This window comes from Gossypium hirsutum, chromosome A04 (genome assembly GCF_007990345.1).
Source record: "Gossypium hirsutum isolate 1008001.06 chromosome A04, Gossypium_hirsutum_v2.1, whole genome shotgun sequence".
Lineage (NCBI taxonomy): Eukaryota > Viridiplantae > Streptophyta > Magnoliopsida > Malvales > Malvaceae > Gossypium > Gossypium hirsutum.
Genome location: NC_053427.1, coordinates 84,025,030 through 84,086,240, shown reverse-complemented (window position 1 = coordinate 84,086,240; position 61,211 = coordinate 84,025,030). Strand labels below are relative to the sequence as shown.

The 61,211-nt window shown below is 32.6% G+C and overlaps 1 protein-coding gene and 1 long non-coding RNA gene across 3 annotated transcripts; both read left to right on the top strand.

Moving 5' to 3' along the window:
- Window positions 1-2,901: 2,901 nt before the first annotated feature.
- On the top strand, window positions 2,902-11,287 carry LOC107898897 (brefeldin A-inhibited guanine nucleotide-exchange protein 1). 2 transcript variants are annotated; one of them, XM_016824467.2, is made up of 11 exons: window positions 2,902-4,095; window positions 4,818-5,135; window positions 5,680-6,013; window positions 6,237-6,662; window positions 6,934-7,226; window positions 7,663-7,936; window positions 8,211-8,680; window positions 8,857-9,178; window positions 9,263-9,623; window positions 9,714-10,396; window positions 10,493-11,287. In XM_016824467.2, the coding sequence occupies exons 1-11, from the start codon at window positions 3,059-3,061 to the stop codon at window positions 11,099-11,101; spliced, it is 5,127 nt and encodes a 1,708-aa protein (XP_016679956.2). In that variant the 5' UTR covers window positions 2,902-3,058; the 3' UTR covers window positions 11,102-11,287. The 2 variants fall into 2 exon arrangements, with proteins under 2 accessions (XP_016679956.2, XP_040967519.1); XM_041111585.1 differs by lacking the exon at window positions 2,902-4,095 and having other exon boundaries at window positions 5,670-6,013.
- Window positions 11,288-32,168: 20,881 nt separating this feature from the next.
- On the top strand, window positions 32,169-33,371 carry LOC121228236 (uncharacterized). Its single transcript, XR_005925783.1, has 2 exons — window positions 32,169-32,655; window positions 33,065-33,371. It is a non-coding gene; the product is annotated as an uncharacterized lncRNA (long non-coding RNA).
- Window positions 33,372-61,211: the final 27,840 nt, after the last annotated feature.

The following is a 61,211-nucleotide window of genomic DNA, read 5'->3' as shown; positions in this document are numbered from 1 at the left end:
ATTAATAAATAAATTATTATGGTCCAAATTTTAAGGTGAACTGTAATGAGATTGTACTATATATTATGACATTTTGATACAAATCCGAAAAATGAAATTACAAAATAACTAAAATATTAACAATCAAAATATCGTAATCTTATTCCACAATATATCATCATGGGTAGACCTGATGAGTTTGACCCAATGTAAAATTTTAGGCTCATTTTCTAGGCTCGAGCCTGGTTTGAAAAATGGTTCTAAAATTCTGTTTAAGTCCATCCTAGATAAAAATACTAAACCGAGCTTAGCTTGATCCGCTCGTATTAAAATTTTTATAAAAAACAAAATTAAAAAAATATAATACATTAAATATACTTAAAAACATCAAAATAAATATTTCCCAACAAATTGAAAATACATTAAAAAAAGTTTTTATATATACTTAAATAACACTAAAATAGTTATAACTTAGCAAATAAATACCTCTAAAATAGTAGCAAAATTAACAATAAAACATGAGTTATACAATATCAAAATAATAATGATAAAATAGTAGTAATATAATTGCAAATGGCAGCAAAACAGCAACAAAAAAGAAAGTTTAGGCTGATTCGGGCATAACTAGGTTTGAACTAAAAAATCCTATCCGAGGCTCAATCCATTTATAAAACGAGTCTTATTTTTTATCTAAGTCCCTTTTTATACTTGACTATGATTAGGTCTACTCGTGAGCTATATCAAACCTTGTTTAGTATTGCTTAAAAAAGACACTTTTGGCTAAAAAAGCATTTTTGGAAAAAAAAAAGTGCTAAACGAGTTGCTTTTGGCTGAAATTTTTGACTTTTTAAAAGCACTTTTGGTGCTTAATTACTTTTTTACCCCTCCAACATGGTACTTTTCATTTTTTATTGGTGCTTAATTATAAATATGTTAAAATCATTAATTAAAAATAAAAAAATATTTTTTAAAATAATACAAACGTGTTAATATCCAATTACAAATATTTAATTATTTAAAATATAATTTATATATTCTAATAAATTATTATAAATATTTAATATTTATTGCTTAAAAATTTTTAAAATTTATATTTAATATAGTAAAATATTAACAACTTATAATAAATTATTTTTTATATTCTTACTAAAATATAATAACATTAATTAATTTGAACATTGTTTAAATACATTATACAATAAATAGACATTTTATTTATGAAAAATATTTTTTAACAGTAATAATGAACTCTTAAATCTTAAATTAAAATTAAACAAAACTTTTAAAAATATTTTTTCTCTGTATTTTTTAAAAACACTTCTCAAAATTAATATTAAATAAATTAAAAAGCTAGGGACATATAATAGTTGAAGTTAAGTAACCGTTGAGTAGAAGTACAACAATGGCAATGGACCCTCAGTTGAGCTAATCTCGCCAACATCACCTGCGTTGACCTCCACCTTTCTACTTTTCTTCGCTGCCATCCTTCCAAAACCTTTTCCACACCTCCTTTTTAATAAAACCGAATTTAATTTCTATTTTTTGTTTGTAAATATTTTTATGGCTTTATAAAACATTAATTTAATTTAGGGTAAATTTTAAAAATGTCAATTTTGTTTGCTTCAGATTACATTTTAGTCATTTACGTTATCGTTTTATCACGAAGTGGTCATTCCACAGTTAAACTTCGTTACCTGCTTAGCTGCAGTCCTACGTGGCAGTCTTACGTGACAGTCCAAATGGGTTTTAAATACCAACTTAGATGTCCAAATGCTAGGATGAAAATAGGTTTTTAATTAAATAAAATTAATTTAGACTGTCACGTAGAATATCAAAGTTGGCATTTAAAACCCATTTGAACTTTTACGTAGAATTGCATTTAGAAAGTTAACGGTAAAGTGACCACTATATAACAAAATGATAAAGTAAGTAACTAAAACATAATATTTTAAACATAAGTGACTAAAATGTAATCTAAAGTAAAGAAAAGTGACTATTTTTATAATTTATCCTTGAGAAAAAAGAAAAATTATATAAATCAAACATATGTTATGAAATATTTATAATGTTTATTATTAAATTAATATTTAATTCAATTTCACAGTTTCAATCAATTGAATGAAAAATAGAAGTCACGTGTGACAATTAAAAGGGACTAAAAACAACAAAAAAAAATATTAAAATAGATTTATCTCATTCTTAATGTTCACGTGACACTAAGACAGTAAAATTAATTAACGCAAATTAAGAAAAAGGGCTAATATATTATTTAGTATCTGTTTTTGGTTTTAATGTTTAATTTGGTACTTGAGTTTGATTTTAGTGTTCACTTTAATTTTTGGCTTTTCTCAATTTGATACTGAATCAATTTGGTATCTGAGTTTTTTCTTTGATTCAATTAAAACATTGATAAGTGTTTTTGTTATGTGTCCCCTAGGAGAGGGGAATCGAGTATTTATAAGATACAATTACTGTTTATTGAAATGATGTCTTAAGTAGGCTTCGTGTATGCCAACATGTATACCGCTCTAGACTTAACAAGTGTTTATTGTATTACGCATTTGACTTCACATCTTTTGCCTTGCAAACACCCAATAACATGTATGCGAACTTGGCTTGCAAGCTTTCCCCACTAGCCCTTAATATCTCTACCTTCCTCTGCATCTACTCGGGTTGTGGGTCAATAGTTTGGGGTTATGTTTGGGTTTCGAGTCGATAATGAAAAATACCATAACAGTGGTGCTTTTTAGAATTGATTATTTTTACTAGAAAACACATGTCAAATAATTATTGGACTACATGATGCTTTTATTTTAGGTATCAATTTGAATATTAAAATCAAACTCAGGTACCAATTTGAAGTAAAAAATTTAAGTACTAAATTGAATATTAAAGCTAAACTCAGGTATGGAATGACAAATTAAGTCGAAAATTAAGCTTTTAGGAAGAACACAAGCATAAGCAGATCTCGATTGATACTAATTTCCAAAGTATTTCAAATTCTCATGACTTCGCATTGATTTCAACCAAACACAGACATCGCATTTCACGGATCTGAAAAACCCTAAGAAGGACTTTGATGTCAGCTTCCCAAACACTCGGCGGCCCGTCGCGGTGCGGCCGCGTGCTTGGCCCATCTCTCGACAAGATCATCAAAAATGCCGCCTGGCGGAAACACTTTCACCTTGTTTCCTCATGCAAATCCGTTCTAGACAAGCTTGAGACTCTCCCCGACACCGCCTTACCTGATCCGTCTTCTCCTTTGCTCGGCCTTTCCTCTTCCGACGCCGACTTCGTTCTCAATCCTATCCTACTCGCTCTCGACTCCAATTATGCCAAAGTCGCCGATCCCGCCCTCGAATGTGTCTTCAAATTGTTCTCTGCCGGCGTTGTTCGCGGCGAGATCGACGGAAAAAACTCCGATTCGATCATGTACAAGATTGTCGATAGTGTATGCAAAGTCGGCGGCATTGGCGAGGAATCAGTCGAGCTCGCTGTGCTTCGAGCTTTACTTTCCGCCGTTCGATGTCCCTGTGTTTTGATCCGTGGGGATTGCTTGCTTCAGGTAGTTAGAACTTTGTACAACATATATTTAGGTGGATTAAATGGAACCAATCAGATCTGTGCTAAGTCCGTTTTAGCTCAAATTATGCTCATCATATTCGCCCGTGCTGACGAAGACTCCATGGATGTTTCTATTACAACAGTGTCAGTTAGTGAGCTTTTAGAGTTTACTGATAAGAACTTAAATGAAGGGAATTCAATCTATTTTTGTCAGAATTTCGTTAGTGAGGTTATGAGTGCTAGTGAAGGGGTACCAGATTTGAAGCTTTCGCAGCCTGTTCCAGTGTCGCAAAATGGTGAGTCTAAGGACGAGGGGGAGGAAATTGGGTCGGAAAAGATGAAGGACGAGGTGGAATTGTGTCCTGGTGGGATTAGTAGTAAAATTAGGGAGGATGGGTTTATTGTTTTTAAGAATTTGTGCAAGTTATCAATGAAATTTTCATCCCAGGAGAATCCTGATGATCAGGTTCTTTTGAGAGGGAAGACATTATCTTTGGAACTTCTCAAGGTTATTATGGATAATGGGGGTTCAATTTGGTGCTCAAATGAGAGGCAAGTTGTTCTATGTTATTCCTTGATATATGCATTTATTGTTAATATAATTAGTTAACAAGGTTGCTTGCATGTTGTTATATTACTTTAGGCACTATCTTCGATAGTTATTAGATTTTTCATTAGTAGTTGGTCTACTAGTAATATTTTTGTTGTTTTAAGAACTTTAAAGTGGTAATGAGTCTTTAGATTTTGGGTGTTTGCTAACCTAATCCTGATGTCAGTGTTATATGATTCAGTAAATTATAAGTTTTGTTTGGGGCGGAGGTTGGGAGGGTAGGTAATTGAAGTTTAATTTCTACAGCCAGATAAAGCATAAAAAGGCATTTAGGTTCATATTCTGAAAATGGACGGTCTTGAGCCTCCAAATATGAGGGAAAATTTAGAAAACACTGAACAAACCTGTTAGACATGTAGCTGGTTCAAATAGTCATCCCCAGTTCTTGGCATGGTGACTCCCAAAATAACCATTTGCTTTCAAATTCTGTCATACTTGATGGATTTTACATGAATTATCTGAAGAATCATTTTTTAGCTAGTATTTATTTGAAACAAAATGAAAATGCTCCAAAAACATTATTAGTGTTTTTTATATGATTTATTTTTTTTTCTTGCAAGTTTTGAATGTCATGTAGCATATACAATAAATAGCTCGCTTGTTTTCTTGTGATCTTCTGTTAAGTTTGTTCTAATCTTCTTATATCATGTGGTACATCATGCAGGTTTCTTAATGCAATTAAGCAATTTCTCTGCTTATCATTGTTAAAAAACAGTGCATTGTCAGTGATGTCCATTTTCCAGCTCCAGTGTTCTATTTTTATGAGCTTGTTGACAAAATATAGATCAGGGCTGAAAGCTGAAATTGGAATATTCTTTCCCATGCTAATCCTACGAGTTCTAGAGAATGTTCTCCAGCCAAGTTTTGTACAGAAAATGACCGTCCTTAATATGTTGGAAAAGATTGCTGGAGATTCACAGATTATCATTGATATATTTGTGAACTACGACTGTGATGTGGATTCACCTAATATATTTGAAAGGTATCTCTTTTCCTAATAATTGTTCTTGCAAATGTTTAACATGAGTGCTGGTCTCTTGTCATCTTGTGTGTTTGTCATGCCAAATTTTCAATTGAACTATCCAGCAAATCATATGTGAAATCCTATATGAAACTGAAACATGTTCTCAAATTTTTGCTTAGGAAGGTAGTTCAATATAGGAATTCACTTGAACACCAGTTTTTGGCTAATGTTCTCAGAGCATGCTTTTTGCTTCCTTTCTAATGTAGTTCTTTTAAGTTCTCATTCTTTGTTATTTCTTAATATTGTACTTCAATAAAATGGCTCTTTTTATCAAATCATATGGTGAAATCATTTATGAATTTGATACCTTTTCTCAAATTTTACAAAAGGATTGTTCGTCAACTTAGGAATTAACTGAAACACCAGTCATCTCATGATGTTCTCAGAGCTGGCTTTATCTCATTTTCTAATGTATTTTTTTAATTTCTCGTTCTTTTATTTCTTAGATGCACACTTTAGTAAAATGTATTAAAGCTCTTATAATCCCATCAGATATTTGCAGGATTGTCAATGGCCTTCTGAAAACTGCTCTAGGGCCACCACCGGGTTCAACCACAACTTTGTCTGCAGTCCAGGATATTACTTTCCGGCATGAATCAGTGAAGTGCTTAGTTGGCATCATCAAGTCAATGGGATCTTGGATGGACCAACAGCTGAAGATAGGTGATTCTGATTTGCCTAGTGGCTCTGAGAGTGAAACTTCAGCTGAGAGCCATTTAACCCCAAGTGCAGAAGATGGAGTTGTCCTTGATTATGAATTAAATCTGGAATTAAATTCCGAATTGTCAGATTCTGCTACTCTTGAGCAACGCCGGGCTTACAAGATTGAACTCCAGGTTAGTTATTGAAGTGGGGATAGAGCATGAATGTATCTTCATGTCGTAGTTATTTAGTTAATAATTTTTAAGAGAGGGTTGCCTTGATATATCATGATAATTTTCCATATTTCTACTGGCTTTTGTTCTTTCATGTGTTTTTATGTAGCTTCATTATATATTTAGTTCTCTCCTTTCCTTCACAAGCTTGGTTTTAGTGACAGCTTTACTGGGTTACATGCAGAAAGGAGTCCAATTGTTTAACAAGAAGCCATCCAAAGGCATCGAGTTTCTTATAAAAACCAAAAAAGTTGGCAAGTCTCCTGAGGAAGTGGCTTCTTTTCTTAAGAAAAACACTGCTGGGCTGAATGAAACCATGATTGGTGATTATTTGGGTGAGAGGGAGGAATTTGCTTTGAGAGTCATGCATGCCTACGTAGATTCCTTTAATTTCAAATCTATAGATTTTGGTGAAGCAATAAGGTTCTTCCTAAGTGGCTTCAGGTTGCCAGGAGAGGCACAGAAAATTGACCGCATCATGGAAAAGTTTGCTGAGCGCTATTGTAAATGCAATCCAAACTCATTTACTAGTGCAGATACTGCCTATGTACTGGCATACTCTGTCATAATGCTCAACACTGATGCCCATAATAGCATGGTCAAAGATAAGGTTTGTTTATGAAATATGTTGTTTCTTTAGCATGCCACTTAATTGTGGCCTTTTGCTTCACTTGCTTGCTTATGTATGTACTTGTTTTTTAGAGAACCTTAATGATCTATTGTGGGGCTCGTAAGCCACTCTGATGCTTTAAATTCTACCGACAAAAATATGGAATTTTGCTTGTACTCTCGCGAATTATGTTTTTAGTTTTACATAAGATAAGTTTACAGTAGATTTGATTCTGTTGTTATTTCTATTATATATTTGCTTCTGTATTCAGATGACTAAGTCTGATTTCATCCGAAACAACCGAGGAATAGATGATGGCAAGGATTTACCTGAGGAGTATCTTGGTGCTCTTTATGATCAGATTGTGAAAAATGAAATTAAGATAAATGCTGATTCTTCTGTTCCTCAAAGCAAGCAGGCGAACGGCTTAAATAAGTTATTGGGTTTAGATGGAATACTCAATCTCGTCAGTTGGAAGCAAACTGAAGAAAAGCCATTGGGTGCGAATGGGCTTCTTATTAGACATATCCAAGAGCAGTTTAAGGCAAAGTTGGGAAAATCAGAGTAAGTTCTAGTCTAATGCATTTACAAGGTTTTCTATTTCCGAAATGAGTGGTGGGGAAGGAATAGTATAAGTTTGGCATCTCTATGGGTCAGATATCAGTTACGTCTTGAATCTTAGTCACAGTTTGATAGTTTTAACCATGTATGCTTCCTTCATGCCATTTATCTGTGAGCTTAAGATGAATTTTTCACATGTTCTTCCATATGGTTGCCATGGCTTGTGATATGTTGGTTGGAAAATGAAGTCATTTGATATTTAATTGATAACAACACATTATTAAACAAAGAGGATTCTTTTCTTCTACCTTCCTCTATTCTCTCCATCCTGCTTTTGTATTAAATTGATCTTTATTCTTTTATCATCCCAAAGTTTCCCCAAAGACCAACTGCGTAATGTTTGTTAATGATAGTCTTTTTCCCTCATTTGCTGTTGCAGGTCTGTTTATCATGCTGTTTCAGATATAGCAATCTTGAGGTTTATGGTGGAGGTCTGCTGGGGACCCATGCTGGCTGCATTTAGTGTCTCACTTGACCAGAGTGATGATAGACTCACTACCACTCAGTGCATACTGGGCTTTCGATATGCTGTGCATGTAACTGCAGTAATGGGTTTGCAGACGCAGAGAGATGCTTTTGTCACATCTGTGGCGAAATTCACTTTTCTCCATTGTGCTGCAGATATGAAACAAAAGAATGTTGATGCTGTAAAGGTAAGTAATGGTTTTGCACATAACAACAAAGAGCGGAATCTTCCCCCTGGATTTCTTATATGCTATATCGTGGGAAGAATTAGAATTGCTGCAGCTGAATGCTTGCACATGCATCCTCCCACCACAAATGCCAGAAAATCTGTTTGTTCTGCATTATACTTTTTGATGCTTTTTGCTTCCTTTTTCTTGGGATTTGCTTCGATATGGTACAAGTTTCTTTCTGTTATGTGTTCTTCTTTATATCTCACTTGTTGAAACATTTACCTTTTTACAGGCAATAATATCTATAGCCATTGAAGATGGTAACCATCTTCAGGAAGCCTGGGAGCATATATTGACATGCCTGTCCAGAATTGAGCATTTGCAACTGTTGGGAGAAGGTGCAACGACTGATGCATCCTTTTTATCTGTGTCTAACACTGAACAATCTCTGATGAAAAAAGGAACTCTCCAGAATCCAGCTGTGATGGCAGTTGTCCTAGGGGGTTCATATGATAGCACCACTGTTGGAGTTAATAGTTCAAGACTTGTAACTCCGGAGCAGATCAACCACTTCATTGCAAACTTGAATTTATTGGACCAGATAGGAAATTTCGAGTTGAACCATGTTTTTGCACATAGCCAAAGGTTAAACAGTGAAGCAATAGTGGCATTTGTGAAAGCCCTCTGCAAAGTTTCTATGTCAGAATTGCAGTCTCCAACAGACCCTCGTGTTTTTAGCCTCATAAAACTAGTTGAAATTGCGTAAGATTCTGATCTTTTTCTTTTAGAAAATTTCCTGTACTTCCATCTCCAACAGATCCTCAAGTTTTTAGCCTCATCGATCAATTTGTCATTGCTATCTCCAGCAGCTCTCTATCTCTCTCCCTCCTCCTTTATGCGCCTATGGAAAGTACTTATTCTGGAATGTTATATTGCAGGCATTACAATATGAACCGTATCAGATTAGTTTGGTCTCGAATGTGGAATGTTCTTTCCGATTTCTTTGTTTCAGTTGGATTGTCTGAGAATTTATCTGTAGCAATTTTTGTGATGGATTCATTGCGGCAGCTTGCTATGAAGTTCTTAGAACGTGAGGAATTGGCAAACTATAATTTTCAGAATCGATTTTTGAGGCCATTTGTGATTATCATGCAGAAAAGCAACTCTGCAGAAATAAGGGAATTAATAGTTCGATGCATTTCCCAGATGGTCCTTAGCCGTGTCACTAATGTGAAATCTGGATGGAAAAGCGTTTTTATGGTATGATAAGTCTCATGTGAGTTTTAAGTTGTCATGCAAACTTTGATAACCTTTCATTTCACAAAACTCTTTTCTTTCTCTCAGGTGTTCACAGCTGCTGCTGCTGATGAGCGGAAGAATATTGTCTTATTGGCTTTTGAGACAATGGAAAAAATAGTGCGAGAATACTTTCCTCATATAACTGAGACGGATGCGACCGTTTTTACTGATTGCGTAAGATGCCTCATCAAGTTCACAAATAGCAGGTTTAACAATGATGCTAGCCTCAATGCTATTGCATTTCTCCGGTTTTGTGCCGTCAAACTTGCTGAGGGTGGATTTGTTTGCACTAATAAGAGCTCAGATGATGGTTCATCTGTTTCAAGTATAAATAAGGATGATTCAGATGTAAAAGGTTTCGCTTATATAGACGATCATGGATCATATTGGCTTCCTTTGCTAACAGGTAACCTGCTAGTTTAGTTTCTTGAGAATCCTATAGCCTCATTGACACTGTTATGCAATACAGATGAATGATTGTCTCTTGTTGGTACAGGTTTATCAAAACTAACATCTGACTCAAGATTAGATATCCGAAAGAGTTCAGTGGAAGTGCTTTTCAACATCCTGAAGGATCACGGTCATCTTTTCTCACGAGTATTCTGGGTTGGCATTTTTAATTCTGTTGTTCTCCCCATATTTAATGGTGTATGTGGAAGGAGAGATATGCCTGTAAAAGATGAGCAAAATTCACAGACTTTAAGATGTTCTCATCATGATGGAAGTACATGGGACACTGAAACTTCCACGGTGGCAGCACAGTGTCTAGTGGATCTATATATTGGTTTTTACAGTGTATTGAGGCCCCAGCTATCAAATGTGTTATCAGTACTGACAGGATACTTGAGAAGCTCAATACAGGGTCCGGCAAGCACTGGGGTTGTGGCAATGTTCCGTTTGATAGGAGAATTAGGAAGCAGACTCTCAGAAGACGAATGGCGAGAAATCTGTCTGGCTATAAAAGAAGCAGCCATATCAATGTTCCCAGGGTTTATGAAGCTTTTGAGAACCATGGATGACATCGAGGTGCCTGAAAATTCTCCATCCCGTTCTAGTACTGAAGCAAGTACTGATCATGGATTTACCGATCATGAGCTTGAGGACGTTAATCTGCAAACTGCGGGTTACGTGGTTTCAAAAATGAAGAGTCATATTGCCATACAGCTGCTCATTATGCAGGTCCTTCCATTATATTCTCGTACTCAAATAATGCTTCGATATGATGCCATTGGAACATACAAAACAATCATAATTGTTGTCTTTTCATTATTTCAGGTTATAATTGACATGTACAAAACAAATCTACAATTCTTGTCAGCTGCCAACATCAACATCATTGTCGACATAGTGTCTTCCGTTGCATCCCATGCTCAGGAACTGAACTCTGAGACTACCCTGCGGAAGAAAATACAGAAAGCGTGTTCAATCTTAGAGCTCTCGGATCCTCCTTTGGTTCACTTCGAAAATGAGGCTTATCAAAATTACCTCAATTTCCTCCAAGATTTAATCAAAAACAATCCATCTGATGTCGAGAAGATGAACCTAGAATCACAACTCGTGGCAGTGTGTGAAAAAATATTGCAGATATACCTCAACTGTACCATCAACCAGAATACGGTACAGATATCAGTTAACGAGCCAACGTCCCGTTGGGTACTGCCGTTGGGTTCAGCCAAAAGGGAAGAATTGGCAGCAAGAACATTTTTACTTGTGTCAGCATTGAAGACATTGAGTGGTTTGGAGAAGGATCGCTTTAGAAAATACATTGCAAGTTTCTTTCATCTGTTAGTCGCTCTGATACGGTGCGAGCATAGCTCCAGCGAAGTTCAACGTGTTCTAAGCGACTTATTCCAGTCATCTATAGGTCCAATAATAAAGCAATAACACCTGCAAATACATATATATGTATATGTATACATATATGTCATCATTATATAACAGTTTTTGTACCATATTCTGAATTTTGCCTTCTCTTTTTGAATTTTTTTTTTCAAAAGAAGATGAGTGTATAATGTTAAATTTACATCCTGGTTATATGTATTGTTCAAATTGGAAGTTTCCCTTATGGTATCTATTTTTGTAGCATATTATTAGTTCCTTCATGAATTTAATTGTCATTTTTAAAATGGCTGGCTTAGCAGTGGCAGTAGCCGCGGAGCTAGTGAAAGACGTTGACTTTTGAAGGTCTGTCTCATTCGATTTAAAATTGGACCTGCAATCTTTTGTAGTGTTTTCTCTCAACCGTTTTCATTAATTTTTTTTGTTTGGTTGAAATCAAGCTATCCATCACCTATAGCAATGACTAATTCTCTAGTTACGAGTGTTTTTTGAAGAGATAAATGATTGGTTATGAATTGTGTTTTATTTTCATGAATAAAGATCAAACTTTCGACCACATAATTAAAAGCTAAAATGAGTAACCACCTCGTCACACTATTAATCATACATATATATATTTTTAATTTAAACTAATATTTGTATAAATAATTTATTAATACACTATTGTTTATCTATACTGTGAGTAGCATTATATATAAGCGATTTATTTAAAAACAAACTTATCCACTAAAATATTTTCTTCTTCTTCTTTTTTTATCTATAATAGTAAAGGTAAACTATTAAAATAGTTTCTTTTGTTTCTTTCTGGTTACATTTTAGTCATTTATATTTAAAATGTTACATTTTCGTCACTTACGTTATCATGTTGTAACATTTTAGTCACTGAGTGTTAATTGCGATTAACGGTGTAACGGTAAGCTGATGTAGCACATTAAATCATCATTTTAAATGAAAATTTGAAGTTAAATTATACAATTGGCCCTATATTTTTTTGTTTTGAGCAATTTTTTTCTTTTACATTAAAAGAGATGGATAAGAGAGAAAAATAGAGAGAAAAGCAGAAGAGAATAGAAAAGAAAAAAAGAAAAAGTTAAATGAACATAAAAGAAAAAAATTACTCAAAATAAAAAAATATGGTGACTAATTGTACAATTTAATCAAAATTTTTTGATTAAAATGATGATTTAACGTGCCATGTCAGCTTACTGTTACACCATTAACAACAATTATTGGCTCAATGACTAAAATGTTACACCACATTAACGTAAGTGACTAAAATATAACATTTCAAATATAAATGACTAAAATGTAACTTGAGGGAAATAAAATTGACTATTTTAATAGTTTACCCTAATAATAAATATCTGAACAGAAAATCATTACTTATTTTATGTTTAATTTGTTAATATATAATTATTAAAATTTACACAAAAATAATTTTAAATAACTATTGCTAATTAAAAATTCTAATTTTCATGGGTGGTATGAATTCTAGTGTTGGTAATAAATTCCCATAGCATCATACTTTTAACCTCTCCAAAGTGTCGGTGCACTGAAGAGCACTGTACTCGCAAACTTTCATCCCCCAATTCTGAAAAGAGCCTAAGTTCGCTTCTTAGGTCATTGAAGAGCATTGAAGAATGGAAGTTCGGTAGAAATCAATGACACCGAAAAGCCTAAGCCATAAATTAATTTAGGGTTATAAAATTCGAACTATCCGATAAATTTTGTACTGATTTACTTCAAATGAAGTGATTTTTTTTATTTAAAAAGTGAATGTAAAGTTAGCTAGAGTGAATTTTTTCTTTTAGATAATGGATATGGATCAGTTACGATAATTGCTTATTTTGTCCCGACCCATTTCATTATATAAAATTATTATTTTATCCTTATATGTATAAATTATTAAAAGGATAAAAAATTTAATAACCTAATATAGAAAGAAATTGTATGTTTTATGTTTACATATTTATTAAAGATTTATTTTTAAATATTTACTTGACTTTTAAAAGATTAAAAAAATAAGTAGTAAAAATTAAATTGAAGCAGAGCAGAATGAGGTAAGATGGAGATGAATACATCTAATACCCATAGAATTGATAGTGATATTTAATCTTATACATTCGTAAAGAAGTGAAACTGATGATAAAATAGAGTGTGCCAATTATGAAATGATAATGGATTTAACAATATCCGTTACCATCCTTAAATCAAACATGATAGAGCTAATGTGAATAACAATGGTACTTGGACTAATTGCCTAAAAAGAACCTCTATATGCTGGAGTATTTTACTACCATGCACTTGTTTTTCAAAGCTAAAGCTAATGGATTTCACTTTTTAGAGATTTCAATATTAATGATATATCAAACTCTTCAATAAAAAAAATTTTAATTCGATTTAAAAAAAAATTATTTTGGTATCTAATTTTTTTATTCTAATTAAGTATTTGAAAAATTAAAATATTATAGATTTTAGTCTAAAATATAACCGTGCATGAGAGCCTAGGTTTGATCCCAAATAACTCTATTCCCCTCTCTCGATTATAAAAAAATGATTTTACCCGACATTTGTTTTTATTATATTATTTCATAAAACATTTTTGTTAAAATTGTTTTGTAAAAACATATTATTTTTTGGAAAATTCTTATTCTATTCTCCTCTCTCAACTCACTCATGAGAAACCAACTTCATCTTTCTCCCAAATGTTTATGGTTTTCAAACCCATTTGAACAACAAATGGTATGCTTTTTACATGGCTGGGTGACACCGATGGCATGAGGCCGTCGTAGATGACAGCATTGACAAGAATACCAAAACCATTGAATTCTTTTATTAACTTGGTCAAGCTCTGCAAACCGACAGACTTCATTAGGGGACTTCTTTAGATATTTTCCGAAGAGTTTTTGGTTGTTAGAATTATACTTAGTTGACTCGGCCCAAAAGTTCGTCTGAAAAGTGAGAGGATTTGGATAAAAAGATAGATCCAAAAAATGAGTTTGAAAAAAAAGGCCCTTTTATAAAATAGGTTAGGCCTTGTGTAAGATTTTTTTTTGCCTGAGTCTGACCCAACTCAAATATGCAAAAAAAAAGTTTTTTTTACTGTTTTGTTGCTATTTTCTTTTATTTTTTTACTATTTTGTTACAATTTCACTATTGTGTTGCTACTATTTTGTTGTTCTTATATAACTCTTGCTTTATTATTAATTCTGTTACATTTTATATACATTTTCTTTTTAAGTTGCACTTATCTTAGTGTTATTTAAGTATACATATTTTAAATTTTTTTTAAAAATTTTTAGTATTTTTAATGTATTATGTTTTTTAAAAAAATTTATATAAAAATAATAAAAGAAATTTAATACGGCCTGAGTCCAAATTTTAACATTTTTATTTAGGTTAGATTTTGACAAAATTTTAAGCTAAAATTTTGAACCAAACCCAAACCTAACAAACGAGCCTAAAATTTTAATTAACCCGATCTGACCCATAAACACCTCTAAAGGGATTTGGAAATGAAAAGAGTTATTATCTATATGTATTTTTTTATGATAAGAATTTAAAAACTAAAATTTCGAAACCCTTTTTTTTATAGTAACAATCTTGAAATCTAATATTTTTTTATCATGAGAATCTTCAAATCCACAAATTATCCAGATTTTATTATTATTATTGGAGATAAAATATTTAATTATTATATTAGATGGAGATGAACTATCCAAAATTTAATGAAGATCAGTAATTTGATTTTTCATTAAAATATTTAATTATTTCATATATATATATAAAGTTTTATATATAATTTTTTATAAAAGAAAATTCATTGAGAGGGGCTCTTGTATCTTTATATTCTTTCATGGGTTCTGTAAAAAATATTTTTGAATTTTTTTATGTTGGATAAATGTAGTCTTGTTTTTGGTGTTGGGCAGATGGAGGTGAAGTGCGAGAAGGAGAGGAAAAAAATAAAGGTGAGTAAAATTTAATTTAATTTGGAAAATTTAATAAAAATTTTAAATTTTGAATTAAATAGTTCGAGTTATTCGGATCAACTCAAATAAAAAATTAAAATTTTCGATTTAACTCGAATATGAATTACACAATTAGAGTTATCCAAAAATCCGAATAAAAAACAATAAAACTACGTCATTTTAATAAATGTTTATCTTTACTAAAGTTAAAAGTTAAAACTATTAAGGTAAAAGACAAAACTACTTTGTTTTGATAAATGTTTACCCATCAAATTAAAAGATAAAACCATTATATTATTTATGCAGTTAAACAATTTGTACTTCGTCTATTAGTTAAATAATTAGTCTATGTAAACGCAACATTGAGTACTCGACTCAACTCAAAATTTTTTGACTTAATTCGATTCAAAAAAATTTCAAATTGAGTTCAGTTGCTAAAATAGGATTCGTCAACTCGACTAACTCGATTCGACTTGACTCAATTAAGTACTCATCCCTAGGAGAGAACACGGGTACGTTATTAATTTAATTTAATAAATTTATTTTTTAAAAGTTAAAATGGGCTTAAGCAAAATTGTTTAGGCTTAATACATAATTTGGTATTTGAGTATGACATAATTTTCTAACATGGTACCTGTGTTATTTTTTTGTCCAATCTAATACCTGTTGTAGAACCCATATTTTGCCCGGGCCTTAAAATAAATAAACCAAATTTTGAAGAAAAAAAAATCAAAATGCCCATTAAAAGTCCATTTACAAACAAAGCTACCAACCCAATTACAACCCAAAAATTAAAACCTAAAAGAAGCCCAAAAGCTTAGAAACCCTAGCCCACAACCTATTTTCGAAAATTAGAAACCTTAGCCGCAAGCCTCAACCACCCACTTCCAACCACTACCAAGTGGCACATGCCTCCACCACCGTTTGCCTGCCATACAAGAAGAAGAAAAGATAACAAATATATATAATAAAGTTTGTAAATGGCTATAAAGGCCATACTAGAACCGATTGTAAGTATGGGGGGATCGATGGTATTTTGAGGAAGAATCGATTGTATTTTGGGAGAGAAGAAATTGTATTAGAGGGGGTTGTAGACAGAGACTTTTGGGAGAAATCAAAAGGAGAAAACAAGTTCAAAAGGTGTTTGTCCTTATTTTTATTTTTTTGATCTTCTTTCTGTTCGTTCGTTTTATCTATTTTACAAATATTTTTAACAAAGAAAAAAACTTGTAAAAAATATAAAAAAAGGGAAAGAGGGAAGGATCTTACCGATGTTCAGTTTTCCAACATCGTGGACGACCGAGGAAGCCACCGCCGAGGATCGGTGGCTGGAAACCGAATGAATTCTTGAGTTCTAGAGTGCTTCTCATTAATTTTTGAAGGTTTTTGGGTCATTTTAACCCCAAATCCGGGCTCTACTCGAGAAAAGAAGCGAAAAAGGGCCTCGGAAGATTTTTCGGTCACCGTGGACTGCGGCGCCACCGTCGGTGGTCGATGAGCGGCGTGACGGTTGATGGCCGGTCCAATGACCGGAGGAGGGGAAGGGTTGAGAGAGTTGAGAGCCTTCTCTCTATTTTGAAAAATGAATGTAGGGTGGTAAGGTGGTGTTTTAACTTTTTTTTTGTTGTTTTTTTTTTCTTAAAAAAAGTTTTTTTTTATGATAAAAAAAGAGAAAATAAAGTATGGTTTTAATTAATAATAAAAATAAAATAGTATGGGGAATGGTTTTAATTAATAATAAAAACAAAATAGTATGGAGGAATAGTTTTAATTAATAATAAAACAAAATAGTATAGGGGAGTAGTTTTAATTAATAATAAAACAAAGTAGCATGGGGGGAGTGGAATCAACTTTTTTGCTTGGGACCATGCATGTTACCTTTAATTGAGTAATTTGCGCAATTGGTCCCCTCCTTTGTGCTAGCCTTCAATCGGGCCATATTTAAGTTTTATATTATTTTAAATTGGCCCTGCAGTCTGTGTGCTATTTCAATTTGCCCCATTTGCGCGGTATTTTAAGATTTGGGGCATTTTTAATTTTAGATCTCGGACATTTAGACGCAATTAATTTTAGCCCAAAATTCTGTTTCAATAATTTGTTTTACTTGTAAGTTATCTCTTGGATTTTGTTTCTTCTCTCAATTAAGTTTCAGTTATTCTTTTTAGAATAAACATGTTTCTACATATTATTTTGATTTCATACTTTTGTAATTATTATTTTTCTCTTTTCTTTTTTTTCACGTGCATACATGTTTATATGAAATATCTTTATATTATTATTACTACTATATGTATATATTTATAATATTACTAATAGTTTATTTTTTACATTATTATGTATATACCATGTAAATATTTTAATATTATATTATGTATACATTATATATATTTTTTAATATTGTATTTTTATTGTTTTGCATATGCCCTAATATTATATCGTTTATATATATTTTTCCCATATTATCTTACTTTATATATTTTTTAACTATATCATGTATATGCTACTACTATATATCTATTTATGTAGTATTATTAATAGTTGTTTCTAATAGTATGATTATTTTTAATATGTATATATTATGTATTTACCTTCAATATTATATATCGTATATTTCTAATACTATTACGTTATTACTACTATTACACTATTATTATATTTTTACCCATTACTCTTTAAATACACTTGTTTTACCTTTTACTCTTCACTCACTATATATATTGTTTACTTATCTATATATTCACATACATATATATAATTTCACACATCATTCCAAAATTTTTATTTGTATTATTACTATTAATATTATTATTATCTTCACTATACTATCATTCTTTAGTCTTACATAATGATTGTTTATTTATTACTAGTTTTTTTTAATCTCGAATATTTCCTAGCTTATTTGTTATTATCTTTTTATTCGTTTTATTCATTTATTTGTTACCTCGAAATAAGATTTTTTGCAAATAAGGCAATGCTTGGTGTTTGGAAATTTCGAGAAAGCAGTGCCCTAACTTATTGGGTTGCCACTTTTCTCGTTGAATTCGAATAATTAAGTACCCTTTTAAGTTTTTAGAGGTTTTCTAAATGCAAGCCACTATCTTGGAATTTCAAAGCAATATGTCCTAACTTATTGGATATAGCGTTTTGCTGTTTGAGATAGGAATTTCAAAAAAGGGATAACTTAATTGTAACGCCCCAATTTTCGGGAATCCTGTGAATGTTGGCAAAATTTCATGCTTTAATTTTGTCATTTGTGAGTGAAATTATGAAATAGGACCTATGTGAAAATGTTTGAAAATGCTATAGGCTAAATTGAAGTGACCAAATAAATAGGAGTGCAAAATAGGAGGATTTGCATGACAAACCTCCCATTTTACATGAAGTGGCCAGCCATCATGTTGTTGTAGACAAAATGTACACTTGATATCCATAATTTATGGTACAAATTGATACAAATTGATAATAGGTTAGGTAAATGTTCCATGATAATGGGTTAGGTAAATGTTTCATGATAAGAATTTCATGTCTTTTGTATTAAAGAATTAAATGGATGAAATATGAAGTTTTATTAAAAGAAAAAGGGGTAAAAAGAACAAAGTTTTGTCCATCTTTGTTAATCATAGCTGAAAGTTAGAGAAGAGAAAGGAGAGGAGAAAGCTCTTGAGTGTTCGGTCACTTGGGGAAGAAAATTGAAGGTAAGTTCATGGTAGTTGGCTTCTCTCTTGGTGTTCATGAGTTCTTCTTGATTCTACCTTAACTCTTGAAGCATATTTTGGTTTTTAGTTGTGTTGTGAGCATTTAGTCATGAATTAAAATGAAGGAAATGGTTGTTGTTTCATGTTCTTTTGATGAAAAAATGGAAGATAGGTGAAGTTGAGCCAAACAAATGAGCATGCATGTGCCTTAGATGCTAAAGGGAAAAATCGGCTAACATGTTGTGCTTTAAAATGATGAAATGGAGATTATACTTAAGTAAAATCATAGATATGTGATGATTGATTGGTGATATATATGTTTAAAAAAAAACATGCATGCAAGTTATGTGTGAAAGAGTAATTTGGTAATAAATCTGCTTGGGACAGCAGCAGTAATGTGACTTTGTAAAATCACCATAAATTGTGGGAGATGAATTAGAAGCTGAATAAATAATGTAATTAAAGCTTATTGAGTCTAGTTTCTAATGAAATAAACAAGAACATATTTTGAATTCTGTACAATGAGAAATTTGATTCGTAATGAAGAGTGGTCAGATTAGTCAAACAGTAAAACATGGGAAAATTTGAGAAAAATCTGGTATTGATTGGCTAAACCAAAAATTCTGAAAATTTTATGGATAGAAGATATATGAGTCTATTTTCAAGGAAAATTAACGGAACTTGATTTGGAGTTTCGTAGCGCCAGTTATAAATGATTTAGTGACTGTTGCTCAGGAAGACAGCTTGCAGTGAAATTATGATTATGTGGTAAACATTGACAAAAATTTGTTAATGAGTTACTTATTGTTTTCTTATAAGCTTACTATGATCTGCAGGTGTGGTTGGCCGAATATTGTAAGGGGTTAATACGTAGTTTGTATTTGAATAGTTAGATTAACGTGTTAGTAATCCAATTGTAGGCGGTTCGTGTGTGGATCTCGTTAGCATATCGTCGCAAATAGGTGTGTAACTAACACCCTCTTTCTTAGTCTAGATCGGCAAAAGTCGAAAAGCCGAAATGCCGAAAATCGGTATTTTGTAGATTTGCGAGTGTGCGAATGCTCGTGAGGTAAATCGATTAATGTTTTTGGTAAGCTGCAATGTTTGGACTGCAAAGTGCATGATTTCTGTGCCCTCGATATTTTTGGGCTTAATGGGCCAAAATTGGAATGATGGGCCAATGGGCCCAATTCGGTAAGAACCCTCGATACGTGATTCTGTAGTACGTGAAAGGTAGGAATATGCATGAAAAACCCTAAAATAGATAAATTACTGAAATACCTTTAAAAATGGAAAATTTACAGTTTTACCCTTAGGAGATAAATTACCGAAATACCCCTAGGGTTAAATTGACTTAAATGCATGTTTGACTGTTGTTATTTACTGCATGCCATGTTGTTATTATTTGATGCATGGGATTGGGATATTGACGGAGGAAGTACTGAAAGTGGCTTGTCCACGTACTGGAGGCTTTGCCTCAATTTACTGTTAACTGAGCAGCAATGCTGCAACTGTGGAGTGTTGGGCTGGGTGGGTTGAGCTATCCTCACATGGAGTGTATGGCTGGTACGGGTGGAGTGTAGTGGTTGGTGGGTTGAGTAGTCTCCCCAAATGGGCTTGCATATGTTATTGATGTTGCATGTATTTTGAAATTGGCCTATGGGCCATACTGTTATCTGAATAAAGGGCTAAGGCCCAGTTTATTGTAATTTGAAAAGGGCTCTGGCCCAGTACCACTGTTACCTGAATGGGCTTAGGCCCAATAGGCTTGAGCTAACTTGGGCTTTGAATGGGTTTTCCTTACACACTGAGTTTCCCCAAACTCACCCCTTTTATTTTCATCCACGCAGGAAATCCCCAACCATAGTGGGCTTGGAGCTGTGAGGGAATTCGGAGTGGCCACCCGTTCTGAAAGTTTGATTTTCTTCTGGTGAACTGGACATCCTTTTATTTACGTTTGAAGTTTTTGGGCTTTTAAATGTAATAAGGCCGCTTAATTATTTTTTTATGGTTTTAATATGTATTACTAAGATAGGTAATACTTATTTTAACTGTTGAAATTGGATAGCTTTAGGGCGCGTTTTCAAAAACAACAGTTGATTTCAAAATAACACGACAACAAGCAAAGCTTCCGCAATGAAAGTATTTTCCAAAATTAATCACTTTTCCTAAAAATGACTTAATCAAATCGGTTTCCTAGAAATATCAATGACGTTAAGGTGTGGCAATGGCGGTATGCATGTCTAGGATTGGATCCGAAGAGAGCTTGGTACTTAAGCAGTCCGATGGACTCACCACCTCTTTTTCGATTTCCTACCTGGTGCACAGCTTCCATTCACTTTAACCTATAATGAAATTAATCTTTTGAACATCAAGTACGATTTTCTGGACTTAGAATGGAAAATTTTTTATAACATTTTTGATGTGGCATGTCAGATCCGGCCATAACTTCTGAGCCGGGTTTGGGGTGCTACATTAATGTCAATACTTTGACGCTAGTGAATCCCAATTTTCAAAGTTAAAATATTTTAAAGAGGACTACATCTTAAAATTTTTTTCTTTCGACATTAAAGACATTTGATAATCAATTAGGTACCAATTTTTGGGCGTTACGAGGGTGCTAATCCTTCCTCGTACGTAACCGACTCCCAAACCCGTTCTTTTATTTCGTGGACCAAAACTAATGATTTTAAAACAAAATGTTTTAAAGGTGATCCAATCACACCTAAAAAGATTGGTGGCGACTCCCGTTTTCATTTTTTAAAATCGATTCCCATTTTCTAAAACTCGATCTGATAATGGTTTCGACACCTGTATTTGACAAAAGTTATATATTTTGGTACTTGAAAGTAATGGTGTTAACTTTTGAATGTTTAATTTGGGTTTTACAATTGATTTGGTGAAATTATATAATTAGCTGATAATATTAACAATCAACTTTCACTAAATCAACCCTAAAACCCGAATTAAATAATATTCATCTAATTGCATTTGACAAATTGAACGCAAAATTAAATAAATTCATGATTAACACTAAATTTATTCTATTAAAAAATCATGAAAAATTCTAATACAATAATATTAACTATTAACTTTCAATTAAATCTACCCTAAAACTTGAATTAAACACTAAAAAGTTAACACCATTACCTTATCAGATTGGACAAAAAAAAACATAAGTACGACATTAGAAAAAAGTGTTAAACTCGGATACAAAATAATATACTAAGTCAATTATTTAAGGAAAAATATAAAAGTCTTGACGTGATATGGTGTGATTTTTTCTTTAACGTCTACTTAAATTTGAACTAAACTTTAACGTTTGGATACTTTAAGTAACTAAAAAAGAAAAAATTAAGTACCAAAGTGAAAGGAAATAATATTAAGCTTAAAAAAGTAAATAGTACCTCCACAATATGAGCACAATATACTATAACAATTCCATATTAAACCCAGACTTAATCCCATTTTCAGTGTAACAACTCGTTTTTTAGTGGTACTGGAAACGATAGTTTTGGAATCCCATTTTTGATGATTGGGTTAGTAAATATTATTATTTAATATTTATGAGTAAATTATAGTGTTATATTGAATCTTGATATGATGAATTTGTTAACTGGAAAGTTAGTTAAAGTACAAATGGTTTGACCCTAAAGTAAATGGTTTTGGAAAATAAGGTATCGAGACCTTATTTTCATAAACTGAGCCCATAAATATTTTTAGTAAACATTTACAGAGTTATTATATAGGTAATTTTCGTAAACTAAATTTTGGATTAGGTAATTTTGCCGAATTAGTGACTAATTAAGGTGCAAGGACTAAATCGTAAAAATTATAAAAGTTAATCGCTATTGATTTTTATTAGATAATATCCGTATTTAATAATTGTTCAAGGGTCTATGTGATAATTAGACAATAATGAATTGGCTTGGATGGTTAATGCTTAGTTTCAATTGTTTATATGTTAAAATCTTAGTTAAAAATTATGTTAAATAAAAATATGTATATTAAAACATAAAAGAATATTAAAACACCAAAGTCATCTTCATCTTTTATTCTCTCCATTATCGAAACAATCATTTTTTAAACTTAAGAAATTTGGCCAAGATTTAATTCTTGCATATAATGTAACATTCCTAACCCTGAACCGTCGTCGAAACATAGTTATGAGGTATTATCAGATATATCAGACAACTTACGAATAATTCACAAATACAATAACATTCATTGTATAATTTAATAACTAAGTCATTATAATAAACTCTCGAAGTCTAAAACATGTATGAAAAGTGAAACGGGACTCATTCAAATACTCCGGAAAATAATTTTTTATTATTATAAATTTCAACAGTATTTCTCTTTATTTTTACATAAAACCCCTTGCAATTAAAACCGTATACATTTCAAACATAACCAATTCAACCAACTCACCAGTATGACACATTGTGCCTTAATGGTACACAGTAGCTAAACAGTAATCAGTAACAATAGCAGTAACAGAACAATAACAGTATTCAACACACAAAGTGCTGAATCGGCAATGGTAACAGTAATAATATTCGACACACAAAGTGTCGAATCGGTAACAGTAACGGTAAGAGTAACAGTAGTTGGCACATAAGTGCCTGATTAGTAAGCCGACAAAAACTCGTACTCTTCCATATCCTATGGCATGCCAACTATATCCGACAAGTCCGATTAGTTAATAGGGTATTCAAATAATTTTTTAGTACAATTTCCATTTCGATTCAATATTAATTATAATTTATTATTTCGATCAATTTTTCACAGTAATACAGTAATTCGTTTCATCAGAAATTTTACAGTTCAATGCAGTATACGTAACAATATTCAGGAATTTCACAGTTCAATTCAGTATTCAAAACAATATTCAATATCCCATAATTCAGTTCAGTATCAATCTCAATTTTAATACCCAATCACAAATTTTATCAATTCATTAAATACTTACCTTAAAATACTTACCACACATACATATTAAATTAAACACATATTAATTATAAAGCTTGAGTTATAGTGATACAAACCAGAATTTTCTTCGAATTTAATCCTTGATAATCTTTTCTTTTCCTTTTTGGGCTGATGCTTCAGGCTCGATATTAGCTACAAACAATTAAAATAGTTCCACAATTATTAGCATAACACAATTTAAATACTGAAATTTTTATTTAACTTTTACTTTAATTCTAATTTAGTCCTAACTAAACTCATATATTTTTCTTCTTCAGTTCATATTTTTTATTACTCAATTCCCTACCAAACTTACATTTAACTATCAAGTTTTCATCATATTTTCATAATTTTGAATTTCTATCAATTTAGTCCCTATAACATAAAACTTATGGCATAGTTTACAATTTAATCCTTTAATTAGTTCCAATTAAAATTTCTATCAAATAAACCCCCAATTCCATCATTTGTTCAACATAAACCCTACTAAATAAAAATCATTAACTTTCAAAATTTTAACTCAAATCCAAGAGTATTTCACTCTAGGATTCCAAAAATATTAAAATTAAAAGAAAAGGACTAAAATTAACTTAACAATTAACATGGAATCCCAAAATCCCTATTTTTCCTTTCTTCTTTTCTTTCCCCGATTTCTTCTTTCTATTTCGTGAGCTCTCTGTAACTTTTTCTTCTTTCCTTTTTCAATTTGTTTTGTACCAGGCCAAAATTGCCCGGCCCAAGCCCAAAGTAGACAACCCAAAATGCTTAAAATGAATAACAGTCTAAAGTTATTACAGTCCAAATCCGGGCCCTAAACAACCTAAACAAATGACCTACTACCCAACTACAACCTAGCAGGCCCTATTTGCAAATGGCCCAAACACAACCCAAAATCCCTAACCCAATTTCTATCAGCCCAATTGGCCTAAAACATTAAACCAACTCAGAAATCCTAGGGTTTCTGAGCCTCCCTCGCGCCGCAGCCACCACCCATATGCCTCAGCGCGCACTCTGCCCAAAGGTCCACTCTCCTTCCACGGAAGTGGAAACTTCCTCGTCCGTTGACCCTCCATGGACCTGCAAACATGCAAAAAAGGAGCAAAAACAAAATAACACGCAAAGGCAATAGAGAAATGGATATGTATTCGACTATATAGCCAGAGACAAAATGTAAATTTTGAACACATGAATATTGAACAACCAAAAAGCGAAAAGACAAGAAAAAAGGTTGACTGTTTATTTATATTTCTTGTTTTCATTTCATTTCATTTCATTTCATTTCGTTTTTTATTTTTATTTTTTATCTTTTCTATTTTATTACGAATCTATTTTAAACAAAAAAATATAAGAGAAGAAACCTCACTGGATAATCCTGAATCACGTCGTCGGACATGTTCTTCGTCGTCAAAATTGGACTTAAAAGGAAGGGGGAGGGACCTTTTCTTTCGCATTTTCTGAGTTTGGAGGGCTTTGCTTTCGGACCCTCTTAAAAAGGGCCAAAAATCTGGTCTTTGCGTGGCTCCGACCACCGACCACCGTCCACGGTGGAACCACGACGATCAAGGCGACGACGATGATGGGTTAAGAAACCCTGGCACAGAAAAATTATAAAAGGAGGGGCTGCTCTCTGTTTTTTGTAGAAGAAAAGGGAAGAAATGAAAAAAAAAGTAAAAAAAATTAGTTTAAATAGCAGTGCAAAACGGTGCCGTTTTGCACCAAAGGACCAGCACTGAAACAGCATCGTATGAGCAAACCCATGCTCGACCGGACCCGATGCAAAGGGGATCCGCGTGTTTCTGAAGTTTAAATGGTATATTTTTTTTATTTTAATCCTTCCTTCTTCTTGAACTTTTCAATCAAACCCTCAAATGTTCTTGTATATTTTAAATTGACCCCTATAATTTTATTCGCGTGTCATTTAGGCCATCGGCTAAAACGCTGCGCATTGCGACCTGGGATATTCTCCCATCTAGCCCTCGCGAGTTTACGCGTTTGTTGCTTTAGCCCATGGTAGCTTTTGGTATTTATGGTTATGCCCCATTATCTTTGTACTGATTTGCAATGCATTCTCTAACCTTTTAACTTCATTTTTATTTTTAAATTACTTCTATTTATTATTATTAATTTTTTGTTTGTTTTTTTTTATTTGCTCTTTAAACCGTTTAGATTTTTTCTTTTTTACATATTATTTCACTTAAACTGTTCTATGTTTATCCATTTTAAGTTTTTATATAGTAGTTATATTAAAACTGTTTTGCCTTTTATTATTCATTTTAAAATTCTTTTTACACATCATATATCTAAAGCTTTCGTATGTTATTTTAAAAGGTGTATAAGTTATTTATTTTTAATTACTTTATATATTATTTTATTGTATTGTATTTTATTTTATTTTTTTTAAATGAATTATATGTGTTAACTCTTTTAAATCATTTTATACTATTTAGTTCAAATTGCCGTTCATGGTATTTATTTAAAAAAAGAAAAAGAAAAAATGTTATTATATATTATTTATTTAAAATTGTTTTGATTACTTATTTTAAATTGTTTTATATACCTTATTTTGAACTCTATTTATTTATTTTAAAATGTTTTATTATTATTTACTTTAATTTTTTACATTATTTATTTCATACTTCTGTGTATATATATATTATCTATTTTAAAGTTTTTCATATATATATATCATTCCTTTTTAAAAAAAAAAAAACCGTTTGGTATATTGTTGATTTTAACTTTCTTTTTTTCACATTATTTATTATAAATTCATTCATTGTCCTCTTAAAATTTATTTTGCAATTATTTGATTTTAGTTTGCTTTCAACTATTTATTTATTTACTTTTTTTAAAAAAAAATTTTGTGTCGCTTAGTTCACTTGTCTTTAATTATTAATACTAGTGTTTAAATAATATATGTTGTGTGATTATTGCCATTGCGTGTACTTTAATTCACTTACACGTGTTCATATTATTATCATTCGTTTGTGTAATGTTTCATTCATGTATCATCGTTCTATGTCGCACTATATTTTTATTTCATATCATCACCTCATGAATCAAGCCTTGTTACATTTTTCAAATAAATCGTTTTATTTTAATCCAAACAAATAACGCACGTCGTTTAAATATTGTACTCGTTATCATTCAAAAACAAAAATATTCAAAGCAAGGCAATATTTCGCGTTTCGGAAATTCAAGAAAACATGCCCTAACTTACTGGGTTTCGATTTTCTTGTTAAGCCTAAAAAGCTAAATATCCTTTTAGATTTCAAAATACACAAAGTTTCGATAAAGATTAAAGGCAAACTTGCTCCCGAAGATTTAAACGTCGCGTCCTAACTTATTGGATGTGACACCTTACTATCTCGGGACGAGTAAGCCTGTGATGCTCGTTTCAACGTAATTCAGGCGTTTTAAAATTAGCATCCATGAGAAAGGATCGTATTTTAAAATTTATTTTAGAATCTTTTCAACTTTCTACATTAAGACGTTAATTAATTGATTATGTACCAATTTTGGGCGTGACGAGGGTGCTAATCCTTCCTCTCACGTAACCGACTCCCGGGTCCGTTTTCTCAATTTTTTGTAGACCAAAATCATTTATTTTAATAAATCGAAATATTTTATTGAAACGACTAAATTTCTAAGTGAACCGATCACACCTAAATAAAAAGGATTGGTGGCGACTCCATTTTTGTTTTTAAATAAGTCGACGCCCGTTTTCAAAAAAATAGTTTCGACGTGTTTATTTTATGTTTTATTAACCTTTATTAATTATTATTTTAATTAATATCTTTTAAATATCAACTTATATTTTACATTTGTTTCCATATTTTTGTTGCACATGTTTATAACCATCACCATACATGTGTTTTATTCTAATTTATTTAACATTAATAATAATAATAATATATTTTACTTATAATTTAAGTAAATTATTTATTAATTTACATTTGTATTCATTTTCATTATTACACTTGTATTTAATTATTTCCTTACACTTGTCACTCCTATGATTTATTTACTAATTTAGTCTCTTGTCTTTTCTCTACTTTATAATTAAACTTTTATACTCTATTTAATTTAATCCTTTTTACTAATTACTCTAAATTAAACTAAATTCACTTAATCAAATTTTAATTACACATACCACTAAACTCATTATTACTCCTAATAATTATTTTTAAACCTGGTTCACTATGTCAAAGGCCCGATAATAAACTTTCCGGTGCCCACGGATTTTGGGTCGCTACATATAAGTACTCTTAAGGCATTTTTTTTGTAAAATTTATATTTCTGATATTGTTGTAGCTTAATTTAGCTAATCTGGGTACTAAATCTTAAAACTTTTAAAGTTTTGAAATGTTTCCACTGATGGTTTTTTATGTCAAATAACTTGATTGTAAGCTTAGATTTGATTAAAGACTAATTTGTAAAAAAAAATTGTTAATTTTGAGTTTAGGGACTAAAATGAAAATATTTTGAATTTGACATGAAATTTCTGTAATTACTGAAATCAAAGGGCTTTAGAAGAGTGTATTTGAAATTGGATTGTTAAAACAAGGTAGAAATGTGAAAGATATGATAGTTTTGGTTTTAGGGACGGAATTGAATAAAATTCAAAACTTTATAGAAATTGTGTAAAATGAAATTAAGTTTTCATATGCCTTAAATAAGATGTTATAAGGTAATTGGCATTGACATTTTGAAATGAATTACCGTATAGATTAAGAATTGAATCAACAGTAGATAATCGAAGAAAAAGAGAAATTGCAAATTAGTCCCTGACCCTTTTAACTTTGTTGTTTCTGGTAAGTTCATATGGTGTAATTGTGTTTATAAATGTATTGACTATGCTTAAATCATGAGTTTTTATTTATAAATTGTATTTTGAAATGTATTCAAAATGGTACAAAAAGGATGAAAATTACTGAATTGTAAATAGTTGTTCTGATATGAGTATTAAGTCTGAATGAACATAGGATAGGATACAATTGGCATGTCAATAGGTTTAGTCGCGCGCTTGTACAGGATTGCACTTCGGTGCCACTGTTTGCACTTCGGTGGCTACTGATTTGCACTATGGTGCCTATTGTTCAACACTCCGGTGCTTACTGCTCAGCACTTTGGTGCCTAGTGATGTGGTGTAGTTACCTACATATCCGTATTTATTTATTTGGTTCATTGGGCTAATTTTTTAAAAGAGAATATATTGACTGATTTTATGAGATGAATGGAAATTGATGTGTTTATATGAATGATGTACATGTTTAACAGTTCTGATGAAATGATACTAAATTGAATTGTACTGAATGAATTGATAGCTATATAGTTGTATAAGAAATACACACCTTGTGAATGTGAATTATTGTGATAAGAACTCAGTTAAACTAGTTGTTTTGGTTTGTCTAATTATAAAATGAGGTGAGTTTACCGTTTAAATACCTATGAACTTACTAAGCGTGTAAATGCTTACTCTGTTTCATTTTTTGTTTCTGTAGTTGACGTTTTGTAGAACTCGACAATCGAATCACCCTTTAGCTCACACTATCCAGCTTCAATTTCGGCAGACTTTTAATTGTTTGAAACTTGATTTTTTGGCATGTATATAGGCTTGATATGTATAAGTGTCATCTTGGATGTTAATGGTTATGATATACATGTAATACTTGTTCTTGATGGTTACATGATATGTATATATGTCTTTTTAAGTGTTTGAAGCTGTTGAATGGTCAATTTTGAATGTGAAAAAGGTTGAGTATTGTGATGTGAATGGTAGGAATGATTGGTATGAACATGTGAGGGTAACATATGTTAAATTGCATATTTGATTTGGATGAATGGTATGAATAGTACCAATTGAGTTGAATGACTTGTAATGTTATTATATTCTTATTGTTGTAATAGTGCCATTGTGGCATATTGGTTAGTTACTTAGTAGGTTGATATATGTATGTTTTGGATTGAAATTGTTATGTTTTTATCAGGTTTACAAGTTGTGAAGATTACTTAGGTTGTTATGTTTAATAAAGTGTCCATTTCCAGTAGAATTACTTGAATGGTCTTATGGTTGGTTAAAAGGATGTGTTGGTATATGTTTAAGTTGGCTTTTTGAAGGTTTGAATGGCAAAATATGCACCATTTGAGAAAATGGTTTGGCTTGGCATGAAATAGTTACAAAATGGTCATATTTTACCAAAAATAGAGTCCTTGTCACAATGTAGAATTCTTCTTGTCGCAACGTCAACCAACAGCCTATGACGTCCCAACGTCAAGTAGTCCGACGTCATGATGTAACTCACTGCCTAACAATGTCATAACGTGGGAATGACTCGTCACAGCGTGGAGTTCAAATTTTCCAAACTTTACAATTTGGTCCTAATTCATGCCCGGGTCATCAATAGAGCTTCCGTAAGCTTGATTTAGTCTCGATTTATATTTGAATGACATCATAAGATCACGATTGAGATACAAATTATTATTTCATGATTTATTTTAATGTTTTCAATTTCGATTACAGTAGTAATATTTTGTAGCTCGGGTTTGGCGACCAGACCGAGTAAGGGGTGTTACACGAAGGCCCATCCTAAAAGTGAGAGGGTTTGGGAAAAATATATATGTCTGATGTCGAAACCATTTTTTTATCTTAGGAAAAAATGGGGATAGACTTTAAAATAAAGTATGGAGTCGCCACCAATCTTTTTGTTTAGGTGTGATTGGATCACCTAATAAAACATTTTATTCCATTTAAATCAATTTTGGTCTACGTAAATTTAAAAATGAGTTCGGGAGCCGATTACATATGAGGAAGGGTTATCACCCTCACTACGCCCAAAAAATGGTATCAGATTGATTAAGTGCTGTCCTCATGTCTAAGATTTTAGAAAGAATTTTTGAAATATGGTTCTTTTTAAAACATTTGAGTGGTTCAAGTTGGTCATCAAAATTCTTTCGTTTCAAAGGCATACAACATCACATCTAGCACGATAGGACACGATTCTTTATACCTTTGAAAACACGATTGATTTTTGACTTCCAAAAGCTTATACGTTAAAAATTACAAAAGGATGTCTAATGATTTAGTCCAGCGAAGAATCGAAACCCAACACAGTAGGGCATGATTCTTCGAATTTTCAAATATTGAACATTGCCTTATTTGAAAATTTTTAAATAAACCATTGTAAACTAGCTCAAAATGCTTTAATTCTACTTGAAATAAAATGGAACAATTGATTTTAAAAAAAAATTGAAAATTACAAAGCAACATTTGTAAACCAAAAGGAAAAGAAGTAATAAATATGGGATAATATGCATGAATAACGTACAATACTTGATGCATGAAGATAATATAACCTTATTTAGCCAACTTAACAAAAACAAACAATTACATATCATTAATCCAAGAAACATAGAACCACACTTTCAAACATGAACCAAGAACAGTTGATATAACAATGCAAAAACGAAAAAATAATGTGCAACAATAATCCATAACTTAATATAACACAATCAAGACAAAATGTACAAAACAAAATGGAGATTAGAAACCAATGTGGTATAAGACAATTTTAAAATAGTGATGAATTAATGAACACATAATATATATAATAGATGAATTGATGAATTGATGAATTTTAAATAATTTGTATAAAAAAACTAGGGATATATACAATCATTAAAATGAATATTGTAGAATGAAGACATCTAAATAACATGCAAAGTGTAAAAACATTCGTTTAAAACTAACAATACCCACAACAAAAGAGAATTTAAATAATATATAAAATATGAATGGATAGTAAAATACATAATAAGATATATCTTAGGAAATGAATTATATACATAGTAGATTTACAAAACGTATATGTATATAAATAGATTTGGAAGCAATTGTTTGTGAAAATAGCATGGAATTAATAATGCATATAAGATTAAATTAATTTTATCATAAATTGTATATATAATAGATTTAAAAAAAACATAATTATGTACACAAATAGATTCAAAAGAAATTATACATATAAAATAATACGGGTTTAATGATGAATATAGATCAAACGTACGTACCAATATATATCTATACGTAATAATAATTTAAATAATACATTAGATATGTAGGATTTTCCTTTAAATAACAAAGATATATATAAAATATGTGAATAGATTTAAAAGAAATTATATGTATAAAATAACATAAGATTAATAATATACATAAAATTAAATTTATTATAAATTATATGTATGTAATAATGTTTAAGAACATTTATATAAAATATTATACAAAATGTTGAAATGATATGATATAAAAATTTTGCACTAATAAATTTAAAAAACAAAATACAATTATCAAGGTAATTCAAAATATACAAATAAGTAAACAAGAATTAAAAAATGACTGTGAAATGAATCTAAAAAAAACAAAAAAAAACTTAATTAAAATTAAATTAAAACAAAAGGGTTAATTTATAAATAAAATAATCGAAAAGAGGACCAACGTGCCATATGCGCAAATGTACGGGGACCAAAGCTGGAAATATTCCAGACCCCAAAACGCAGCACTTAGACGCAGACTAAAATGAAATAGCACACAGACTTTTGGGGAAAATTTAAAAAAATAGATAAGATGCCAATAAGAGTCAATTGAAATGCGATGCAAAGGGGAGGAATTAAACGCGCAAATTACCCATCTGAAACAAAAGGGCGCGGATCCGCTTTCGGATCGGGTCAACGCGCGGATCTTTCCCTTCTTTAAACGGCGTCGTTTTTTAATGGGTTATTAAAACCTCTTTTTCTCCTATTTTCTTCTCTAAACACAGCCAAACTTTTAATTAAAATAACTACAGCCTGGAAATCATTCTGCTAGGGTTTCCTTCTAGCAGCCGCCGAACCCACTATTCAGTTTGATGGTCGACGGTGCGCAAGCAGCGACCCGGTCTTGCCAACGAAGGTCACCCATGGAGATCTGGTAAGCTACTCTTTCTCCTTTTCTTTGTTTTTTTTAAAAAAAAACCCCAAATCGTATATTATTCTCCCGAAAAACAAAGAAAAAATTAGACAGAAAAAAAACATTCGACCCTCGCCCCAAATCTCCATACTTCCTAGATACTTGGGCATTCATCAGCATCAATTCAAGTATCTTTTTCATTTTTTTATGCTAATGTTGCAAGCAAATTGAAAGAAACAAAAAAGAAATAAACAGATTTTTGGATCACCTTTGTATAACTTTATGTTTGCTCCTTTCTGATATTTTGTATGCGTATTTCAGTGTGCACATGGCTTTTTATTGCCGAATTTACAGAATGAATAAAAAATGAAAAATTCTATTTTCCTACTTTCATTTGCTGTATATTCTGTTAGCATTTCTGTTCTCGCAGGTTCTATGTTGACATGAAGACGTACAGAGAAGCAAGCTACTTGTGGGGAGGCCGTTCGTGAGAGGCTCGATTTCATGGCTAGCTATTGGACTGCGTATTCCAGAAACCTCTAGGGTTTCTAGTGTTTTCTCATTTTGAGCTCATTTGGGCCGTATGTAAATTGGGTTAGGATTTTAGGTTTTGAACTAGTGTTTTATTTCTATTTCGGGTTATGTTTTGTTATTGCATTTGGGTTAGTGTTTTGGGCCTTTATTTTTTTAAAAGGACTTGGACTTTTAATTTATTCGGCTCATGGCTTTATTTTTTATTATTATTATTTTTCTATTTTTGGTTCTGGTATAGTTTTTTTACGGGCTCGGATAAAATGGGCCTATTACATCTGAAAAATGGGCTTGGACAAAAAATAAGATCTATTTTCTAAATGGGTTGGGCCTCAGATAAGTTTTTTTTGCTCGAGCCCAACCTGAATTTGTCTAAATTTTTTTCACTGCTGTTTTGTTGTTATTTTTTGCCATTTTGATGTTGTTTTGCTACCATTTTGCTATTATATTGTTACTATTTTGTTGTTGTTGTTTGGATATTATATAACTCTTATTTTATTATTAATTTTGCTACTATTTTACAGGCATTTGCTTACTAAGTTGCAATTATCTTTGTGTTATTTAAGTATAAAAATTTTTTTAATGTATTTTCAATTTGTTGGGAAACATTTATTTTAATGTTTTTAGTGCAATTAATGTATTATATTTTTTACTTTATTTTTATATAAAAATATTAATATAGGCGGATTGTACTAGGCTCGGGTTTAGTATTTTTTATCATGGCTGGTCTTGGACAAAATTTTAGACTTATATTTCGGGTTAAACTTGGACCTAGAAAATGAACTTAAAATTTTTGTATTAACCTAACCCGAACTCGACCCAATCTATGATTAGATCTAATTAATACCCAATGACAATTTCTTTACCAACAATTCAACTACTTTTTATCTTTAAAGAATGGCTTTATTTTGTTGTTGAACTTGCAAGGTTTGCATCCACTACCAACAATATTTTAGGTTTTAACCATTATAACATAGATCTTATTTTTGGGGGGGGGGGGAGGGGGGATTCATATAGTAGGTGGGGAGGATTTTAGGGTTTAACAAGTTTCCTGTTTTTCATTTGAATACCAATACATTAAATAATGTGGCCATCGGAAGAAATTTAGAAGTTAACAGTCAAAAAATTAATTTATTAATTCAAAGTTGAGTAGTTCATCATGAAGGTGTGCTTTAGGGTCTTTCACTCCACAACTTTTCTTAAATGTTCAATATTTGATGGTGATACTCATCCACTTTTGATTAACTTTAATTTGCAACTTTTAATTCACATTAAATAATACTAATGCAAAGTAAACATATAATTATGTCTCCTTCTACCATATATGGTTAATATGGTTAAAATATGTTATAGATTCATGTATTCTTCAAGAATTTAGGGTGAGTTTGGTTGGGCGGATGGGGTGTGGTACAGTATAGTTATAGTACGTTTAGCTTACCCTAACCGTAAGTAAACGCATCGCCCATCCAAACCCACGCTTAGAATTTAGTCTTTTTATTTTTTAAATTTTAAAATTTAAGTTTGATTCTTAACATTAATAAAATTATTTTGCTAAATTTGTTGGTTTGACATTTTGAAACATATAAAACAAATACTCACTTAGTAGTAATGCAGCTAAAAATGACATTGTAATTAACCTAAATTTAACAATATAATTTTAACAGTATTAATAGTTATACTTAAATTTTGAAATCTAAAAAAAAAAAACACTAAATTTAAAAAAATAAAATAAAAAGACTAAATTTCAAATTTATAAAAAGTACATGAATTTATTACATATTTTAACCTATTAATATATATAAAAGTAAAGAAGTCAACTATCATTTAACAAAGAATGTCATTTGTTATATTTTATTTCTTTAGAGTTGATCAATTCAAAGTGCTAGCTATGGTAACAGTTTTGTTTGCATAAATAGTTGTTTTTTTGCAAAAAACTAGGTTTTTGGAATTTTAAAAATTAAAAATAATTATAAAAATAATGGTATTAAAAAATAAATGATATAAAAATATCCAATAGGGATATAATTAGATTTATAAAAAAAATAAATATTTTTATTTTATAGTGAGTCCAACCATGTGTATTAAATAAAATAAAATTACAATTTTTTTTTTAAAAAAACCATCTTTTTTAGATGAAATTGTTTGAGGCATAAATACCATTAATTTTAAGGATATTTCATGGGTATGTGTATCTCCCAGGATTCAATAAGTACTTCTATTGAATGGTAGGAAAATAGAGAATAAAGAAGAGCGAACCAGCTAAACACTCAACTGAGATTGTAAGACGAAGGCTTTTTTAAAGAGAATATAGAGAAAATTTAGAAGGGAACGTGAAAACTAGTAAGTAAATTTGAAGGCGGTCATGGATGGCATTTATGGGTACCATACATACCAAAAATAGAAAATATAACGGTTAAGAAAATATATGATATGTTTAAAACGATTTGATTCTGTTAACAAAATTTTGACCTACGACGTGTTTGATAAATCATTGAAAATTTTCATCATTTTAATTTTTTATTTAATTTAAAATTTTCAACAAAAGAAAGTATTAAATAAGATTAGTAGGTAGGTAGCTACTTACCACTTAATGTAGAGAACATTAAATTGATTTTTATTTATTAAAAACTTGAAATAAATTATTTACGAAATGAAATATTCAAATTAATATATTTATCTTTCATCCAAAACCATTTAAAATAATATTTAAAAATAAATAATATTTTAAAAATTAATATTTATTTTTATCAAACAATATTAAGCATTTATAAAATTTAACAATAAAAATTCAGTACTTAATTTTCCAGTTTATCAAGCATATCTTTAATTACGAAACCAAGTGATTTTTTTTAACTAAAACAGTAAAATTAAAAAGTGTTGGGCCTTTTATCATGCACACATGCCCATCTTTTTATTTGGACTCTTCTAAGCTCATAGTAAACAAAAATTATATAAAAATTATTTAATATGTGTATCTAAAGAATGTGGGATATGTGTAATTTTTTGAAATAATAAAAGAACCCAACAATTTAAAAAAATATGAAATTGAGTTACTTAAATCTGTTCTTAAAATTTCTCGAAAAATTTGAAATTCTTATTTTTACCTCAAATAAGTAAATTTATTTTGGAAAATTTGAAAACCTTATACAAATGAAATTCTTTCCCAAATCTATCATATTCAAACACACAATTCTCTTCTTTTATTCAATAATTATTTTTATATTTTTATTTGGTCTTCTTAGATTTTATAATTATTATATAAGTTTTAAATTTTATAATATTTTATGTTTAATAATATAATTTATTCCAAAGTTTTGTATTTATATTCAAAGCCATTTGAAACTTTATTTTTTATCTTATATTTAGTAAATAGTATACCAAATGGATTAGAATTTAAGTTTAACACTTAAATTTTTTTTATCAAAATTATATACAATTTTCATCAGGTAAAGTCCTAACAATAACGTAACTAGTGCGACTCGAATCTAAACCATACTTGAGTCAATAAACATCTTAATCATAATGCCAACTGTATAATTATTTTGAATTATACAACCAATGATGTGGCAAGAAACTATTAAACACATTTATTATGCATTTAATACAAAGAAGATAAAAATTAGAATTTGATTATCTTTTTCCATCCTAAAAGACTATTGAGGATAAGTTGAGTAATTGATGCAACAACATCTTTCACACTAACCTAACATTTTTCAACTTTGATATTTTTGGATTTTTTTTTCAATAGTGATGCCTTTAGCTTTCATCATTGTATGATTTAAAAAAAATCTTTTTAATAAAAATAATATAATATTTTACAAATTAATTTGCTTTTTAGAAATATTAGAAAGTTTAGGAACTTAATTTTATTCATTTTCAATTTTCAAACCAATGAAGTATGAACATATGCACATTATGTTAATTCTGAAGAATCATTCAAACATCTTTATCGGATGTATAGAAATTACTTTAAATTGTTGTTCATCTAACTAATTAAAGATTGCATTTAGTGCCTTTGAATTATAGTTGAATGTTGTTTATTCTTTAGGAGTTATGTCAACTTCATTGGTTGTGTCTAGCCATTAACATTTCTATCTCCATGCTTTTCCATTAAGAGATTTCTATTACCATAATTTGCTTCCCAAATCAAGAATGGTATTTATGTATGTAAAGTCTTACTCAGTCAATGAATTGACAATACAAACTCTAAGACACAACACTTGATAATAACTAGAGGTTTTTATAGGTTGAATTGGGTCTAAGCATTATATTAACGTATTTTATCTTTGCCGAAGCTTAGTCCAGTAAAAAATATGGGCCTAAAATTTTACCCAAACCTATTTATATTTGTAATAAATTAACCCAAACCCATTTTATACCCGCCCATATTATTTTTTTACAATATTTTAATTTAATATTTTTTTTATTTATTAAAAATTTTTATATAGTCATCTTAACATTATTTTAATGTTTACATTAGAGTAGTATTATATAATTAACATAGATTTAATTTTTTATGTGTTATAAATTACATAATATAAAATATTATAAACTTAAAAATGGGCCGGCCGAGCTCGGGTTTGGCCTTGAATGTTTAAACTTAAGCCCGAATCATATTTTAAACGAGCTTAATTTTTTTACCTAAATCTTCTCAAATTTCAGACATTTCTTCATGCAAAAGGCAAATAGTACTCTTAGACTGTGAAAGTTAAAATTAAATAAATAAAGGAAGTAAAAATGTTCCTTATTTCGAACTGATAGTACTTCACTCACTGTATCACTGTAAAGAATATAAAATGCGTGTCCAACCAGTTGCCATATCAAATGAAGGATTTGATGAATATTAGATTTTTTTTTCTCATCTTCGTTTAAAGAAAATGATTAACTTTCATCCTAGGGAGTAGGTAAGATGGTAAAGGTTTTTTCTATTTTAATCAATAATCGAGGGTTCGATCTTCATATTAGGTATGAAATAGTTTTAAATTTCGTAGTCAGCGTCTATCCCTTAATAGGCTTAGAGAATGCAAAGAACTGATCACTAGACTTATTTTGGTGGAAACTTTAAGAAATCGAAAAAAAAATAATTATCTCCAATCAATTGGTATTGTTGTTAATGTAGGAGGACGTGAGTTTGGGTGTGTTGAAACGTATTATCCTCTTATTTGTGGGTTGGGAAGGGGTTATAGGCAATTCTATACGTTGTGTTAAAAAAAGGAGATATGATCAGAATTTATAATGAGATTGTTTCAAATATATATGTTGATATTCGAATACGAATTAATTAATTAAAAGAAATTGTTAATACAATTGTAATACAAAGAAGATAAGTTTATATATTTATGAATTTTGTTTACAGTTAATAAATTTCCTTCAACATCCAACATTACACAAACTTTTTTTTCAAAAAAATTTCAAATGGATTTAATTGATTGATTGGATAATATTTTAACAAATTTCAAACTTGGGTTTAAATAAGATTTACAATTAAAATCGAAAAGCAATAATCTAAACATGAAATATTTGTATTATACTAAGTATTTGATTGAGCTGATGTAATGAGTTAACAAGACATCAATCCAATTAGATAATAACAAAAATAGATCAAAGACAAGATATTGTTGCGAAAATGAGTAAATAAAATTTAAATAACAGTAACCTAGAAAGCAAAATACTAATTCGAAATAAATTAAAGTAAACCAACATCAACTTCAATTTCAAAATTGATTATGGACTTCAAATACTTTCTCACTAGATAATAAGTCGATTAAAGTGATTAAGAAATAGTTCCAGACTGTCAATCATTCCTTAGTTGTAAATTAATTGTGGGAACAATTAGGTAATTAATTATTGTCAATCGAATAATCTTAAGAGTAAATCCTATGATTTATTGCTTGATAGTCTTGTGAATAAGAAAGGACCCAACTCTAATCAATGAACTCATTTGTGCAACTCATTTAAATTAAATAACTTAATTTCATAGCATAACTTGATTGCATAACCAATCGAACCATGCTAATTTATTCTTTGATTAAAATAAGATGACAATTACCGGTCAAATTATTTTGATGAACTATATATTATTCCAAGCATCAAATAACGACCCATCTTAGAATGACACCAACAACAATATTAAAAGACGATCTTATCTATCTCAAAATCAGAGAAGTGAATACCAAGGTAAATTGTATTATTTTGAGGATATTTTTACCATTTTATAACTTTTATATGGAAAAACATATACACATAAGAAGATTTGAACACAAGCCTCTATGATTTTTAACATTCACATTTTAACATTCCACCAAAGCTTCATTTGTTAATCATGTCAAATTTTTATAACTATATTTATTACATAATTTTGTTTTTTTACTTAAGAGTGAACGTTCGATTGAATCGAGTCAAATCAAGTGAAGAATTTCGAGTTATTCGAGTTAACGAGTCCTATTTTATCATCTTAACTCGAGTTGAATTTTTTTCGAATCAAGTCGAGTTGTAACAACTCGTTTTTCAGTGGTGTTGGAAACTGTGGTTTCAGGGCCACCAAATTCAACGAGTAAGTTCGTAAATATAATTATTTAATATTTACGAGTCAAATATGGTTTTAAAAAGATTTTTGATATGGTAATTTATGCTATTTGAATGATTAATTAAGTTCAAGTGGTAAGACCCTAAGGTCAAGTGGTTCTAGAAAATGAGGTATCGGGATCTCGTTTCTATAAACTGAGCCGTCTAAATATTTACGGAGTGTCATTAAGGTAGTATTAAAGTTTCATTGAAAAATTTTAAAGTTTCTATAGTTAATTAATTAAAAAAAGAACTAAATTGTAAAAAACGTAAATTTTAATCACTGTTGACACCATTTTTTTGATGAAAAACGGGTCGACTTGGGTTTTGGAAAATGAAAACAAAAATGGGAGTCGCCACCAATCCTTTTTTATGAGGTGTGATTGGATTACCTCGAAAAATGGTTGTTTTTAATAAACGGTTTGATTTTATTAAAACAACGGTTTTGGTCCACGAAATTTAGAAAACGGGTTCGGGAGTCGGTTACGCACGAGGAAGGATTAGCACCCTCGATACGCCCAAAATTGGTACCTAGTTGATTACTTAATGTCTTAATGTCGAAAATTGAGAATTTAAAAGAATTTTAAAAATACGATCCTTTTATTAAAATGTTAAAAATTTTCAAGAAAAGGAGGATATTTCACGTTATTCGAGAAAAAGAATCATATTCATTAAGTTAGAATACAATATCTCAAATTCTCGATACGCGAATGAAAAAGTTTATTTAAGAAATTTTAGCCATCTCGAATTTAAAAATAAGATCATAACCAGTAAGTTAGGATGCAACCCCTTTTTTAAATTTCGAGATCATTTAAAACTTGATTTTGAAAAGATTCGTGTATTTAGATTCATCGAGAAAATCGAAACCCAGTAAGTTAGGGCACGATTTTCTCGAATCCAAACACGAAATGCCATTTAAAAAAAATTGTTACATCAAGTAAGATAAAACACAAAATCATGGTGAAAGCAAATTACATTTTTATGCATGGTAAATAATAAAAAGTCAACAAAAATAAAAAATAAACAAATAAGAATAAAGACATTTAAGCAAATAATAACGAACATGTAGATAAATAAATAAATCAACATGAAATGATAATTATAATAATGAATAAAATGGTGATATATATAAGTATGTATGTTAGAAACAAATTATACGGGGTAAAAACATAAAGTTAAATACAAAAAAGAAGTATATATAATTATAAAATACATGTATATACATAAATAAGGAAATAGAAATGCTCATAAAATAAAAATAAAATATTCGTATGCACGTGTATTATATTGTATATGCATAGGTATAAACATTATGTAGTATATGTATATAAATATATAGATATTAAATAAATAAAAAGCAGGATAGATATAAAAAAATATTGAATATATATAATATAATATTATTATTAGATATATATTAAAGTTTATAAATATATAGATTCGTAATAATTTTAGACATATATATTATAGTATATAAGCACATATATATAAATAATAATATAATAATAATAAATAAATAAATGAGCAAAAAGGAAAAAACATGATTAAAAGGGACTTAAATCGAAATAAAACAAAGTTTCTGGGCCAATTTAAAAATAAAAAAGGCGGAGGGACCTAATTGCAAGCGCGCGTAAAAAAAAAGGGACCGAAAGGGTAATTAAACCCTCAATGTCAAAACGATGCCGTTCCAGGGAGGAGGGCGCAGATGGTCGAAGGACCAAATCGAAAAACAAACTAAATTAATGGGCCAATTTGCAAAAATTAAAAAAAGGATTAAATTAAAACTAATTAAAACTACGGAGGGGCTAAACGAGCAATTAGCCCCTTCACAAAGAAAACACGCGGATCCTCCTGGTAATGGGTCGGGTCGATCCGATCCAAAGCAAAACGACGTCGTTTTGGGCGTTATGGAGCTGGGCCAAAACGGCGTCGTTTCACACGCCTATATATTCAAAAAATTTTCCAAAAAATTTCATTTTCTCCCCCTCTTTTCAGAAAAAAGCCCAAAAATGCTCTCTCTTCCTCCCTTACTCTTCCCAGAATCCGACGAACTTGGCCACCACGTCGCCGCCGCTCCGTCGTCGCACCGGCCACCGTACACGGTGGCCGAAAAATTCAAAAAAGGTATTATTTTTTATTTTAAAATCTATATATATTATATTTATATATATATATGTTTTTTTTAAAAATAAAGAAAAATAAAAATAAGAATAAAGAATCAAACAGTTTCGGATGGAAGAAAAATAAAGAGAAAAATATAAATAAAAGAAAATAGAGTTTATACCAAAAGAAAAATTTCTTGAATCCGTTTTCTTTGCCCTTTTTATTTCTTGAAATAGTGAAAGAGGGGCCGAACCCATTACAATTCGTTTGAATGGCCTTTATATAGCCATTTTTACACAATTTATTTTATTATTGTTTCTACTGTTTTGTCCTTCTTTGCTTGCGTGTTCTCCTTTGTTTTGCAGGTGGAGCAGGTGGTGCAAGTGGGCGAAACAGTGGCGGTGGCAGAGGGTAGGTGATGGCGGCAGTAGTAGCAGAAAGATCAGAAGAGGCGGCTAGGGTTAGGGGGATTAGGGTTTCTGAAATGATTTTAAAATTTTGGGCCACTGGGCCTTGTAATTGGGTCTGCTGGTATGGGTTAGTGTTTAGGTGGGTTATTGGGTTTGTGGGTATTGGGTTCTTTTGTTAGTGGGCCGGGCAGAAATTGGGTTTGTACAGCTGCCCCTCTTTGCTCATTGTCGTGTAACGATAGCAGAGCAAAGACTAAGAAAGACCAATTTTTTGCCCGGTTTCGCCGAGTCTTGACTTCTCTTGACGCTTCTCTTCAAGTAGCTTCACTCCAGTCCACTGTACCTTGTTGCTTCTATCCATTCCGCTGCAACTTCAAAAAGACAAGACTTGTAGCTTCAATCCACTCTGTTGTACCTTCAGGGTGTGAGGTTTGGGATTTTAACTTACTCCACTGCAACTTCAGGGAGATCTGACTTGGACGTAATCTACTCTACTGCCAATTCAGAGAGATAAGATTCTTTATTTTAATCTGCTCCACTGTAACTTCAGGGAGATAGGATTATGTCTTTAATCTGCTCCGCTGTAACCTCAGGGAGATAAGATCTGCAATTCTTCGGTCTACTCCGCTGTAACCTCAGGGAAATAAGACCTGATGCGATCTACTCTACTGTAACTTCAGAGAGATAAGATCCTTCATTTTAATCCGCTCCACTGTAATCTCAGGGAGATAGGATTACTAGCTTCAATCTGCTCTGCTGTAATCTCAGGGAGATAAGATCTGACACGATCTACTCTACTGTAACTTCAGAGAGATAAGATCATTCGTTTTAATCCGCTCCACTGTAATATCAGGGAGATAGGATTACTAGCTTCAATCTGCTCTGCTGTAATCTCAGGGAGATAAGATCTGACACGATCTACTCTACTGTAACTTCAGAGAGATAAGATCCTTCGTTTTAATCCGCTCCACTGTAATATCAGGGAGATAGGATTACTATCTTCAATCTGCTCCGCTGTAATCTCAGGGAGATAAGATCTGAAATTCTTCGGTCTGTTCCAATGTAGTCTCAGGAAAATAAGACCTGTATAATGAACCTAATTATGCCTAATGATTAGGATGACATGATCAAAAAGAAACAAATGCTCCTAAATAGACAAGTGAGAATGGTGTTTGCATGAATGCAGAATTTTATTTTTCGTGAATGATCTCGCTTAGGTTATCACTACTCGAAGTTTATCAAGGTTTTGTGACTGATGTGCTACAACGCCTTCTCGCTTGACTAATTTTTCTGAAGAAACATTTAGCCAGACTGTCCCCATTGTAAACCTCAAAGTTATATCCACTGGGACGCCAAAATTTGTACAGTAATCTAAGGGTAGAAATATGTGGCTTTTCCTCTGTCCTCTTTTATCACAATTCAGGGATATAGGATCTGAACCGTTCTGGTTTCCTACACCATTCTCAAGGTGTCGTACCAAAGTCTTATGCGCAAGTGAAGGCTCTCTTCTCCCAGGTAACCTCTTCCTATTGCCTGATGATCATTGCTTGCTTGTTCATTTAAGCTTTGTAATTAACACGACAGCTTGTCATTTTGTTCAATCAATGTTTAGACAACAAAATCTGAAAGGATAGTCTTTAACTTAGACTCTTCCTTCTTTGCTATTTCACCCTTTAAACTTGGTATTTTCTAAACAATAGTCATGTTTCAGGTTCCTATATTATTTAGAAATTTTCCAGAGTAATGTGCAAAACTTCTTTCCTGAAAGTTTTATTAGTTCGTTAATCATTATTCCTATGCAACATGTTTGCAAAAAGATCATAACAATGGATAAGAATAAAGCTAGTTCTGATCATAACTCAAATAAAACATCAAAGATGGCGAAAGAAAGGTAACAAAGAAGTGGATTGAGAATGTGCGTTTTCACAAAAGGAAAGGAAGAAAGAAAGAAAATAAAAGAATGTATTTTCAAAAATACACATAAGAACTAGGTGCCCCAGTTATCGCAGCTTGAGTTTCTCTGTACAAACTTTCCGAAGACCCTTCTGAGTTTGACATGTGTTCAGGAGATCTGCAATACTCTGTCAATGTTCCAAGACGTTGCATATCCTTTCTTATTGGTTCAAGTAAAGCAAGATCATCATATGCCCCCGATCAAAATTTGATCCGCTCAAATCCTGATGTTCCAATCCTGCCCAATACTTGAGTCGCCTTTTCCGGGTTTTCGACTCAAGCCCTCTTTGGTCTCAAAGTGCCCTTTACGGGTTTTCACCTTAGCCCCTCCAAAGTTTTTTTTTTAGGAAGCAAAGCGCCCTTCACGGGTTTTCACTTTGGTTCCCCTTTCTTTCAAGTGAAGTATTTCTTGACGGAGTCTGCGTTTACAGGATTTGGTAAACTTTTGCCATCCATCTCGCATAGGATCAAAGCTCCACCAGAAAAGGCCTTCTTTACAACATAAGGGCCTTCCCAATTTGGCATCCATTTTCCTCTAAAATCTTTTTGTATAGGAAGAATCTTTTTAGTACCAAGTCCCCTTCTCGAAATTCTCGGGGGCGAACCTTTTTATTATAGGCTCGCATCATTCGTTTCTGGTACATTTGCCCATGGTGAATAGCTCTTAGCCTCTTTTCCTCTATTAGGTTCAACTGATCGTACCGAGATTGGATCCAATCGGCTTTATCCAACTGTAGCTCAGATAACACCCGTAGAGAAGGGATTTCAACTTCAATGGATAATACTGCCTCAATTCCATAAACCAGAGAAAAAGGCGTTGCCCTAGTAGAAGTTCTAACAGATGTTCGATAGGCAAGGAGAGCAAATGATAATTTCTCATGCCAATCCTTGTAGGTTTCAGTCATTTTCCCCACAATCCTTTTAATGTTTTTATTGGCCGCCTCCACTGCACCATTCATTTTGGGACGATACGGCGATGAGTTATGATGCTTAATTTTAAATTTGCTACAAACTTCAGCTATTGTGCTATTATTCAAGTTCATCGAATTGTCGGATATGATCCTCTCAGGCATTCCATATCGACAAATGATCTCCTTCTTCAAGAATTTGCTGACTACTGCTTTCGTGACATTTGCATATGAAGCAGCCTCCACCCACTTGGTAAAGTAATCAATTACTACGAAGATGAAGCGATGCCCATTAGAAGCCTTTGGTGATATTGGCCCAATAACATCCATACCCCACATGGAAAACGGCCAAGGAGAGGTCATGACGTGAAGAGGTGAAGGAGGCGCGTGTATTTTGCCTCCGTAAATTTGGCATTTGTGGCACTTCCTGGCATGATCAATACAATCTCCTTTCATGGTGGGCCAATAGTACCCAAATCTCATGATCTGTCTGGCCATCGTGAAACCACTGGCGTGCGTCCCACAAATACCCTCATGGACTTCTTCCAAAATTTTCTTGGCTTCCACAGCATCCACACATCTTAACAGTACTTGATCCTTCCTTATTTTATATAACACTTCTCCATCTAAGACATATTCAATGGCTATCTTTCTCAGAGTTCTTTTGTCATTCTCTGTCGCTTGATCAGGGTATTCCCGATTCTTCACATATTGTAGGATACTCTGATACCAAGGACAATCATCTTTTCCCTCCTCCTCAATATTGCAGCAATTAGCCGGGGTCTCAGAGATACTCATCTGAACAGGCCTCATTGCCTCAAGTCTATTCACCTGAATCATCGAAGCTAGAGTAGCTAGTTGTAACAGCCCAATTTTCAGTAGTGTCAGAACAGTGATTTGAGATCACTAAATTCGATGAAGAAGTTAGAAATATTTTTGAATTAGTGAATTTTGTGATTTAAAAGAAATTATTAGGTAAATTGGGTCGAAAACGAGGTATCGAGACCTCGATATTATAAACTGAGCCGTAAATATTTTTATAAATATTTACGGAGTGTCAATAGGATAATATTAAAGTTTCGTTAAGAAATTTTAATGTTTCGATAGTTAATTATGAAAAAGGATTAAATTGCAATAGGGATAAAAGTTTAATTATAGATTAAAGAAAAGTTAAAAGGACCAAATAGGCAATTATGCCTTTTTCCAAAGTTGAGGCGGCATAAGTATAAAAATCTGAGATTTTTATGTGTTAAAAAAATATTATATTATAGTAATGATTATGTTTTTTATATTATATTATTATTAATATATTATATTATATTATATATATACATAAAACAAAAGAAAGAATAGAAAAAAAAAAGAAAGAAAAGAAACAGAATAGAAGAGACGAAACAGAGAAAGAAACAGAGAGCAAAACGGGCAGAGAAGGAAGGAAAGAAAGAAAGAAAGAAAGAAAAAGAAAAAGGGAAATTTAAGGTTTTAAGGTTCCAAGCTCAATTGGTAAGTCAAATTAAGTCTTTTTCTTATAATTTTTGAGTTTTTGGAATCCTAGAGATAATACTACTTGATTTATGTTGATATTTTGAAAGTTAGTAGATTGTTAGACATGAGTTATGTTGAATTAATTGATGAACTAGAGGTTAAAATGATTGAATTTTAAGTTAGAAGTTAGTAAAAGATTGATTTGTAAAATAAAATATAAGTTTTGAATTGATAGGGCTTAAATTGGAAAAAATACCAATATTCATAAGTATATGTTAGAGTGTGATTTTGATATTGCCATAGAAGGGAAAAATGATCAGCATGTCATAAAACATAAGAAAATAGGATGAAGTTTAATTTACGAGCCTTGGGGCAAAAGTGCAAATATGTGAAAGTTTAGGGGTAAAAATATAATTTTGCAAAAGTTTGGGTCAAGGACTGTTTTAATAAATTTGAATATTAAATAAGTTAAATTTGCTATTATAGATCAAGAAGAACGAAATTTGGGAGTAGATCGGGGAAAAGAAAAAGTAAAGGACTAAATTGTAAAGTTTAGTCACATTTTGTATCAAGGTAAGTTTACAGTAAATAAATGCAATATTCTTTTATTTTACATTATTATTGTCAATTTCCAGCATTTATATATTTATGTTATGAAAATATTTAAAGTCGAATTTAAGGTGAAGTGACAGAGGAAAAGTGTTAGAAAGCTCCGGTTGAACCCTAGGAATGTTAGGATATTAGGGTTGACAGGACAGAACAGAAATGAGCCATGTAAGTCCATATTAGAAATATGGCTTTGGAGACAGGATTGAGCCATGTAAGTCCATATTATATATGGCATTGGAGACAGGAATAATTCATGTAAGTCCATGTTAAAGACATGGCATTGGCAGGATATTGATAGACAGGAACGACCCTAGTATCCTTAGTATTCCGAGTGGTTCAACGGGTCAGGATACGAGTTAAATTACAGTGAATTAACAGCAAAGGAAAAGTAGATTATATTTATGAAAACGGAAAGGTCAGGTAAGAAAGAAGGTAAGGGAATAAAGAAGAAGATAGAAATTGAGAAGTAAAGAAATTTATGATGTTAGATGATATTATGCATAATTATCCATTATGTTGAATGTTGTGATTTATTTGCTTGTAAGCTTACTAAGCCTAGTGCTTAATCTCTTTATTTTCTTCTTCTTATAGTACTTATCTAGCCACTCGGGGATCGAAGGAAACGTCGGAGGCCGATCACACTATCAAAGAAATAACTCGGTATAATTAGACGTTTTGTTTTGTGTATGGCATGTATAGAAACTTAGCTACTTTTGGTATAATATGAATAATGAGTGATGTGTAAGTAGTTGATGATGTATGGTTATTAAAATGATTAAGGATGAAGGTGTTTGTTGTTATGAAAGATTAGGTGATAAATTATGCATGGAAATCATAAAAGGATAAAATTTTGCAAAGAAACAGAATTCAGGCAGCACAGTGACGTGAATTTGAAAAATCACCCAAGATAGTATAAAATGAATTAGAGGGTGAATGATATATGGAATTAAAGCTTGTTGAGTCTATTTTCATGGAAAAATAACGGTGTAGGAAAAAGAAATTTATATTTTAAGATATGTGAATTTTAGTAAGATAGGGTTAGAACTATTTTTGGAGTCCCCTAATCTGAGTTTAGAAAATAATTACAAATTGTAAAAAAAAATGGTTATGAGTTGAAATTTACATGCTTAGATTCCTTAATGATTCTATTTTCTATAGAAACAAGTAAGAACTTCATATGAAAATCCTATAGCGAGAAAACTTATTTTTAGTGACTAGAGGTCAGGGCAGTCTGGTGGTGACACAGGGGAGACTTTAACTAATAAACTGTACTAATTTGCTGAACAAAAATTCTAAAAATTTTATGGTGAGTAGATATATGAGTCTAGTTTCAGGGAAAATTTACGGGATTAAATTTCGAGTTCTTTAGCTCAAGTTATAATTAATTTAGTAACTGCTGCGCGACTAGACAGATTTGCTGCGAATAATGAAATAAATTTTCAAACCTAGTTTTATGCTCCGAACTGGTAAGATAAGCCAAGTAATGCCTCGTGCTCGACTCCAGAAACGGTCTCGGGTAAGGGGTGTTACATTTATTGGTATCAGAGCAGGTTTAGTCGGTTCTCGAAACAGTTAGTGTGAGAAAAAGTCTAGCTATACATGCCATACTTGTATTTTGATAGTGTGACGACTCCTGACAATTTTTTTTAATAAACATTTTGTATCAAGTAATGGATCCCGGGCGAGCTGGTGATGATGATATAGAAAGTAATGCGCCTGCTTCCACAGAAGGGGCAGCGCCATCTGAGAATAGGCCAGTAATAGTTGATCAGGGAAGAGTGACTCGAGAAGCTCTCTTCCGAGCTTTGAATGATTTGTTTGCCGAGTTCGTTCGTACGAATCCGGCAGTTAGACCTCCACCCCCTCATGATTCTCAGGCTACCCATGCAGCTCAAGCTTCCCTAGTCACAGGTACAATGGTAAGAGAAAAGCCACCAGTTGATAGAATCAGGAAACAAGGGGCAGAAGAGTTCCGAGCAACAAAAGATGATGATGCAGAAAGAGCAGAATTTTGGTTAGAAAATACTATCAGAGTCTTCGACGAATTATCTTGTACACCCGAGGAGTGTATGAAATGTGTAGTATCACTTCTTAGAGACTCAGCCTACTACTGGTGGAAGACACTTGTATCAGTTGTACCGAAAGAGAGGGTCACTTGGGATTTCTTTCAGGAAGAATTTCGTAAAAAGTACATCAGTCAGAGGTTTATTGACCAGAAAAGAAAGGAATTCCTGGAATTGAAACAAGGCAATATGACGGTGACCGATTATGAGCGTGAATTTGTCAGGCTCAGTAAATATGCTCAAGAATGTGTGTCCACAGAGGCTATCATGTGTAAAAGGTTTGAGGATGGGTTAAATGATGATATCCGACTGTCAGTGGGTGTCCTAGAAATAAAAGAGTTCGTTATTTTAGTTGAGAGAGCCTGTAAGGCAGAGGAGCTATTAAAAAGAAAAGGCAAAGTTGAGACAGAGACACAAGATACAAAGAAGAGACAGATGAGCAGATCATTTCAGGCTACATCCAAGAGGCCCAAAGAGTTTTCTACCAGATTTAGCTTTTCGGCAGGGCAATCTAGTCAGAATAGAGGTAGCAAATTTAAGGATCCGAAGGCTCAGACCACATCGACTACGAGTGTAGGTAATGTCAGACAGGGTAGATCAGGGTGTCCACGGTGTGGTAGACTTCATTATGGTCCTTGTCGGGCAGGCGAAAATGTTTGCTATAAATGTGGTGCTCCAGATCATTTTGTACGAGAATGTCCAGAAATGGCTAACCGAGAGGTAACACAGAGTGCTAGATTCGGAAATGCTCCTACTAGAGGCAGATCACCGAGGCAACTAGGAGTAGGAGCAAGTAACAGAGGTACCTCTGGAGATTCAATTGTGAGACCAGATGTTAGAGCCCCTGCAAGGACTTATGCTATTCGTGCACGCGAAGAGGCATCCTTCCCCGATGTGATTACGGGTACATTTTCTCTACATGATATTAATGTCATTGCTCTGATTGATCCGGGTTCGACTCATTCTTATGTTTGTATGAAATTGATGCCTAGTATAAGTATGCCTATAGAATCTACAAAATTTGTGATTAAAGTATCGAATCCATTAGGCAAGCATGTATTAGTAGATAAAGTATGTAGAAATTGTCCTTTAATGATTAGAGGCTACTGTTTTCCGGCCGATCTCATGCTATTGCCATTTGATGAGTTTGATGTGATTCTTGGTATGGTGAAAGGTGCCGGATATTTACCGATCATAAAAGCTTGAAATACTTGATGACTCAAAAAGACTTGAATTTGAGGCAAAGAAGATGGTTAGAATTGCTTAAAGATTATGAGTTAGTGGTTGATTATCACCCAGGTAAGGCAAATGTAGTTGCTGACGCTTTAAGCAGGAAACTTTTATTTACATTGCAAGCTTTGAATACCAATTTAGCCATATTAGATGATAGTTCTATTTTAGCTGAATTTAGAGCTAAACCGGTATTTCTTGAAGAGATTTGTGAAGCTCAGAAAGATGATAATGAGTTACAAGCTAAAAGAGTTCAATGTGAGTCAGGCATAGAATCAGATTTCTGGATTGGTTCTGATGGTTGTTTGATGTTTAGAGACAAAATTTGTGTACCAAAGAATGATGAGCTTATTCGAAAGATTTTACAGGAAGCACATAACAGTTCTTTATCTATTCATCCAGGCAGTACGAAAATGTATAATGATTTGAAGAAATTGTATGGGTGGGTAGGAATGAAAAGAGATATTTCAGAGTTTGTTTCTAGATGCTTGATTTGTCAATAGGTAAAGGCCGAACATCAGGTACCCTCAGGATTATTGCAACCTGTGCTAGTTCCGGAATGGAAATGGGACAGAGTTACTATGGATTTTGTGACAGGATTGCCGTTAACACTGAAAAAGAAAGATGCAGTATGGGTTGTGATTAATAAGCTAACTAAGTCGGCTCATTTTATCCCAATCCGTATGGATTATTCACTTGACAAGTTGGCCGAGTTATACATTTCAGAGATAGTTAGACTACATGGAGTGCATTATTGATGTTGAAGTATTGTTCTATCTATATGGTTGGAACGTCAGTTCTATTATGGCATTATGGTTTTTAATCTATCTGATGGTTGTGGCTTCGGTATAGTTTAAAGCTTCGATGTTAATGATTGAAATATTTTTATTATATATAATTCCTTTCTAGTTTTCGTGAAAGGGGTTGACATCGGCAAAAGTGTAGATGGAGGAAGATTGAGCTCAAACTTGTATTTTGGTTTTCACTTCTCAGGTAATTCTGAAATTATGTCAACAAGTCAATAATGGAATGTCAAAATTCGTTTGAGTTAAATGCTATTTGTGGAAATTTTGATTGGTGTTCCGAGAGGATTATGATATATGGTATATCTGGATTGTTTTGACAACAAGAAGATTGGATTATTCTGAAATGTTATTATCTGATAGATAAAATCGACTCAGTTGTTTTAATCAGAGTGGGTTATTCATTGAAAAGTTAATTGAGTTATAATCAGTGATGGAATCAGTACATCTTGGGTCTCCACAATGGGTTTAAATTATCTGTTTTCTTATCGCTGGATGGGTTTCCAAGATCTTCGTTCAAAGGTATTAAATAAGATAATTCGGGTTTCTCAGTTATGTTTCGACAGACAATTACTGGACATTTCTTGGTAGTCATACTACTAGTGAAAAAGTGATGGCAAGAAAACATCAGAGCTGCTCAGTTAAGTTCAGGCATAGTATCAATTTCTAAAATGAGTTTTGGTATGAGTTCGGAAGTGATATGAGTTATGATTAATTTTTATGGACTTCGATTGAAAGGGGTGAAGAAAGATTTGACTTAATAGCTTGTATCAGGTGAGAAATTTCGAGGACGAAAATTTTTTTTAAGGGGGGGAGAGTTGTAACAGCCCAATTTTCAGTAGTGTCAGAACAGTGATTTGAGATCACTAAATTCGATGAAGAAGTTAGAAATATTTTTGAATTAGTGAATTTTGTGATTTAAAAGAAATTATTAGGTAAATTGGGTCGAAAACGAGGTATCGAGACCTCGATATTATAAACTGAGCCGTAAATATTTTTATAAATATTTACGGAGTGTCAATAGGATAATATTAAAGTTTCGTTAAGAAATTTTAATGTTTCGATAGTTAATTATGAAAAAGGATTAAATTGCAATAGGGATAAAAGTTTAATTATAGATTAAAGAAAAGTTAAAAGGATCAAATAGGCAATTATGCCTTTTTCCAAAGTTGAGGCGGCATAAGTATAAAAATCTGAGATTTTTATGTGTTAAAAAATATTATATTATAGTAATGATTATGTTTTTTATATTATATTATTATTAATATATTATATTATATTATATATATACATAAAACAAAAGAAAGAATAGAAAAAAAAAGAAAGAAAAGAAACAGAATAGAAGAGACGAAACAGAGAAAGAAACAGAGAGCAAAACGGGCAGAGAAGGAAGGAAAGAAAGAAAGAAAGAAAGAAAAAGAAAAGGGAAATTTAAGGTTTTAAGGTTCCAAGCTCAATTGGTAAGTCAAATTAAGTCTTTTTCTTATAATTTTGAGTTTTTGGAATCCTAGAGATAATACTACTTGATTTATGTTGATATTTTGAAAGTTAGTAGATTGTTAGACATGAGTTATGTTGAATTAATTGATGAACTAGAGGTTAAAATGATTGAATTTTAAGTTAGAAGTTAGTAAAAGATTGATTTGTAAAATAAAATATAAGTTTTGAATTGATAGGGCTTAAATTGGAAAAAAATACCAATATTCATAAGTATATGTTAGAGTGTGATTTTGATATTGCCATAGAAGGGAAAAATGATCAGCATGTCATAAAACATAAGAAAATAGGATGAAGTTTAATTTACGAGCCTTGGGGCAAAAGTGCAAATATGTGAAAGTTTAGGGGTAAAAATATAATTTTGCAAAAGTTTGGGTCAAGGACTGTTTTAATAAATTTGAATATTAAATAAGTTAAATTTGCTATTATAGATCAAGAAGAACGAAATTTGGGAGTAGATCGGGGAAAAGAAAAAGTAAAGGACTAAATTGTAAAGTTTAGTCACATTTTGTATCAAGGTAAGTTTACAGTAAATAAATGCAATATTCTTTTATTTTACATTATTATTGTCAATTTCCAGCATTTATATATTTATGTTATGAAAATATTTAAAGTCGAATTTAAGGTGAAGTGACAGAGGAAAAGTGTTAGAAAGCTCCGGTTGAACCCTAGGAATGTTAGGATATTAGGGTTGACAGGACAGAACAGAAATGAGCCATGTAAGTCCATATTAGAAATATGGCTTTGGAGACAGGATTGAGCCATGTAAGTCCATATTATATATGGCATTGGAGACAGGAATAATTCATGTAAGTCCATGTTAAAGACATGGCATTGGCAGGATATTGATAGACAGGAACGACCCTAGTATCCTTAGTATTCCGAGTGGTTCAACGGGTCAGGATACGAGTTAAATTACAGTGAATTAACAGCAAAGGAAAAGTAGATTATATTTATGAAAACGGAAAGGTCAGGTAAGAAAGAAGGTAAGGGAATAAAGAAGAAGATAGAAATTGAGAAGTAAAGAAATTTATGATGTTAGATGATATTATGCATAATTATCCATTATGTTGAATGTTGTGATTTATTTGCTTGTAAGCTTACTAAGCCTAGTGCTTAATCTCTTTATTTTCTTCTTCTTATAGTACTTATCTAGCCACTCGGGGATCGAAGGAAACGTCGGAGGCCGATCACACTATCAAAGAAATAACTCGGTATAATTAGACGTTTTGTTTTGTGTATGGCATGTATAGAAACTTAGCTACTTTTGGTATAATATGAATAATGAGTGATGTGTAAGTATTTGATGATGTATGGTTATTAAAATGATTAAGGATGAAGGTGTTTGTTGTTATGAAAGATTAGGTGATAAATTATGCATGGAAATCATAAAAGGATAAAATTTTGCAAAGAAACAGAATTCAGGCAGCACAGTGACGTGAATTTGAAAAATCACCCAAGATAGTATAAAATGAATTAGAGGGTGAATGATATATGGAATTAAAGCTTGTTGAGTCTATTTTCATGGAAAAATAACGGTGTAGGAAAAAGAAATTTATATTTTAAGATATGTGAATTTTAGTAAGATAGGGTTAGAACTATTTTTGGAGTCCCCTAATCTGAGTTTAGAAAATAATTACAAATTGTAAAAAAAAATGGTTATGAGTTGAAATTTACATGCTTAGATTCCTTAATGATTCTATTTTCTATAGAAACAAGTAAGAACTTCATATGAAAATCCTATAGCGAGAAAACTTATTTTTAGTGACTAGAGGTCAGGGCAGTCTGGTGGTGACACAAGGGAGACTTTAACTAATAAACTGTACTAATTTGCTGAACAAAAAATTCTAAAAATTTTATGGTGAGTAGATATATGAGTCTAGTTTCAGGGAAAATTTACGGGATTAAATTTCGAGTTCTTTAGCTCAAGTTATAATTAATTTAGTAACTGCTGCGCGACTAGACAGATTTGCTGCGAATAATGAAATAAATTTTCAAACCTAGTTTTTATGCTCCGAACTGGTAAGATAAGCCAAGTAATGCCTCGTGCTCGACTCCAGAAACGGTCTCGGGTAAGGGGTGTTACACTAATGCATCAGCCATTTGGTTTTCCTCCCGTGGGAGGTAATAGAAGGTGATATCGTCAAACTCCTCAGCCAATTCAAGAACTAGTTTTCTATAACCGATTAGCTTAGGATCTCTAGTCTCCCACTCCCCTTTGAGTTGGTATATCACCAACGCTGAATCCCCGTATACTCTCAGTACTTTGATGTTCCATTCAATGGCTGCACGAATGCCTATAATACATGCTTCATATTCTGCCATGTTATTTGTACAATCGAAGTCCAACTTGCTAGCAACAGGATAATGATCTCCACTTGGGGATACCAAAACTGCCCCAACTCCATTTCCCGTAGCATTTGAAGCTCCATCAAAATTTAACTTCCATACGTGATCCATTTGAGGATTTTCTTCAGTATTCGCCACATACATCAAGTCCTCGTTTGGAAAATCGAAATTCAAAGATTCATAGTCCTCCAAGGCTCTACTAGCTAGGAAATCGGCTATTGCACTTCCCTTTATGGCCTTCTGACTGACATATACTATATCAAATTCTGAGAGCAAGATCTGCCATCTAGCCATTCTCCCGTTCAAAGCAGTCGATTCCATCATATATTTTAAAGGATCTAACTTTGAAATCAGCCAAGTCGTGTGATACAACATATACTGCCTCAGTCTTCGCGTTGCCCAGATTAGAGCACAACACAACTTCTCAATTGATGAGTACCTCATTTCGCAATTGGTAAATTTCTTACTGAGATAGTATATTGCCCTTTCTTTCTTTCCCGTCTCATCATGTTGGCCCAATACGCATCCCATGAAATTCTCCAACACTGTTAGATACAATATCAATGGCCTATCTGGACTTGGAGGTGATAAGACTGGAGTATTAGCCAAGTACTGCTTTATCTTATCGAAAGCCCTCTGACACTCTTCATCCCATTCACCCGGATTATGTTTCTTTAAGAGCCGGAATACTGGATCACATTTCTCTGTCAGTTGTGAGATGAACCGAGCAATGTAATTCAGCCTCCCTAGGAAACCTCGAACCTCCTTCTGAGTGCGCGGGGGAGGTAAATCTCGTATTGCCTTTACTTTGTCTGGGTCAACCTCGATCCCCTTTTTGCTAACTATGAAGCCTAATAACTTCCCTGATCTGGCTCCAAACGTGCATTTGGCCGGGTTAAGCTTGAGCTGAAATTTCTTTAATCTCAAAATAACATTTTCAAGACCTGAACATGCTCTTCTTCCGTTCTAGACTTCGCGATCATATCGTCAACATAAACTTCGATCTCCTTGTGCATCATGTCGTGAAACAAAGTCACCATAGCTCTTTGATATGTTGCTCCCGCATTCTTCAATCCGAAGGGCATTACCTTGTAACAGAATGTTCCCCATAAGGTAATGAATGTGGTTTTCCTCATGTCTCCAGGATGCATCTTTATTTGATTGTATCCAGAGAAACCATCCATGAAAGAAAACAATGAATAGCCCGCCGTGTTATCTACCAAAGTATCAATGTGAGGTAGTGGAAAGTTGTCCTTTGGACTAGCCTTGTTCAAATCCCTATAATCCACACACATTCGTACATTTCCATCTTTTTTGGGAACAGGGACGATGTTGGCTACCCAATCCGAATACTTGACCTCTTGTAAGAATCCAACGTCGAATTGTCTTTTGACTTCTTCTCTTATTTTCAACACAATGTCAGGTCTCATTCTCCTGAGCTTCTGTTGAACGGGTTTACAATCCTCCTTTATGGGCAGACGATGCACCACAATGTTAGTACTTAGCCCAGGCATATCTTGGTACGACCACGGGAAAATATCTTTGAACTCTCGGAGCAAATTAATGAGGTCTTGCCTTGTCTTTGCGGTGATTTCAGTTCCAATTTTCACCTCCTTTCCATCCTCTAGGCTCACTATTTCTAACGATTCCCTATGAGGTAGGATATGCTTATCCTCTTGTTCCATCATTCTTAACAAGTCCGGAGATGCATCATAATCTTCGTCATTTTCAAAGTCGTGGGATCCCTCTGAACACACTTCGTGCTCAAAAATAGGCTCCGTGTTTGAGGCAGCGTCACTCATGTCATTGATATCTGAAGACCTATGAGGGCATATCAAAGAATATACCAAGAATATAAATTTATGAATATGTTTGTGCAAAAGAATTACAAATGAAAGAATTATTTGTAAGACAATCAACCAAATGAAAAATATAAAAGGAAAAAAAAAGTGACTGATCGAGATGAACGTAGACACGTATTTCATTAAAATAATGATATTTAGGCCCAATGCCTATTTCACAAAAGATTTCATATCGTTTCTAGGCCAACAAACAACAGGAATGTTTTGAGCATTACTCTGAATAAGCTCTAAAGTCTACAGGGATTTCTTCAGCAGTCCAATTGTTTAGCTCGCTTCCAGGCTCATAAGGGCAGATCTCCAACAAAGCCCTCCTTTCCGTTGCTTCTATGGCGTTGGTATAAACATTTTCCAACATTTCTCCCATGCCGCTACCGGACACTCCACATTCAGAATGAATAAATCCTCCCGACACAAAAGATGTAGATATGTGGGGAAAGGTTAAAGGCTCACACTTAGCTTCATGTCCATTCAAACGCGCCCTTCTTCTCTCTTATCTCTTCTCTACTTCTTTCTTCTTCTGCTTCATGTCTGGCTTGTACCCTAAACCAAATCTATCAAACTTTTCCTTCGGCATTGGTGCCTCAATCCTTCCCTGAAGATATTTTCCCAATCCTTTCCCGGGTAAGGCTCCTCTTCCTACCATCAATCGCAATCCCATCTCAGTGGTCCTGGATATTTTCGGTACTGGAATTCTATTTCCCTCCGCAATAAACATCGCGTTCACAAATTCTAACGACCGAAAAGAACATTCTAGTGCCTCATCGTTGATGTCCACATAAGGTGCATCGCTAGTCATCATTGCGATAATATCCTCCTCTGCATCTATTGTTACCAACCGATCCTCCGATACCAATTTCACCTTCTGATGTAATGATGAAGGTACTGCCCCTGCTGAGTGTATCCACGGTCTCCCCAATAGACAGTTGTAGGAGGGTTTAATATCCATTACCAAGAAATCCACCTCATAAGTGACTGGGCCAATCCTTAATGGTACCTCAATTCTCCCCATAACCTCCTTTTTTGTTCCATCAAATGCCCTTACTATGCTCTGGCATGCTTTCATGTGCGAACTGTCTATTGGTAATCGACTAAGAGTGGACAAAGGCAATACATTTAGTGCAGATCCATTATTAACCAAAGCCCCCAGAAGTGTGTACCCTTTGCATCGGACAGTAACATGCAGGGCTTTAGTAGAACCTCTTCCTCCGGATTGTATTTCATCATCATTGAAGAAGATAAAATTGTCAGCACCAATATTGTTGATCAACCGATCCAGCTTGTTTACCGAAATATCGTCAGCCACATATGTTTCGTTTAGCACCTTTAAAAGTGCATTCCGATGTACTTCTGAGTTTAGGAGTAAAGCTAATACAGAAATGCGGGCTGGCTGTTTGTGCAGTTGCTCCACAACACTGTATTCACTGTGTTTCAAAAACTTCAAATACTCCTTTGCCTCCTCTTCTTTTATTGGTTCATTTACCAATGGTTCAACTTCTACTGCTTTCCCTTTCCTCTGTTCTTTCTTCCAATTCTCTTCCCTGGACGACTCTGCTTGAACGTCATATCTTTTTCCATTGCGCGTGTAAGAACCTATTTCCTGATTTCTTTCTGCTTCTTTTCCCAAAATGGTCACATTACACCCGTAATTCCACGGCACCATTTTGTTATCCCTATAAGAGAAATTTGATAGTTTCTGGATTACAATTTTCGGTGTTACCTGAGCCCTAACCTCATTACCCTTAGGGCGTGAGATAATGACCACAGGATGATTTATTTTTGGAGCCTTTGTTCCCAACTCTGTCGCGCATATGCTCCTCATTTCTTTCGCATCTTCGTAAAACCTCATCTCCTTGTTATCCATCATGCTTTGAACCAAAGCCTTGAATCCTTCACATTCTTGGATTTCATGCCCTGTTTTATGGTGAAATTCACAATAATTTCCCATCTCATGCCCTTTCTCAGAATCTGAAATAACCAACCCTCTTTTCGCCATTTCTTTCCAGACCCGTTTCAATGGAGTTTTTACTTCAGCAATGTCAGTCTTGACTTCTTCTCCCGTACCTTCGCTAACCATATTCACCCCCTTATCTGCGTGATTAGGTAACGGATTCTTTGCGTTAGGTGAGTCGTCAAGTTTGACAACACCTAAATTGATAAGTCCTTCTACTACCTTCTTGAAGGCAGTACAATTTTATATCGAGTGCCCAGAAATTCCCGCATGATAATCACATTGCGCGTTCGTATCATACCATTTTGGATACGGGGGTTGTAGAGGACTCAAGTAACGAGGAGCAACAACATGTGCATCGAATAAAGTCTGATACAACTCCTTGTATGACATCGAGATTGGCGTAAATTGGGGCTTTTCAGTAGTTTGCCTAGCTCCCGACTCTTGTCTTGATGATCCCTGTTGATTAGCAACCACTTTCTTTGGTTGATTCACGGTAATTGACCTACCATAAGCATTCACATTATTCACTTCATTTTCTCTTTTCCTCGGGGGTGGCCTCCTATTATTTTCTCCTCCATCTATTTTTCCACTTTTAATGGCATGCTCAATCATTTCACCATTCATGATTATATCCGAGAAATTTTTTGAAGCGCTTCCCAACATGTGAGTGATGAACGGGGCTTTCAAAGTATTAATAAAAAGCGTCGTCATCTCTTTTTCCAAAAGCGGTGGTTGCACCTGAACCGCCACCTCTCGCCACCTCTGCGCATATTGTCTGAAGCTTTCGTTCGATTTCTTCTCTAAATTTTGCAGAGTTATCCTGTCAGGCATCATTTCTGAGACATGATTGTATTGTCTCAGGAAAGCCTGTGCTAAATCCCTCCAAGTAGCAATTTTAGCTCGGCTCAGCTGATTGTACCACTTTGACGCCGCTCCCGTAAGACTTTCCTGAAAGCAATGTATTAATAATTGATCATTATTAATATGCCCCGTCATTCTTCTACAAAACATAGTAATATGGGATCCTGGGCAACTAGTCCCGTTGTATTTCTCGAATTCCGGCATCTTAAATTTGTAAGGGAGCACCAAGTCCGGAACCAAGCTCAGATCCTTTGCATCTATTCCATAGCTTTCGATGCTTTCTATTGCCCTAAACTTCTCTTCTATCCATTTTCATTTCTCCTCAAATTGTTTTGGAAATTCCTCCTTCGCCTTGTCCTTTTCAACCATCTCATCAAGATCTGGGACAGCAATATTATTCGGGCTATCACCGGGATTAAAGCCCGCTCCGGGTTGAAAATTCATTGGGATTGAAGCATCGCCTTGGAACTGCTGGGGCCTAACCGACACAGAGGGTCTCCGCGGATGCAGCTCAGTCTGTACTTGCGCATGCGGAGGCGTGAAACCTGGAGGATAAAGTGGTTCACCATTGTTTTCTTCTTCACTAACAATCACAGGACCTTTACCCTTATCTACTCCCTTCAATAATTGCGTCATCTTAGCCACCAGATCATTTTGGGACTCCTCCATCTTTGCACCATGTCACGCTGAATCTTTTCTATTTGCTCTTTCATTTGCGCCTGTAACTGGTCTTGTATTTCTCTTTGAAGTCGCTCTAGCTTCTCCAACCTTTGGTCCATAATTTTTGCCTTGGCTCGGGTGCCGTAACTTTGTTGGTTTTCCAGGTTAACTGAAATGATTTTATTCGATTAGGTTTTTAATGGTCATTAATGCATATGATGTGATGCAATGCATGAAAAGAATGCAAAGAAAAAGAGGCACTGATTCTAATTCAACTTCATTAGAAAACTTTACTAGATAAAGAGTTTCTTTACATAAAATAGACTACATATATGGCTTTGCCCTTACACTCAAAGCCTTAACCTTTCTAAGAAGCCAAGCTAATTCTCGGCCCCTGTCCGACTCTGACTCATACTTCAAACTTAATAGATCAGCCTGAACCGCTAGAGTTTGCAGATGATCAGCTACTTCGCGCACTTGAGTCACCGCCTCTCCCATAATATAATCTCTTTCTCTAATCTGCTCTTGAGACCGACGGAATTGTCTTTGCCACTGCTCATTATTTTCTTCCAGAAGCTCTATCCGGATTTCACTATTTTGCAATGCATTCTCTAGCCCTCCTATTTGTCTTTTTAATTCTTCAATTTTGTCTAAGCTCGCCCTTAATTCAACCGTAGCATTACGATTACAGTACTGGTGAAGCGATCTTTCTAGTTCAGTTATCCGAACCTTCAACTC

Coding starts and splice junctions, on each gene's coding strand:
- LOC107898897 (XM_016824467.2), top strand. CDS start 3,059: ATGTCAGCTTCCCAAACACTCGGCGGCCCGTCGCGGTGCGGCCGCGTG. Junction 7,227..7,662: donor GCAAAGTTGGGAAAATCAGA/GTAAGTTCTAGT, acceptor TTGCTGTTGCAG/GTCTGTTTATCATGCTGTTT. Junction 7,937..8,210: donor AGAATGTTGATGCTGTAAAG/GTAAGTAATGGT, acceptor ACCTTTTTACAG/GCAATAATATCTATAGCCAT.